The sequence below is a fragment of the Euphorbia lathyris genome, chromosome 3 (genome assembly GCF_963576675.1).
Source record: "Euphorbia lathyris chromosome 3, ddEupLath1.1, whole genome shotgun sequence".
Classification (NCBI taxonomy): Eukaryota; Viridiplantae; Streptophyta; class Magnoliopsida; order Malpighiales; family Euphorbiaceae; genus Euphorbia; species Euphorbia lathyris.
Window position 1 is genome coordinate 34526843 of NC_088912.1, and position 72089 is coordinate 34598931.

The 72089-nt window shown below is 36.3% G+C and overlaps 3 protein-coding genes and 1 long non-coding RNA gene across 6 annotated transcripts; 2 read left to right on the forward strand and 2 right to left on the reverse strand.

The window, feature by feature from the left end:
- The first annotated feature begins 30019 nt into the window (after positions 1 to 30019).
- Positions 30020 to 31788, forward strand: LOC136221994 (uncharacterized). The gene is made up of 3 exons (XM_066009471.1): positions 30020 to 30916; positions 31000 to 31542; positions 31626 to 31788. The coding sequence occupies exons 1-3, from the start codon at positions 30086 to 30088 to the stop codon at positions 31725 to 31727; spliced, it is 1476 nt and encodes a 491-aa protein (XP_065865543.1). The 5' UTR covers positions 30020 to 30085; the 3' UTR covers positions 31728 to 31788.
- On the reverse strand, positions 31653 to 33461 carry LOC136221995 (uncharacterized). Of its 2 annotated transcripts, XR_010685457.1 has the most exons (3): positions 33159 to 33459; positions 32789 to 33074; positions 31653 to 32447 (listed from the first exon to the last, which is right to left on the reverse strand). It is a non-coding gene; the product is annotated as an uncharacterized lncRNA (long non-coding RNA). The 2 variants fall into 2 exon arrangements; XR_010685456.1 differs by lacking the exon at positions 31653 to 32447 and having other exon boundaries at positions 32537 to 33074; positions 33159 to 33461.
- Positions 33462 to 34912: 1451 nt separating this feature from the next.
- On the forward strand, positions 34913 to 36698 carry LOC136222494 (uncharacterized). Its single transcript, XM_066010274.1, has 3 exons — positions 34913 to 35776; positions 35849 to 36391; positions 36488 to 36698. The coding sequence occupies exons 1-3, from the start codon at positions 34940 to 34942 to the stop codon at positions 36587 to 36589; spliced, it is 1482 nt and encodes a 493-aa protein (XP_065866346.1). The 5' UTR covers positions 34913 to 34939; the 3' UTR covers positions 36590 to 36698.
- Positions 36699 to 41485: 4787 nt separating this feature from the next.
- On the reverse strand, positions 41486 to 44438 carry LOC136222495 (probable serine/threonine-protein kinase PBL5). Of its 2 annotated transcripts, none has more exons than XM_066010276.1 (5): positions 44128 to 44438; positions 43288 to 43544; positions 42992 to 43181; positions 42516 to 42907; positions 41486 to 41923 (listed from the first exon to the last, which is right to left on the reverse strand). In XM_066010276.1, exons 1-5 carry the CDS (start codon positions 44216 to 44218, stop codon positions 41675 to 41677), a joined length of 1179 nt encoding a protein of 392 aa, XP_065866348.1. In that variant the 5' UTR covers positions 44219 to 44438; the 3' UTR covers positions 41486 to 41674. The 2 variants fall into 2 exon arrangements, with proteins under 2 accessions (XP_065866348.1, XP_065866349.1); XM_066010277.1 differs by lacking the exon at positions 44128 to 44438 and adding an exon at positions 43661 to 43682.
- Positions 44439 to 72089: the final 27651 nt, after the last annotated feature.

Sequence of the window (72089 nt, forward strand, 5' to 3'; positions counted from 1 at the left end):
AGGATAAAAAGAGGAAAGCTGACCAAGCAGCTAAAGGCATTAACACAGTGCCAAAGAAGCTGAAAATTGTGTCAAGGGGAAAGAAGGCTGAAGTTGAGCAAAGTCAGGAAGCACCTAAGTCAGCTGAGAAAATAAAAAGGCAAGATGAGCCTGAAGAAGAAAGTGAAGAGACTCCAGATCAACCTCTGCTGAAGAAGAAGAAGAATTATGGTTTGCAACCTATTGAAGCTGCTCCTCTTAACCTGATAGTAACTCCTGACTCCCATTTTGTGAGAAGTCAAGGCATTGATCTCGAACGACCACCCACTGACCAAGAGGAAGAAGAATTTGAAAATCTCGGGGGACAGGTTGATGCTGAGGAGCAAGAAAATGTTGATGATGAAGAGCAAGAACATGTTGAGCAAACTAAGACAGCAAATGTTGAGCAATATGAGGAAGTGGATGATGAGCCAACAATAAGTGATGAGCATGAACAGATAATCAATACTGAGCTGGTTGACGAACAAGCTGAGCTCACAGCAAAGGAACATGCTGACCTAGGGGGACATTCACTTTCTGATTCTCTTGATTCTATTCAAGCTGACCCCTCTCCTCCTAAGGGTAAGAAATTGAGAAGGCTTAAGAAGAAGGCTCAGAAGTCGCCAATCATTGATCTTTTGGGTGATTCTCCTCTGCGGGATCCCATTACTGACCTATCAGATATGCAGTTTCAATTCTTCTCAAACCCCACTGAGCCTTCTCCAACGGAACTCAAGAAAAAGCAAGCCTCTGTTACTCATCCTGAGGAACATGGCAAGTCTCCGGAAAATCCAATCCCTACCGAGCAAGAGCTCGAAGTCCAAGCTGCTCCAAGTATAAAGCATGCTAAGGAAAACCCTACTCAGCCTGAGTTAACTCCTCCCTCACCAACTCAAACCAACACTGAGCAGGTCAACATCGGTGATGATCCACCTCCTTCCCATCCAATATCGCAGCATGTTGAGCAGTTAGTTCCTGCTGCTAATCAAAGTCCAGTTGTTACCCAAGCTGGCCCCTCTGCTTCCACCAGATTTCCGACAACTGAGCCAATTCCTGAAACAACATATGCCTATCTTCATGCTACTGAGTCCGGACGTCGCATTATTGACTCCGCTCAAACCATTCTTCAGGATTTGAATACTTCTCATGCCGATGCTGCTGGGTCTGCTAATATTGAGTCACCCCAAATCTCATCTATCACTTAGCTCCTCAATGAGATCAAGGGTCTCAAAGATTTGGTAAGTGTAATGGCAACTGTCCAAACACAGCAACCCAAGCAAGAATCCATCGTCAAGCTGGCCGAACTACAGTTAATGATGGTGAATCACTTGAATTCCCTTAAAGGCCAAATTAATACTCTTTCTGCGGTCAACACGGGCTATGCTACCTCTACTGAGTTGCATCAACATTTTAACAAGTTGAACTCTGAGCTGACCGGCACTCGCGAGCTAATCTCCTCAACTTCTCAATGTTCGGTCAAACAAACAAGTGAAGCTGTCCGTCTTCTCAACTTAAGCAAAGAGGAAATGGAAACTGTTCAACTCAAGACCAATGAACTGTTGCAATACTCTCGGGCAACTTACAAACATGTGCGTCATACAAATGCTCAACGTCAGTTTTATGATTCGGGTCTGCTTAAAATGTACTATCAAGCCTATGCCCAGCTGACTGACACAATCACATGGCTTGGAAAATCCCAGGAGTATATACTCAGTATGTTCAGTGCTTCCATCCGCATTCCTCACGATACCTTGGATGATGGCATTCCAGTTTTTGATGGTCTAAGAGAAAGCACGAAAAGGCTTAAGGCTTATTCAGTCAGATTAACTCATGCTGCTCTCAACGACACTTTTGTTCCTCCTCAGCCTGATGGTGGCAAAACGGGGGAGAAAGGACAAGTTGATAGAACTCAGCATGCAGGAGAAGCCTCTGGAAGTCAGCATCAACAAAAAGGAAAAGGCAAAGTGAATACTGCCCAAGTCCAAGTCAACAGAAAGAAATAGTCTAGCTAGTTTTGCTAGGATTTAGTTTGTGACTTGTATTTTTTGTGCGTATGTTGTCTTGCTGACCATCTATAGAAATTATGCATCTCTTTTTTCAAATTGATTAATCTTATGCGATGCTAACTGCCGTATTGTGCTTTATGCTGATCTGTCTCAATTGAACAAACAAACAAAAGAAAAATGAATGAACTCAGTATACATTAGACTTGATACATTTGCTCTGAAAAAGTTTTCCCATAACTATGTTATCAAACTAATCATGTATCAAAACTGAGTTAAAACATACTTCTGAAAAGCTGACCTAGGCTCATCTGAATTAGATCTTGGAAGGTCTAGAATTGAACTAAGTCAGTATAAGCATGCCTTAATTTTACTCAATTGAATCTTAGAAGGTTTAGAGTTAAGTTAAGTCAATAGATGCAACCCTTACGGGGGAGTAATTTCAGAAGTAATAGAAACAATTTCAATCATGGGGAATCTCAATGCTGAGTTCCATCAATTAAATATTTTGCCAACATCAAAATGGGGGAGTTTGTTGAAACACCTTTCCACACCTTTCAATGTTGAGTATAAATATAAATATAAATAGAAATAAAAAAGTAAGACAGGACAAAGTCAGCATAAGATCACAGCACAAGTTGAGTAGAGTGGAACTCAGCATAACTGAAGATAAGTCATCTTCGGAACAGAAGCTTAGAGATCAAAAAGCTGAGTGGAGCGAAACTCAGTATCAAGAATAGAAGAGTCTTCGAACTAAGTATTGCAGAACGAAGCTGACCATGGAAGCTGAGTAAAAGAGAACTCAGTATCTAGATTAACAACAATCAGAAGGCAACGAATAACAAAGTCATGCCGAGTGATCTTCAGGACAGCACCAAACATCCGTTAGCTAAAAGACAAGTCCGACAACTGTCTGAACCAATAATAGGAACCTCGGAATTACGCACAAAAATGATTTCGAGATGCATGGGTCAAACGTCTGTTAGCTAAAAGACGAAATTTGTACAAGAAGACAAAACTGCAAGAAAAGGACAAGCCTGGCACCTGAGGAAATCAGACGACAGGATTGGCCTGCAAACCTGAAGCTGACCAGAGCCTTGTCTCCCAAAAGAGCCATTTTGGATTCAACGGGCAAATCAAATTCAAATGATTTGATCTTCAGATTGTAACTATAAACAGACAAGTAAACCTCTTGGAATATTATCGATTAACAGAAAAAATAAGTGAGAAAAATACAAGCAAAAAGCACATCAAAACAAAAGAGATCTTACACCAACTTTTCTATTCTGTGTAAAAGCTAGAGTGATCTTGTAATCATTTGAAGTGTTCTTCATTCGAAAATAACAATTTATATCAATTGTAAATTGAGAGTGTTGGGCTGAGTGTTTGGTTGTAAATACTCAGTGGTAGAGAAACCTAAGTGTTCGGTTATAGCACTTAGTAGGAGTTGAGTAGATGAATAGAGGAAGGTACTCTTGCATATTCAACTGCCTTGTAAATGGTTTGTGCTCTACCTTTAAAGAGCTCAGTATTGGATTTCAAAAGCCCGAAGGGACTCTGGGGACTGGACGTAGGCGGAGAGGCCGAACCAGGATAAGTCGTGTTGAGTAATCTCTAACTCTCTCAATATATATATATATATATATATATATATATCTGTATGTGTTTCTTGTTATATTTACTCAGCATACAAATTGTCTAAATTGATATTGAGTAAATAAGAGTGCTGAGTTGCAAGCTGACCACAAAAGTGTCAATTCCCAACTCATATGTAAAATAGCTCTAGTCAATATTTGGCTAAAGCTATCTTACGCTACAATCGGCCGTGCTGACCAAAGCCGAGTTATTCAACTCAAGGAAAATATATTAAGTCAGCTTAATTAAAATTGAAAAAGTTACATTAGTTCCTAATCCCCCCCTGGAACTAATCACACGGGACCAACAATATGATCCAAAAATAAAGGGTGGTAGACCATGAAAGAATGTTACTCTAATTGCCTCAGCTAGTAATTAGGTACAAAGTCTGTTATGTATGATTTGTTTATTAGTTATTTATTTATACTCATAAAATTTGGACATTTTGCACCAAATGCCTCAATCTATGAGTATTTCTCGACCTACACCAACTCATAATACTATTACAGAGCATATATTAGAAAGGTGCAAAATCAACCTATGGTATGTGTTCTTTTAATTATTTGACTTCAGTTTGAGTAACATTTGAGTGAACTGCCATTGTAAACAATTTTATTGTTCTTACACAGGGTAGTAGGGGTCCATCTATGTCTTTTGGTTATGGAAATCTAGCTATGCCTTTTGGTTATGGAAATCTAGCTATGCCTTTTGGTTATGGAAATCTAGCTATGCATACACAACAATTTAGGCCACTAAAAGTAAGAAATGTAATGAGAAGTTATGATGCACCAACTGTATCATTAGGTCATAAAATATTTGCACTTGAAATGCTGGAATCTAGTAGAAGTTTGCGCCTCAGAAGGATATCTGTCTTGAAGGACTTGCAGAAATATTTGGCCATGAAAGTCCATCAGTGGACAAGATGTTGAAAGTGATGTAGAATTTGTGGTAGTGTAAATATCTTTTTTGTGATGTTTATGGTTGTTTTTGGACAATTGAAAAGTAGTATGGTAGTTTGAGATGTAATTTACGGATTAGGAAATCCACTTTTGAACAAGTTATATGTAGCTTTTTTTTGTTTACAAAGTGTGATGTAATTTGCTTTTTACGACAAGTGCTTATTAGTGGGCAACTGATATTTTAGCTTTTGAAAAATAACAATTTGGTTGTTAATTGGACAAGTAATTTGCAGAATATATATTTTGGATTACAAAATATGTGTCTTTTTTTTGGGACAAGCAATACTTAGGCTCTTTTAGTTTAGTGATAAACAATAATTTTTCATTTCTACACTTTCACATACACTTACTATGTATATTTATGCATTAGTAGTTCATTAAGCATATTACACAAAACAATTTTTAGTTTATTATGAAGCACAGACTCTTCCCCGGGGTCGCCGTGGCCATATCGGACTCGCCGGACTCGAGGACTCGGTGGGGACACGGTGGGGATACGGTCGGAAAATGGGACACGGATCGGGACACGACAGGATACGGATGGGACTCGTCTGGGGTAAAAATAGGTAAAAGTTTGGGGCTTTTTTAATTTTTAAAAATATATGGATCAATTATGAAATTTTCCAAAAGATCCAAAATTATAACTTATTTCCCACCTCCATCGCACGAATTAGGTCTTGCGATTTACTGGTTGTGATTTCTTCTCCTCCATTTCTCATCCATTCCACTTGATCTACTCCTCCATTTCACGATTGAGACACCTCCATTTCACGATTTCTTCTCCTCCATATCTCCTCCATTTCTGATTCTTCCCTTTCTCTTTCTTTTTTCTTTTGGGTTAAACATAACGATTTCTTCTCCTGAGATTTCTTTTAGGATTCCGATTTCTTGTCTTTCTCTTTCTTTTTTCTGTTTATAAACATTGATCCATTTTCAGTCTTCATCTCCCTTCTAATATCATACTTCTTTGCTCATGGCTTCCTCTTCTGCCAACACTACAAATTCTGCCAATGTTTCTTCTTGTGCTACAATGGGGGAAAATACTTCAAAATCTGCTGACTCCCCATTATGGAATTATGTTAGAGTGATTGATAGACTTCTTGACAAAAAGGGAGGAAATGTGAAATTTGAATGTAAGTTTTGTGTCAAGCAATTTACTCATTCCATATCCCGAATCAAAGGTCATTTGTTGAAGATTAAAGGACAATGGATTCAAGCTTGTACTGCAATAAACAAAGACAGTTATCTTCAAGTGCAAAAAGAGGTGGAAAAAGAAGCAGCAAAAAAACTGCATCCGTTCTCACTTCCTACTCCTCGAAGTAGTGGTTCATTTACAAGCACCATGGGTGGTACTGTAGGAACAGGCTCTTTTAGGGTGGAATGACTAAAACCATTTGATCAACGGAAAAGGAAGGCATCAATTACAAATCCTTTGGAGAAGTTAGCAAATAACGAACGAGTTGAGCAACTACATAGTGAAATTACAAGAATGTTTTATTCTGCCGGGCTCTCTTTTCATCTTGCTAGGAACCCATACTTTGTGAGTTCGTATACATTGGCTACCAATCAAAATATAATTGGATATTTTCCACCGGGATACAATATGTTGAGGACTACATTATTGCAAAAAAGAAAGAACAACTATTGAAAGGCAATTGATACGAACTAAGAGTAAATGGGTGGAGAATGGTTTGAGCTTGGTTAGTGATGGATGGACGGATCCTCAAAGAAGGCTAATTATCAACTTCATGGCTACATTAGAGAGTGGACCTATGTTTTTGAAAGATGTGAATTACAAAGTTGAGTATAAAGATAAACATTTCATTGCTAATTTGATTAAAGAGCAAATTAAGACAGTAGGTGAATCAAATGTTGTTCAAGTGATAACGGATAATGCACCTGTATGTAGAGCTGCAGGGTTGTTGGTGGAAAATGAATTTCCACATATTTATTGGACACTTTATGTAGTCCACATTCTTAATTTGGCATTAAAAGAAATTTGTGCATCAAAGGATACTAATGTTGAAACTTATAGTGAATGCAATTGGATTACTGAAGTTTCTAGTGATGCATTTGGAATGAAGAATTTCGTTACTAATCATAGCTTGAGTAATGCCATTTACAATGAATCTTCCATTTTAAAGATGTTGTCAATTGCACCTACACGTTTTGCTTCTGTAGTTGTGATGCTTAGAAGAATGTTGTCTATCAAACGAGGGCTTACACTTGTAGTTATTAGTGATAAATGGGATAGTTTTAAGGATGAAGATAAGGAGAAATTTGTTTTTTTCAAGTCAATGGTAGTTGATGATGTTTGGTGGGACAAAATTAGATACATTATTGATTTCACTAAGCCTATTTATGAAATGTTAAGGATTGCAGACACAGACAAACCATGTCTTCACTTGATCTATGATATGTGGGACACAGTGATTGAAAAGATAAAGCTTGTTATCTTGAGATATGAGCACAAAAATGTTTCTGAGGATTCTACATTTTATAATGTGATTCACGAAATTTTAGTGTCTCGTTGGAACAAAATCAACACCCTACTTCATTGCTTGGCACACTCCTTGAATCCTAGGTAATTTTTTAGTCTCTTCCTTCGACATTAATAATTTTATTTGTAGTTCATCCATTTAGAAATTTAATTTAATCGTTAACATTTGTAGGTACTATACTGATGATTGGCTCAAAAACGATGTTGGACGTGTAGCTCCTCATAATGATGTGGAGATTTCTACTGAAAGAAATAAGTGTTTTAGACGCTATTTTCCAAATAGGGATGATCGTAGAAATTTTTTAATTGAATATGCTAAGTTTTCATCTTTGCGTGAAGAGTTTGGTGATTTTGATTCCATTAATAATAAGGATGAAATGGATCTATCTTATTAGTGGCTCTCCTATGGAGTCGGTACTCCTATGCTTAGATCTGTAACAATCAAGCTTCTTGGTCAAACGACATCCTCTTCTTGTTGTGAAAGAAATTGGAGTACCTACTCTTTTATCAATTCAATGAGAAGAAGCAAAATCACTCCTAAACGTGCGGAGGATCTAGTATTTGTCCACACTAACTTGCGTCTTTTTTCTAGGAAGACGCCACAATATGAGAACGGAGGGACAAGAATATGGGATATTGGTGGAGATGCCTTTGACTCACTGGATCTTGCGGGAATCCTTGAGATTGTCGATCTATCCCTTGATGAACCGGAATTGGAGTTGATGGTGTTTGTAGATGAAGAAGATGATGAAAATGAAATGCTTGAAGATTAAGTACTTTGGTTTGATTTGATTTGTAGTAGATATTGTTTTTGTGGTGAATTAATGACTTATCTTATTATGGATGTTTTTTTTATGGATTAGAGAATGACTTATTTGTGATTTAGCAAGTTTTTTTATATATTTTTATATTTAATATATATATAATTAATTATATAAAATTTGTCGTGCCCCGCCGTACCCGTATCTCATATTTTCTAAAAATGCCGTTTGTCGTGTCCGCACCCGTGTCCGTGCTTCATAGATTCTAACCAACAAATTTTCATTTATACATTTTCACAAACATCTCATTTGCACAATTATGCATTAGTAGTTCATTAAGCCAAACACACAACACAACAACAATTTTTCACATTTACAATAACACTTTAACCAACAATTTTTTATTTCGGCATTTTCAGAAACACCTACTAACAATATTTATATATTAGTAGTTCATTAAGCCAAACACATTACACAAAAAAAAAATCATATTCTCCTATCACTTTAACTAATAATTTTTCATTTAGATATTTTCACAAACACATACTATACAATAGTAGTCTATTAACCAATTTACACAAAACAACATTTTCATTTGGGCAATACCACAAACACTTACACTACATCTCCATTGCATATGTCCTTAAAAGATAAAAAAAAAAAAAACTAAGTGTTACATCAATTTGATTATCCTTACCACTTTAGAACTTAAACAACAAAGCAATTAATAAGGAGACAATTACAACTCCTCCAACACATGCTTTTGAGATAGGAATTTTCATCTTCTTATAATTCTACATCATTCCTTTAAGATATGCAATTTCTTCATTGTTTCTCACATTCAAAACCTCCAATTTCTTATTGTGCTCTGCCAACCTTTTCAATTCAAATTGCAATTCAACCGCATGAGCAAGATGTTCCTCAATTTCATCCTCACAAATGTTGATTTTCTTTCTCATTTCTTCCAAAACTTCTCTTCCTCTAATTCATATCGGTGGTTCAATCCAATCAAAATATCTACATACATTTTTATTTGGATATCTACAACAACCAACAGAATCCTTCCAATATTAATACGTGTCCATGATGTTCTTCTCCATACTCTAAGACCGCAGTAACAGTGAACACCATGCCATTGTATGTTCGTTATATTTGAATCTGAGATCGAACTCATCGAATCATAAATCGATTATCGTATGTTAGGAAAGCAACAACATCGATGTTTGGATGTCCAGCTGCGCGAATCAAAAAGAGATACAATGATTTGAAGAGATTTGAGATTTAGGATTTGTATCGATTTGGAGAATTCGAAATTAGGGATGGAGAAATTTGGAAAATTGGAGAACATCAAATCGTTGAGTAGATTATGACTTATATTTAAGTCAATTTTTTAAAGACAATATTGTCCGTGGACACATCATCTCATTTAACAGAGTGAGGCTAGATTCCACGATTTTGCTAACGAAACAAACCACATGATTTCTTTTGCTCCAAGAAAAACCACAAGCACCGATTTGCTAACGAAACAAATCACATGGGCTTTTTTAAAATTAACCCAAAAATCATTCTTCTAACTATTTGACTAAATTGATAAGCCATTATTTTTTAGTGGTGTTAATATTTTTTATTGTGTTTACTAATTGTATGAATATCACAATATTCACTAACTTTTAAATTATAAATTAGGGTTCTAATCGATCCCGGTCGAGATAAACTTTAGTCTGGTCATTTATTTTGTTCATGAGCTTTATTTATGAGCAACTCGTTAATTCTATTCATTACCTATGTTCGCTAGTAATTTGTTAATTATGTTCATTAACTTTAATCACGAACAAATCATTAATTATGTTTACAAGCAAGTTCATGAACAAAATCTGTGAACAAAACTAAGTAAATTTATATTTTTTCCTTTATAGAATAATAAAAATACTATTATTAAAATATAATGGATTGATACACATATTTGCCACTGTATTTGTCCGTTATGAAAGACATGTCTCTATATCAAATAAACGTACATATTTATCCTATATTTTTTTTAAACAGCAAAAATACCCTAATCTAAACAGAATGCTTATTTGGATAACTCCATTTATCTAGTAAGCATACCACGAACAAAAAAGCTCAAAATGTTTGTTTTTTTTCATTTAAAAAATCCAAAATTATTGTTTCAGTTCTGTTGTATCTCTATCTCTCTTTCTCTCTATGCGTTTCCCCTTCAATCTTCCTTTCCCATTTTTTTAATTCTTTTCATACTACAAAACTCACTTCTTCTCTGCAACACCTCTCACTACATCACATGGCTTTACTCTTCAATCTCCTCTTTTCCCTCCTTTACACCACACTTCCCTTCTCAATTTCTCAATAAAAACCCAAAGCACCGGCTTCGGCCGCCGATGATTGTAACGAGATTTTCTTATCTTACCAGTACCAAACAGGAACTAAGCTGAAGCCTACCGTTCCTTCCCACTAGCCTTACAGATTCGAATCGAGGCTTACTATGCAAAATAATAGAATTGATGAACTCAAATCTTGGAAAGTCTTTGTGGGTTTTCAAAAAGATGAGTATTTAGTTTTGCCTCTAATCTTGTTGATGGTACCACTTTGCCTGCTAAAGTTGGGAATGGTGCTGTTTTGTTGGGTTTCCTATGATTGGTTTTGAAAACTCTGATTGCTACTGTCGGAGATTCTACTCAAACTTCTTTTCAGGTGAAGCTTTTAGGGACTCAATTTGGCGTTCCTTTGAAGGATGTTCCCTTGGTTTCTGAGATTTCACTTGCTAATGATGGCTTTGTTTGCCCTAGTACTACCAATGAAGGTAAGTTGTTGGATTTTTTGAATTTCACTTCTGATTTGGGGGATTTTTGTTTCTAGGTTTGTTTGATTTGAGAGATTTTATGGTAAAGTTTTGAATTTCAGTACGTAAAGATCTAACTTAGCAATTTTTATGGTAAACGTCTGACTTGGCTATTTTTAATTGAGGTGGCAGATGAGGTGGAGATGACGTGGAGGGTGAGGTGTTGCACTGTTAGTGCCATCTCATCAATCTGTTAGATTAGAGTATTTTTGTTGTTGTTAAAAAAAATATGAGGATGTATTTATGTGTTTATTTGATACAGGGGCAAATCTGTTTAAATGTGAAAATATAGGGGCAAATATATGTATTAACCCAAACATAATCGAACCGAGCTTGCTCACGAACATGTTTATGATTATAATCTAGCTTGTTCGTGAGATTGTTCATGGACATATAACCAAGTAAGGTCGCGAGCATTCGAGCTAAGTTATTTCGTACTCAAACTTGACTTGTTTATAAACCGGACGTTGAGCCACTCATAAACGTGTTTGAAAATTTGAGAAACCAAAATTTTTTTACTCTATCATTATTATTTTAAAGGGTAAATAATTTATTTATCCTTATATTATTACATAATAAATTATTTAATTTTGTATTTTCAATAATATATTAGGGTAAATAATTTAATAGTCTTGTCGCTTTTATCTAACACATTGTTCAGTCCATCTATTTTGAAAACCATATTATAAGGTTTTTACCTTTCGTATTTGATCGTTTTTTTACTTTTTAGCCGTTATTTTTTTTTTTTTTTTTTGTATAAAACGTTTAGTGGCGGATTAAGCTTTTTTGGATAAATTTAAGTCCCAAAAAATGATGTATTAAGCCAGCTATTTTAAATACAACTTTTACATTTTGATATTTATTGGGACATGACCCACCTGTCACTGGAACATAGCAATGCTCACGGACGAGCACAAAAATATCGCGAAATAGAGACTGAGTAGTGTAGATCTTTCACAGTATTTATTATTATTCATTATATTTTTAGAAGATTATTATTATTATTATTAGTATTAGTATTAGGAATAAGGTGCAAAATATATTTCCTACGTTAATTGTTATGAGTGATTTTACCCTTAACGTCTATAATTGTGTAATTTTACTCCAAATATAGGCAGTCAAGCGCAATTTTAACCTTAATGTTGGCAAATTTGGTTAATTTGAGAAACAATTCATCAAACTGTCTTTCTAAAAATTTGGCCATCTACGCTCTTTACATGTGCGTCATTTTAGTAACAGATCATAAACACGTGAATATACGTGAAAAAAATTAAAATTAGAATTAAAAAATTATACTGTATTTTGTACGAGTTGGACAAACAAATTCAAATATTTCGTCGGATTTAAAAATATTAATCTCCAATTCTATTACTAAATCACAAAAAAAAAACTGTGAAAACTTTTTTTAGAACTAACCGTAACGGGTGCAGAATAAGTAGCAAAACATGTATATTTTATAATGAATCTGAAATTTAGTTAAGTTACCAAAGTGATAGATAAAGTTGCTCTTGGTTACCAATATTATGGGGTAAAATTGCACCATTCTAGACATTAGGAGATAAAATTGCTCATGATTGTTAACGTTAGGGGCGATTTTACACTTTATCCCTTATTATTATTAAGCTCCACCGATGATTGTTAAGCTTGTCAATGGGGTAGGTAATATCTATGTCCATTGGATCCCATCTCATACGGTTGGAGAATCACCAGTAGTCATTTTTATAGGGTTAAAGATGAAAAGGAAAAGGGTTAAGGTGCAAAAATACCCCTAACGTTTTGGGTCAGGAGCAATTTTACCTCTAACGTTTAAAATTGTGCAATTTTACCCCTAATATTGGAAGCCAAGAGCAATTTTACCCCTAACGTTGATAAATTGGGTCAATTTGAGAAATAATTCATCAAACTGTCTTCTAGATCATGAATCTTGTCATCTACACTTCACACATGCATTATTTTATCAGTAACAAATCACAAACATATTTTGGGATGTGAAAAAAATTAAGAAACAAATATTAAAAATATACTGTCTTTTTTACGAATTAGACAAAAAAAATTCAAAAAATATTAATCTCCAATTTTATTATTAAATTATAAAAAACATTATATCTTTTTTTAGAACAAATTGATATGCAATTGGTACAAAATAAAGAAAACGTATTTTATAAGTGTCTGAAATTGATCCAATTTATCAACGTTAGGGGTAAAATTGCTCTTGGCTACAAACATTACCATTTTAGACGTTAGGAATAAAATTGCTCCTGACCCAAAACGTTAGGGGTATTTTTGCACCTTAACCCAAAGAAAAATGATATTATTTCCGAGGATGGGTTGGAGACGGAAATAACTATCCTCACCACATGGGGATCCCCAATCTAAACCCGTTAGGATTACCATAGTTATATTTATTAAAATGTAATATTGATGGATGTCAAAATTGATGATATGATGTTGTTTGGTCGGGCTTCTTTAAAGAACATGAAATGTATCAGGGACCTATTTGGATTCTATGTGAATACTTCGGGGCAGGATGTTAATTGGGACAAATCTCAGGCGCTATTTGGTAATTCTATCGGTACCACCCGCAGAAATCGACTTCTTGGAATTCTAGGAGTCAAATTAGCTTCCCTTCCGTTTAATTACCTTGGAGTTCCGCTATTCCAAGGAGCTCCAAAATCTCGTCACCTTCAGCCATTGGTCGACAAGTTTCTCAGCAAATTCAGTACTTGGCGTGGCAAATCCCTTTCCTTTGCTGACAGGCTTACTTTGATCAAATCATCTCTGACAGGTGCGCTCATTCACTCATTTTTCGTTTACAAATGGCCTTATGATCTTATTTCTAGGGTCAGTAAGGCAGTTAGGAATTTTCTTTGGACCAGAGACATAGATAAAAGGAAACTAATTACAGTTCCTTGGAAAGTTTGCTGTCAGCAGACTAATAATGGTGGTTTGGGGGATTAAAGAATACAGAATGTTCAATGCAGCCTTAGTTGGGAAATTCAGCTAGGAGCTTATTCAGGGTCGGGGTCACATTCCCTCTCTCCTGCGCAAACGTTTTCTAGAAAGCTTGGGGTTACCCAGAAAATTCATCTCTAACTCTTCCATTTGGACTTCCTCCAAGGCCATGTTTGATCAGATTCAACTCGAAGTGATCTGGTGGTTCAATGATAACTCAAAATTTAATTTTTGAACGGACAGGTGGATTGTACCTACTATTGCTGATCAGGTAGGAATTCCAAGGAAAAATCAGAGAAATCTATATGCGCCTATTCATGATTTTAGGCTTGATGGAGCTTGGAGAGACTTGCAACTGTTGCCTGATAATGTTCAGAACAACATTGAAAACGTTGACAGCATTAGTAATGAGGAGGACATATGCATTTGGATGTCGTCGGAGTCTGGGAAGCTTTCGGTTAAACGTCTTTACCATTCGCTTCTTCCGGGAACCCCCGTAGACTGGCATGGTATGTTGTGGAACTCTTTTGTGCCTCCGAGGAGAGCTATCACCTGCTAGATGTTGAACCATGGTAAATTGGCTGTTCAGGAACAATTGCAGTCGAGAGGTATATCTCTAGCTCAGCGTTGTGAGCTATGCAAGGAAAATGGTGAGAGAATTAACCATCTCTTCGTCTCCTGCAGAACAGCCATTGCGCTTTGGGATATGGTTTTCAATCTCTTCGGTATGGTGGAATGCAGAGGAACTGGTTTTCTAAATTTCTTCAACAGTATTCGAGCTATTCGGGGTTAGGAAAGGTGTGATAAAGGCTTGGATTAGAGTTGTAATAACCTGTATCTGGTTTATCTGGACTATGAGGAACAAAGCCATATTCGACTATGATCTCCCTTCAATCCAAAGTTTGCGCAGCAAACTGCTGTATTTTATTAATGATTGTAGGCTTTGTTCTTCTAGTAGCATCCCGCCATCTGATCCGGATTGCGTTGTCGTGAGATGGTTAGCTCCGCCAACCTCTTGGATTAAAGTCAACACGGATGGCGCTGCTGACAGCCAATCGGGCAGTGCTGGTGCAGGTGGCGTGTTCAGAAACAGTAGAGGCTTTGTGGTGGGCTATTTCGCCCTTCTAATTGCAGATGCCTCGACTCCAATTGCTGAGCTTCGGGCCATCATCTTCGCTATCGATGCGGCTTGGGACAGAAATTGGAAGAAACTATGGATTGAATCTGACTCTAGTTATGCAGTGCAACTGATCAGCAAAAATTCTCATGAAGTTCCTTGGAAAATTAAGCGTGATTGGACCCGATGTCTTTCCAAGCTCTCCAATATGCAATGGCGTATCACTCATATTTTCAGGGAAGGCAACCAAGCAGCTGATCGGCTTGCAGGCTTCGGGAAAACGGCTTCTGATTTGAACTGGTGGCACTCAGCGCCTCCTTTCTGTCAAGCTTTCATTTTTGACGACATTTGTAACGTGGCTCACATTCGTTTTCTTTAATTTTCCTTCTCCCTCTCCCCTCTCTTTGTACAGATCTTCATTTTTTTTTAATAATAATCGGGTTGGTTGCTGCGCTGGGGTGCCAACATAGTTGGGATGTTCAGCCAGCTTCCGCGTCCTAATCGTTGATTCAAAAAAATTTAAAATATTATATTATATATATATATATATATATATATATTAAATATTAATATAATTTAATCTTAAAATACAATTATATCCTATAGTTTATAGAATCATATAAAATCCCCTTTGAATATAATCTAACTTGTCTGTTTCAATTGAATACTAAACAATTAAAACTTCATAAATCTTCTATTCTTATAAAATATTTAAATTCTGATAAGATGTCAAAGTTTCCAATCATGTTTTATTATTAGTTAAGAACAATTTATTTATTTTATATTTATTTTTTAAATAAATTGTATTTAATAAATTGTATAAATTTGATATTAGTTTAGGAAAAATTACAAAATGGAACAGATAAATCTGTGAGTAAGGATCCTTTTTACCCACTAATACGGAGATAAGAGCAAATTTATTCTCATTTATCTCAAAAGGATGGGAATTGGATTCCCATTACGAATAGGGATGAGGATGGAATTAATTGCCTCATCCCTAACTCGTTCCATTATAAGCCTAATATTTGTCTTCAATTTGCTATAAAAAAAAAAACTTTGTCTTCCATTTACGTTACTAAAATTTATGGTATTAATTAAGAAAAATGATCTCCTGTCTACTTCAATATTAAGAGCTTATTTACAAATTGGAATAAAGTAAAAAAAAAAGCCAATTTGTCAAAATCAATTTTTGGTTAACAGATTAAAAACATTTGTATGTATGTAAATAAAAATTTAAAAAATATATTATCCCGTGTTCTACACTAAATTAGAAACAAGTGTATACACGATAATGTTTTTGAACTTTTTTTTTTATCTGTAGATATGTCTTTGATTTATTATTAATAAGTAATAATATAACTCATATGTGAAGTGAATATAACGAAATTCTTAACTACGTATAGAATATAATTAGTTTCTTTATCCTAAGATTCTGATCTAATGGTAACTGACCAATTGGTCAATTACTTACCACATAAATATTATTGTTTTTATTCTTTATTTTGTTCCATTTTTTTTTATTGTTTTATCTATGAGGAAAAAAAAATATATATTCAAAACATATGTATAATTAATTGATTAAAAATACATGCTTATTAAATTAGCTGTTGTTTGATAAAAAAAAAATTGGAAATTAAGTGCTGAAAAATAAGTACTGAATTTTAGTCTTTGTTTGGGAGTTTGGAGGTTAACGGAGGGGAGAGTTAAAGGAGGTAATGGAAAGGGAAGGAAAGTGATGGAATGGAAAGTTAACAATTAACATTGTTTGGGAGTTTATAGGATGTAAATGAGGTTAAATGTTTAACCTTGTTTGGGAGTTTAAATATGGAGGGAAAGGAAGGTTAAATTTACTCTGCAGAGACAAAAAAATTTAAAAAAGTTTACGTTACTCCCATTAACCCCCAATTTGGAGGTTGGAGTTTGGAGGTTAGAGGAAGTAAACATTTAATCCCATTAACCTCCATTTACTCTCAAAAAATAACTCCCAAACAAGGTTAACTCAATACTTAACCTTCCATTACTTCCATTTACTTCCATTAACCTCCTCCCAAACAAGGGCTTAAGTACTAAATATTATAAGTGCTGAAAATATTAAGTGATGCAACTATTTAATAAATATTAAAAGTAATTGACGAATATAAAAATATTAGTTGATAATGTTGAATTTAAAATGTTAAGTTAGATATTTTGAAGTATCAAAATAAGTGATTTTTAAACTTAGGAAAAATTACAAAACTGGGTCAAATGGGAGGCTCATTTACATATTTAATCCATTTACTCAACCTACTATATATCTAGACTGATTTTGTGTGACTTTTCCATAATACCCCTAACCTTCCCACTTCCCACCACTCGCGAACGGCCGCTTCCCCTATCTCCTTGGTTATGCGAAAAGTTGCTCCTGCATTAATGATTTCAAGACTTTTGATCTTCCTTTCTTCCTTTAAATTGCACGAAATCTGCACCATTTCGTCAAAATCACAATGAATTTCTTTTTTTTCTCTCTTCATCTCTTGATTCTGCAACTTCCCAACCCTAGAAAACGAAGTCATGGTTTTTCATCTTCCTTTTCGCTGCTTGGTTTCTTTCTTCTTGTTACCATCAAAGAAATGGTTTTTCTACGTTATTTCCTTCGTTCTTCCCATGTTACCATATTTTTATTGTCGCTTTTGGGGGTGAAAGGGGCAAAAAATGTAAGTATCTGTTTTTTTTTTCTGCGTTTTTTCATGAATACACTTCGTGAATCGATGAGTTCGCTAAGATCTACGAAGAGAAAGAGTCTGAAACGTATGGACTACCTCGCGAATCGATTAGTTCGCGAAGTCTGCGAATAGATCCTCACGTTTTAGACCTCGCAGACTTCGCGAAAAAATCGATTAGCGAAGTAAAATCACCTCTTTCCCTGCACATTTAAATTCGCATGCTTCGCTAATCTTCATTTCGCGAAGCCAAAATCGTCTTTTTCCTGCCTAACACGATTAATTTTTTCTGAAGGTGGTTGAATACGTAACATCCCTTTCTGGTAGGCGACGTACTGGGCTGCAGGGGAGATGGTTTTCCTTCCTGTATAGGGATTAACTTTCCTCAAGATTGACACATTCACTCCTAAAGTGGTTGGTTAGGAGAGGTTGTCTCAATCTTGGGGTGCACCATGGGACACGTCCATCCCATGGTGCCAATATTCAAAGTGAACCTAACTAATCCGGTACCAATTTTAAATCGGATGAGTAATCTTGGTGTGCACCGTGGGACACGTCCATCCCAAAAGGTCTGGAAGTCCAGACCTTTTGGGATGAGAAATGGAAGTCCAGACCTTTTGGGATGGATGTGTCTCATGGTGCACACCAAGATTACACATTCGTTTCAAAATTGGTACCGGATTAGTTAGGTTCACTTTGAAGTGATTAGTTAGGAGAGTTCATTGTGGCAATCTTGTTGTAAATTTTGATAATGTTATGATTTGAATGTTGTTATTGTGGCAATCTTGTTGTAAATTTTGATAGTGTTATGATTTGAATGTTAGAATCCGTTGTTGTTTGCCATTTTTTGTAATATACCACTTCGCGAATTAGCTTCAAAACATATCCAGCATTCGCATATGCGAACTAACATCATCAAGCAAAACAAACTTCAGCTTCGCAGGCTTCGCATATGCGAACTAAATTCATTAAGTACATCCAAACATTAGCTTCGCAGTCTTCGCATATGGTCGAATCTGCGAAGTCAGACGGGAGGGAGACAGACGCGCATAAATATTGAGGGTATTATGGAAAAGTTACACAAAATCAGTCTAGATATGTAGTAGGTTGAGTAAATGGGTTAAATATGTAAATGGGCCTCCCATTTGACCCAGTTTTGTAATTTTCCCTTTAACTTAATTAACTAATTTAAATGGTGGAAAAATCACTTATTAAATACATTTAAATTAAATAGGTGCTTAACATTTTAATTTAAATGATTAAATAGGTTGTCCGCTAAGTTTCACAAACATATGCATATATGTTTTGAAGATTTGTAAATAAGTTTCACAAATTCTTGTGGAATTGATTTGTACAAAAGTGACATTAAGATTGGACTTGTCAAGTACACTACAAATTGAGAGAAACAGGATAAAAAGGTGAGAAAAATCTAAATGTTTTTGAGTTTATGTTTGGATATATAGAGTAAGAAAATCAAAAGAATATGAATTGAAAATAATTTGTTGCTTTCCACCTTTATTCTTTCTTTTTCTTCTCTTTTCTTAGAATCAGAATATAATTTTATTAAGTAATTAACTTAACTGATTAAACTTAAATTGATATATTTCAAATAAATTTTACATAAAGATAAAGAAAATATATCATATTCCCTTTGTGGATCTGTTTAAAAAATAAAAAGTATAACCAACTTTTACCAGTCGCGGAGTTAAAAATAAATATAAATACTTATAACGAGTGGTGTCATTGGATGTAAATATATTAAATTCCACATTCGTTTTGGGACTAACTTTTCATTACAGATAATTTAGAAATTCCACATTTTATAATATATTTGGTGAGTGGCGTTAAATTAGTGATAGATTTAAATAAAGTGAATATACCAGCGAAAAATTTACGTTTAATGACAGACATTTCTATCGTAATTTTTTCTCTCTTTGGAATCGAGAGGTCGGCAGACCCCTCCTCCACTCTTGAATTCGAGAACAAACTTTAAGCTTTTCAAGAAATTACTGTGAGTTTACGAGAAAAAACATGTCTTGAATATGTAAGCTATTGAAGTAATAATTTGAGAAACAAAACAATTAAGCTATATTTGAAAAGCGGGGTAAACGAGTAAAACGTTTATGAGATTAGAGTTTGGATGATTTAAACTACCTATATATAGCTTAAGATTATGGCAAATCTGACTCTAATCTTTCACCTCTTTAAATGGATTCGGCCTATTATTATTATGGACGTAAATGTTAATAAAAAAGTATAAGTAATAATGTATGAAGATGATGGAGAGATATCATAATATTGCTACAATATCCCATTTTCTTCTCATCATGTAAAAATAAGTATCTAATAATTCCCCCCATCATCATAGTAAAAAGCGGTGATTTTTGTAATATTTCCAAAATGTTGTTGTAATTTCTCAAAGAATGCTCCACTTTTAACAACCCTTTAATTTTCAACTTTCATTTTCTTCTTAATAAATTAATTTAATTAATGATTTTTAGATAAAAAAAAAGTTAAATATAGAATCTAAATGAAATTAATTCGACCTAAATTAAATGTCCAGATATAATCTGCAATATTAAACCCAAATTGAGATTGGTTTTTAAAATTTCAAATTCTAAAAATATACACGTATGCCTAACTTAACCTAATTAGAGTCGTATAGAAATATATTGGCATTAAAAAATTTCCACCACCAATTTTAGACGTACATTACGCATTTCCTGTGGATCATATACCAAAATTAAAATTAAATATAAAATATAATCTACTTGACGACATTGCTAAATATCTAATCTAGAGGTAGCAAGTTGATGAAAAATCTACAAAAATGTGATGATGAGAAGGACCATTCACATTTTTCTCCTGCTGGTAAGGAATGGGAACTATTCTACTTGTCCCATACAATAGAATAGTAGGGAAGGCTTCTTCATAATTATAAACTGCCTACTCGACAATATTTAGGCATCAATGTATTGATAATAAATGCATTCAGTTTTTCTATGCCACATATTGCCTAAATTGTACACATTAATCAAGAGAAATTTTACTAGAAATCGGAATCAGTAGTGTTCCTTCCACTCAAATAATCATCTCAATAGAAGGAAGTCGAACTTGTTGATACGGATTAAAATCGAATTAAACCAACTAAAGAGTTTGTTCTCAAACCTAGCTTGAAGGAAGTTAATCCCAAGAAAAGGTTTCAACCTTATTCCAATGGAGGCTTTTGATAAATGATTTCATAAAAAAGTTACTCAACCTTACAAATAAGGAGACTTAAATAACTAATAATGCAAAGACTAAAACACCCTAACTCGGGTTACCAAAACAATAAAGAATGATAGAGATAGGATGAGAAATGGGATGCCAAAATGGCATTTAGGAAAATAAGCCCAAATGGAAAAACAGTAAAATAAGGAGTGACATAAACAGTAATTATAAAGGAAATCAGAATTCTGGCAGCTCTTGTTCCATCTTTTCCCCTAAATAGTTTGTGTTGGAAAAGCCATGCCACACAGCGTGTGGGGCTGCTCTTATCGACATATTTCATAGAGTGTAGAGTGTAGTTTTAACCCTATTTATATGCTTTTCTAGCCTAAATATTCTGGTTCATAGTGTATTCTTCTTCTTCTTCTTCTTATTTGTCTAATAAGTGTTTTGAGTCATTTCAGGTACAATCGAATTTGATTCGAAGCAAAAGGGACAAAAACAGGCAAGTAGCTCAGTGAGTTACATTAGTAACCCAGCGAGCTGCATAACCAGCTTGACTAGGAGCAGTCAACAAGGAGTCAACTATAGAAACAAAGTCAAACTTGGAAGATAATCGAGAAACCAGAGTAGCTCAGCGAGCTACCTCAAGCAGTTCGGCGAGCTACGACAAATCAGCAAGTCTAATCCTAATGTGTTTCTACTTCGAGAAACCCGATCCGATTCGATTTCAATAACTCCATTCTGACTCTAAAGAGTCCAGAAGACCTAATTAGACCAGGGGGCACTATAAGAACTATAAATAGGGGCTTTGTCTTTTTAATTAGTGATCATTAGTTATCTTTAGTTATATTAGCTTAGTCGTAATTTAGTTTTACTTTCTGTTTTCACACACATTAGTTTATATTTCATTTTACATCAGTTTAGATTATTGTTTTGGTTCCATTATTAGTTTAGTTAAGCAAGCTTTGACATTGGTTTGTTTTCTCACCTCTTATTCTCACCTGTTATTCTCAAGTTTACTTCGGCTAATTCAAGATTTCTCTTCGTCTTTTATTCTTGAATGAATAAACCTAACTTGCTGAACATGAGTTCATCTTCAATCCATCCCATCATGCCTTTGTGTCTTAGCTCAGACATGAGCTAAAACACTATAAGCTAGGATGGTGGTGAACCGTGCTTAACGAGTATGGATCGTTAATAGGCGTTTATATTGTGTTGTAAAACTTAACTAGAGAATTAACTAAAGTATTGCTAACCTCTACCTAAGAAACCTAACCAAGTAATTAGGTAGAGAAGTTGAATAATGAAACATAACCACGTAAACGAGTCAACTTAGCATATTAGTTAATCTTATACTTACCCGAATAGTGTGGCTTCGTGGTCTAGGTTACGACTTAGCCTTCATAGTATTTAATGCCTTCAAATACAATTAGAGATTTTGCCTAACCAAGCATTGGCCTAATAGTGTCTGAGGTGGATTTAGTAGTTCTTGATACGAGTTACTATTTTCTAATGGAAAATCACCGTCTCGAGTTAACCTTTAAATTCACAAAACATACACTTATTGATCCATAGGAATTATCATGGGGATCCTAAATCCTAGTGTTCCATTCATAAGTAACAGATTAATTGTCCATATGCTTTGCTAGTTTAATTGTTTTATTAGTATAAAAGTTCAATACACTTAACCGATACCTTAGATAATATAAAATTCGAGTACGAATAGGGCATTAGGTACTAGTCTCCGTCAGATCGATACCATTCTTCGGAACGTTTACTACTTGATATGATAGAGTCCACTTACTCTTAATTGATATATGCGATTTAGTCTTATTAAGTTTTTGGCACCATTGCCGGGGACTAGTTTATTTAATACATATTCCAAAGAATTCTCGTTAATCAAGTTTTATTTTTATGTTTGCTTTGAAAGGGGATGGAGTTAAATAGATTCTCATGAAGAACACATCAGTATCCTTATGAAAGTCTCCTTTATAGACCATCAGAGGAGAAAGTCATCAACACATTCTACCCCAATTGGGATGACAATTCAGAGATATCGTGGGAAGAGTACCAAAGGGATTGTCTAGATTTAGCACAAATAAGCAAGAACGAAAAGACTATTGAGGAACTTATGCTTGAGTATGCTTTTTCAAAAGAAAATCAATATGATAGTTGCTACACTATAATCCAAAATTCTTGCATCGAAAGAGGTCTACCAGTTGATTTGACTATAGACGAATCGGTTAGGGAGATTAATCTAGATGAACATGTTGAAGCATCTACCATGGAAAAATCTCAGCATGACGAGTTCTTAAATACATCTTTAACACCAATCTTAATGGAGAGTAAGGACAATCAAACTTGGAAGATAATCAAGAAACCAGAGTAGCTCAGTGAGCTACCTCAAGCAACTCAACGAGCTACGACAAATCAGCAAGTCTAATCCTAACGTGTTTCTAATTTGAGAAACCCGATCCGATTCGATTTCAATAACCTCATTCCGAATTTAAAGAGTCTAGACCTAATTAGACCAGGGGACGATTATAAGCACTATAAATAGGGGCTTTGTCTTTCTAATTAGTGATCATTAATTATCTTTAGTTAGATTAGCTTAGTCGTAATTTAGTTTTACTTTCTGTTTTCACACACATTAGTTTATATTTCATTTTACATCAGTTTAGATTACTGTTTTCGTTCCATTATTAGTTTAGTTAAGCAAGCTTTGACATTGGTTTGTTTTCTCACCTCTTATTCTCAAGTTTACTTCGTCTAATTCAAGATTTCTCTTCGTCTTTTATTCTTGAATGAATAAACCTAACTTGCTGAACATGAGTTCATCTTCAATCCATCCCATCATGCCTTTGTATCTTAGCTCAGGCATGGGCTAAAACACTATAAGTTAGGATGGCGGTGAACCGTGCTTAATGAGTATGGATTGTTAATAGGCGTTTATATTGTGTTGTAAAACTTAAGTAGAGAATTAACTAAAGTATTGCTAACCTCTACCTAAGAAACCTAACCAAGTAATTAGGTAGAAAAGTTGAATAATGAAACATAACCAAGTAAACGAGTCAACTTAGTATATTAGTTAATCATATACCTTACCCGAATAGTGTGGCTTAGTGGTCTAGGTTATGACTTAGCCTTCATAGCGTTTAATGCCTTCAAATAAAATTAGAGATTTTGCCTAACCAAGCATCGACCTAATAATGTTTGAGGTGGATTTAGTAGTTCTTGATACGAGTTACTATTTTCTAATGGAAAATCACCGTCTCGAGTTAACCTTTAAATTCACACAACATACACTTATTGATCCATAGAAATTATCATGGGGATCCTAAATCCTAGTGTTCCATTCATAAGTAACAGATTAATTGTCCATATGCTTTGCTGGTTTAATTGTTTTATTAGTATAGAAGTTCAATACACTTAACTGATACCTTAGATAATATAGAATTCGAGTACGAATAGGGCATTAGGTACTAGTCTCCGTCGGATCGATACCATTCTTCGGAACGTTTACTACTTGATACGATAGAGTCCACTTACTCTTAATTGATATATGTGATTTAGTCTTATTAAGTTTTTGACACCGTTGGCGGGGACTAGTTTATTTAATACATATTCCAAAGAATTCTCGTTAATCAAGTTTTATTTTTATGTTTGTTTTGAAAGGGGATGGAGTTAAATGGATTCTCATGAGGAACACATCACTATCCTTATGAAAGTCTCCTTTATAGGCCATCAGAGGAGAAAGTCGTCAACGCATTCTACCCCAATTGGGATGACGATTCAGAGATCTCGTGGGAAGAGTGCTAAAGGGATTATCTAGATTTAGCACAAATAAGCAAGAACGAAAAGACTATTGAGGAACTTATGCTTGAGTATGCTTTTTTAAAAGAAAATCAACATGATAGTTGCTACACTATAATCCAAAATTCTTGCATCAAAAGAGGTCTACCAGTTGATTTGACTATAGACGAATCGGTTAGGGAGATTAATCTAGATGAACATGTTGAAGCATCTACCATGGAAAAATCTCAGCATGACGAGTTCTTAAATACATCTTTAACACCAATCTTAATGGAGAGTAAGGACAATCAAGCTCAAATTGACGAGTTAGAAACTCTATCTCAAAATGAGGAATCAATCAAGTCGGAGCTTCATGAAACTACAGTAAAAGAATTCATGATGACCCCCAATGAATCATTTTGTGTGTGGTTTATGATTTACGACAAGAGTCAAAGAGGGAGAAATCACAAACTCTTCATAAATTTTTTAAATTTCTATCGTGGATGTTGATTGCTTGGAATTTTGTGAATAATTCATTGTGCATTCACGAAATTTTCATCAAAGAGTTTGGATTCCTCATAAGACTTCATTCATTTACATAAAAGATAAGTCGTTAGTTGAGCTAACTGACTATAATCTTAGCGTTTATTAGGAGACCACCCAATTCTTTTAATTTTATGTTTTTATAGTTAATTTTTCTTCTTTACTTTTTTATTGCTAATTTTTGTTTGCTTTTGTTTGTTTTTAGAGCTTAATTGATTTGTTGGGAGCTTAATTGGTGAAGGGTTGATTAAAAATGTGAAAAATGCAGTTTTTAGGGCCAGCTCGTCGAGCTACATCACAGCTCGTCCATGCTAGACTTAACATCTCAATGATCAACTGTAGTATTTTGGCCATAACTTCTTTGTTTCTACTCCAATTGATGCGATTCAAAATGCGCAGGGAAGTTGAGACATTACTTTACAAATTGCATTAAGGACTACAAATATAAAAAGCTAGAAGAAAATGAGCCTAAAACTTACCAGAAAACATAGAGACAAAAGGAATGATTGTCGTCGAAGAAGAAGAAAGGCACTAAAGATTGAAAGAGGGACTAAGTAGATAGAAAGATCGATGAACATACTAAAGTAAAAGATCAAAATTCTCTGGAAAATGGTAGAAGTAAAAAAACCAAATGAATATGACACTGGGTTTTAAAGCTCTCATTAGAATGGATAGAAGTACTATTGGGTTGCTATCTTATAGCAATTGTACATATGTGGTGCATCCGAATAATATGGGGGAATTATTGTCAAAGTATAGCCTGTGTAGCTTGAGTCATGAACCAAAGAATCATTTCAACCTTAAAAGGTATTTTTACCCTTTGAGAATGAGGTTTTTGATAATAAGCAAATGTTATCCATTGAGTCTGTGAATATGGATCTTGGCTGGGATGGCCCACACCCTGGCGTCAAAGGATTTGTTCTTACACTAATGGTACGATAGCAAACCACGCCCTTGGAAATTCCAACCTAGAGAGGGGCAGTGTATGTAGCAGATTTGTATTATGACGTCTTTTCTTGAATTGATGTGAAGTCATATCCTAATTAGTATGAGAGGGAATATAAAAGGTAGGGCTCTAAGAGCCCTCATGTACATGTTGCACAGTTTATCTACTCTCTTTGCTTTATTAGTATGAGGGGACTATAAAAGGTATGGCTCTAAGAGCCCTCACGTATGTGTTGCACACATCATCTACTCTCTTTGCTTTATATGCTTCTAAGAAAAATGCTGACTTAAACATCAGAGAGTCCCTCGTCGACCACCTGTGTTTCCATTATCTTGTAGGAAACAATCAGGCGTGAAGGAAGAACCAGAGATCCTACCACCTAAAATATGCCTTATTTATCAATACTTTTTATATGAATTATTTCATTTTAGAATATATATTTGTAATGTTATTTTTGTTAATAACTTATATTGTAACTTGTTATTTTAGGTATTATGTCATTATACTAATTGAAAAATTAGAAAAACAAAAAATAAACAAGTAATGATATTTAACAAAAATAAATAAAACTTTAGAAAACAAAGAAACAAAAAAACAAAAAAAGATGTGTAATATTTGGTGCTGGGCCTTCCTACAAGATGTTAGGTATCTATTGGGATTGGATCCCAATTTCCATCCATAGCATAGAACCAGCCTCTTAAATCCAATCTTCTACATACATCATACATGCTTTTTATGAGGCACCTAATACAATTTTTTCCATAACAAATTAGTATCTCCTAGCAACAATATTCTTTTTTTTTTTTTTTTTTTTGCATGATCCACAATTCAATTAACTTCAATTTTTAATTAAAAATCAATAAGATTTATCATTTTATATTGAGGAAAAAAAGATAAAAGTTAAATTGAGTCGAATTTCTTTTAAACTCATCAAAATAGTAGCCAATTAATTATTAAACCATATATTTTTTGTAAATATGGATTTTTTTTTTTTTTTGAAGAGATTGGAGTTAGCCCAATCAACTATTGATGTAGGATAACTTTTTTTTAATTCTTTTGTAGTTTTATTTTAGAGATAAACTCTTTCTTCTTACAAAAAACAAAAACAAAAAACAAAATGGTAGAGATGAACTCTAATTTGTAGCGAACGTATTAAGGGAAAGTATAAATTTACTCTTAATTTAAAGTTTCCAATTTACAAGCTTACAAAAGAAACTTCTTACTTCCTAAACTATATAGAAAAATTCTAATCTATATAATATATTAATAGAAATTAATATTTCAATAATAAAAATTATTATATTGTTTATATTTTCGATTTTTTTATTTGCTCATAAAATCAATTTTATCTCTATCTAACACAAAGTTTGAAAATGTTGGTTGGTTTAACCATTAGTGTATTGATAAACTGAAACAGTTTTATTCATTTTGTTAGGTTGTTTATAATTGTTTTAATAACGTAATAAGCATTCCATGCAGTTATTTTTTGTGATTAACTTATATGTAGTAAATTTAATTGTTGTCATTTTGGTAGAATTTTTTATAACTACGCTAATAACCAATGTTATCAAAATCGGACCGGATATCAAACCGGATTTGTAACTGGGTCACAGGTCACTTAGTCGGATTGGATGACTCGTATTGGTTGAACCGAATGACGTAATAAATAAGTCATATTTATATATAATATATATATATATATATATAATTAATTAAAATTATTTTTCTAAATTATTTATATAAATAAATTAAACTTATCAATTCCTAATCACATGAAATCCATATTTTTCTATTTCCTCAAAATAGTAGCAGTTAGTGTTAGATAGATTAATAGTATTTAATTTTTAATTTTCTTTTACTTAAATCTTTTGGTTTGTGACCAAAATACTCCATTTATATCCTTTAAGTAAAAAAATAATAATTAAAAAGTACTCTTATTATTGGAAAATGGAAAGTTTGCTCTTCTCGATAAAAGTCTGAGTTCTGTCCATCTACCTCCCTCTTTCTTCTTTCCATAAAAATTAAGAGAGAGAACGCTTGAGAAAGAGTGCTCACTCTTACTCTTGTACAAACATGGGTATTACGTTTTTCCTCCTTACTCACCGGAATCTGTTTCTTTTTCTTAGCTTGCCGGAATATGCTTTTCTTATTTCTGAGTCAGATCCTCTAATGGCCTTTTTCATCCATTTTCGTGCTTGAACTGTTGTCCTTTTCCCTACTTCTGCGCCGGACTTTCATCATTTTTTTCTTTAATTCTTAGATAACCGGGGTCAGGCCAGTTCACCGGTTCATCGGTTTGACCCAATTCAGTCCAGTTTCTTAGAGATCCATTGAGCCAGTGTGATTCAGAACGGATCCGGTTCGACCGGTCGAACCGGCCGGTCCGGTCCGAGTCTGATAACATTACTAATAACACAATAAATATTTTAGAACGATTCATGTTTAAAAATTCTAATATGACAATTAAATAACCAGTAAAATAACGGTATACCAATATGTTTAAATTTTCTGTTAGGTATGGACAAATTGAAAACAAATGTTTCGAGTAAAATTTTGAGAGAATTACATAGAAAAACAATTCTCAATTCTTTTTTACAGTTAACTATCTTCTTTTTTATTCTTTTATCATCATTATAATTTTTAATTTAAAATATCAGGGTCCTTTGAAGTAATTTTAGTTTTGTCAAGAATTACAGTTAATAATTAGAGATTATTTTTCAAATTGATAATTTATTCCTATATTGTATCCACTATCTTTATCTCCATCATTTTTGCAATTTTTTTTTTGTCTTTGTCCTGCGTTTCCTTTACTTTTCTTCTTGGTTCTCAGTTTTTCAATTTCATTTTCTATTATATATATATGCAAACTAACATTCAATTCATAGCTTCCCCTAATTATTTTCTTCCATTGTCAATCTAGTCAAGTTACCTAATGGGGAAGGAATGGATCCGGAAAATCTATTATATTCAAATGTAAACCCTCTAGTTTCTGCAACTTCCCAATCTGCAACTTCCCAATGACAGCAGAATAGAAGTTCTCTACCAAATTGATTTCTTCCTAGACCCAACCTCTAAACCAGTACAATTAGACAAAGAAATCAAGAAATTCAGTCCACCAATTTCTCCAAATCCAGTCGTCTTGTTTATGTTCAAGTAACTCAATCTTCAAGCTTTTCAAAGTAAAACTTCAAAATGAACCGCTAATGTCGAGTTTAAAATGAAACTCAACAGAAACACTGAGAATGGAAGATAGATTGGTTAGTTATAGTTTATTTATGCCTAATCACTAAATTTAAAACTTTAATATGAATTCAATCTTAATCACTAAATTAATATGAATTCAATCTTTAATCACTAAATACAGTTGTTCTTATAAAATGAAATCAATTTTAATTTGTTCCTGTTTTGGAGTCATTGATTCGAAGACTCAATTCATGATTCAGTAATGATTTAATGGAGTTTTAAAAAGGAATAGTGAAACTGAAGATCATTGAACAATAGATGTATGAAGTCCATCAAAGAAAAAAATACAGAAAGGTGCTTTCAGTTTTTTTAATTAGGGGTTCTTGTTGTTTTTTTTTTTTTATTATAAATATTTAAAATATTAAAATAATGATTATCCCTTTTTTTAAGGGATGTCAGAATTTGATAAAAAATTGTATAGATTTAAACTAATTTGACATAGTTGTATTATTTTTAATAAGCATGAATCATTTGTAATAAATCAAACTTTTCTTGAGTTTTATGTAATTTACCCTAAAATTTAACCATTTCATATGTTAAGGTAAATCCGTACTTCCAAAAAATGCTAGAGTAAAATTTGGACTTCATCCCTTTATTTTATATATTAAAACAATTAAATATCAGATTTTGAGTAAATAGTTTGAGCTGGTTATTTTGAAACCACAAATAGCAACAATATTATACATGAAAATAAAAATATATAAAGATTAAGATGTACAATTTCTTTCTTGAGATCCGAAGATTCCTGAACAAAGGACAAGAATAGTAAAAAGTAAAACCAATCACATAAGAAATGGCAAGAAACAAGAATCGTGTTAAGTGTTTTTCAAAGCAAAAAATAAAATAAAACATGTTATCAACTCTGCAAAACACAACACAAATGGGGCTTCAAAAGATACTCTTTTGGATGTTTTTCCTTGTTGCTATGCTTTACATTGTCTATTCTTCTCATCTCCTCATCGAAAGAGAGCGAAAATGCATCTCCGACGAAGAGAATGTCAAACATCTAACCAATATCACTCACCAACAAGAATCTCCTGCACTGCCAAACGCTCTCTTACTCCCCCAAAGATCACAGTCTTACAACACAGAACTCAAACACATTGTTTTCGGAATAGCAGCATCCGCTAATCTCTGGGAGAGGCGAAAAGAGTATGTCAAACTGTGGTGGAAACCAAAGGAGAGTAGAGGTATTGTTTGGATGGATAGAAAGGTACAAACTAGAAAGGATGAAGGTTTGCCTGAGATTAGAATTTCTCGAGATACATCAAGGTTTAAGTACTCCAATAGGCAAGGACATAGATCAGCAATAAGGATATCAAGGGTGGTTTCTGAGACGTTGAAACTCGGATTGAAAGACGTCCGCTGGTTCGTTATGGGAGATGATGATACTGTTTTTATTGTTGAAAATGTGGTGAGAACACTCTCTAAATATGATCACAGGCAATTTTATTATGTTGGTAGCTCCTCAGAAAGCCATGTTCAGAATATTTTCTTTTCTTATAATATGGCCTTTGGAGGAGGAGGGTTTGCTATAAGTTATCCGTTGGCACAAGAGTTAGCTAAGAATCAAGATAAGTGCATCCAAAGATATCCCGGATTGTATGGCAGTGATGACCGGATGCAGGCTTGTATGGCTGAGCTTGGCGTCCCACTTACTAAGGAACCCGGATTTCATCAGGTACATATCTAATCGACTCATCTCCTACTTTTAAGATTCTGTTGGTTTGCTCATACTAAACGGATATTGATTTGTTTACGCAGTATGATGTTTACGGAGACCTTTTAGGCCTCCTAGCATCACACCCTGTGACTCCATTGGTGTCACTACATCACCTTGATGTAGTGGAGCCTGTATTCCCGCGAATGACGCGAGTTAAAGCCCTCGAACACCTATTCACATCAGTCAAGCTTGACTCGGGCAGCATGATGCAGCAATCCATATGTTATGACAAGAGAAGGTTCTGGTCTATCTCAGTGTCATGGGGCTTTGTTGTTCAAATCTACAGGGGTGTTATCTCTCCAAGAGAGCTCGAGATGCCATCGAGAACGTTCCTTAATTGGTACCGAAGAGCTGATTACACTCAGTATGCATTCAACACAAGGCCTGTGATGAAGCATCCATGTCTAAAGCCCTTTACTTTCTATATGAACACTTCGAGATATGATCGAGTTAGGAAGCAAACAGTAGGCATCTATGCTCGCTATAGAGCTCGAAATCCAATTTGCCGGTGGAAGATGGCATCCCCAGAAAGAATTAACTCTATTGTGGTAGTGAAGAGGCCGGATAGTCTTCGGTGGCAAAAGGTAAAGCTGCAAATACATTTATGTATATACATTTATGTATATTGTTGAAGCTATTGCTAACCGAACCGAAATTTGTTTTTCAGTCACCAAGAAGGGATTGTTGTAGACTGATGCCAACAACCAGACCTTCAGTTATGAACGTATGGGTGGGGAGCTGTAGAAGTGGTGAGATTAGTGAATTGTAGATCGAATTAACACTCGGGAACTATAACTCTCTTTCTGTGACTGTATCTTGTTTCCTAGAGATTTCCCCGTTGGATACGAGAATAATAAAATCAAGGGCAAGGGAGTCTGATGGAAATAGACCTCAAAATATCAGCTTTTTATAAGCATTTTCCATACAAGAACCTAAGGTCACAGAAGCAGCAGAAAAAAGGTTCATTCATCTATGTAAATGTGATTGATACAAGTTCCTCAGGAATCTCTATAAAAGTATAGTTAGAAACTGAAATTTTTCTACTGCAATCAAAATGAAGATTTGATCCTTTCATCTTCTTCTTTTTATGAAAAAGAAACTATTTACTCTTATGTAGACGGACATCACTTAGCAGTTTTATTTACTAGATGAGCTTCTTCTTCAGTTCTAAGATTGGTGGTAAGGTTGGCGGAATTGGGGATATAGCAGATGCCAAGATAGTCAATAAACAAAAATTTAGCTAGAAAAACAGATTTTTGGGAGGGATTACAGAGCAGGGACGTAAAATTTCATCCCAATTCCGTAGCGAGATCAAATTTGTCACAGATTCTGGAACTGACACGGAAATTTTATGTTTACAGACGGAATATTCTGTTAGTTAATTTAATTTTCATTATTTTCTCCACAGAGTTGGAGGGTCAACAGACCCTCCGTGACCCGTATAGTTCTGTCCTTGGATGCATTGCAACTATCTTTCCGTCCTTCATCACTAGATTAAGTGCCAAACAATTTTAGAATTTAAAGAATCCACTAAATATGATAAAAACATAAGCAAACATTCATGTGAAAACCAAAAAGGAAATTAATATATTATATATAATAATAATGATAATGTATCTCTTTTCCCTTCAAGTGTTGTTTCAGTAACAATTGAAAATTTTCCAAGAGAAAACAAAATTGAGATATCTAATTTTACAGAAATCAAGCAAAAGAGTAACGAGTAAATTAAGAAGTTGAAAGAAAAAAGAATTTTAGTAAACAGTATTCGTATTTGTAAAAATACATTAACTTTTGTAGTCAAAACAAATAATAGTTAAATGCCAGAAGTACCTTTTATTATTCTTCCGGTTGTTATTCTTCCGACGGTCAACAGCAACCGTTTTCCGGCGGAGAAACTACACCGATTCAGCCACAATCAGGTTTGCCCTTCTTCTCTTTCAGGTTCTTTTTGCTTCCATTACTCGTTCTTCCATAGAGTTCATGCAATTTCTCTATCAAATCACTCAATTGTAGATTTTACAGGCGGTGTTGAAGAATTGTGAAATGGAGACAACAAGCGGTGTTAGGGTACTAACAGCTGGAAGACAATGGTGAGCATTTTATAACTGAAAATACTCTGCAGATTAATTGAAGAACGTATTAATTTTACAGCCTTTTACAGATAAGTTCAATATTAATATAAATAAAGTTATAAAATTACCAGTAATGAGGTTGAGCACGGATAGATATTGCGATCGAAAAGTTCAATTTCCAGTTATTGGTGGACTACCCGACTCGCTAATCCCGTTCTCAATCAATATGGAACTTGAAAAAGGAATTATAATGGGTTTGGTTTTTGACGGCGGCGGTAATGGGAACGAAGAAGTTTTGGTTGGCGAATTTCTCAATGGTTGAAGATGGCATTTTCAGATCTTCGTTCCTCTTCCTCAAAACCCTTAATCTCCGATCAATTATGTGAGTAATTTGTTTATTTAGTTGAATTTCTTGTGATTCCAAAGTTGAAGTTTTCTTTTTTACTGATATTTTACACTGTTTCCCGAGAAACTAAGGGGTACTTTTGGTATTTAACTTTTATAGGCATAAAAACTCATTTGGATTTCTAAAGGCTTCTTTATTTATCATTTCACCTCTAACTTATTATTTGAGCACATTTGATCCCTGATCTATTCCGAATTGGTGAAATTTTATTCAATTTGGATTTAAACTTAATCGAATCATTATCTCATTGGTTAGTAACGATATATTGACACTTGAACTTAATAGATTTTAGTTTAGCATTTGTTTTTTATGTGTAAAAAAAACTTTAAGAAATATCACGTTTCAAGTTTATGTGTCAAAAATATCGTTACTTATCAATGAGATAACAATTCCGTTAAGTATTCATACAAATTAGGTGAAATTTCACCAATTGGGATAAGTCAATGGCCAAATGTGACCAAATAATAAGTCAGGAGCCAAATGACACAATTTTGAATAGATCAGTGGCCAAATAATGCTTTAAGTGATTTCTAAACTACTTAATCAAAATCAATTAGCCCCTCATTCTTCTCAAATCAACCATTGAGTCCCTAAACTTTACAAAACTCATCAATTAAACACAAACTAATAGAAGCCTAGCTGGGATGTCCAAGCCTCCTCGTTCGATCCCAACCTTTATTCAATAAAACACAAACTAATAGATAAATTTAACTAATGTCTTGTAGATCAACCATATTTCCTAATTCTGATGCATTTTCCAGAACTGGGAAAAGACTGAATTGTCATTTGATTTCTCAAACCATCAAAATCAGCTACGAGAAATTCCACTTCTTAAAGTGGTTGCCTTTGTGGTTATTGAATTGAGAAATTTCATGTCACTTAACCAAGGATATTCGAACTGGAATATGCATCCATATTGATGAGGAGGAGGATCAGTGCAAAAATTCATATTGATTTGAGATGAATTATAGATAAGCCGTTTAAATTCATAAGTATTGAATTTGATCTTTTCGACCAATTACAGAACCCAAGAAGAATGAAAATAAATGTTACTAGAATTCCTGCATATACAACTATTGCCATTTTCTTTTCTACTAGACAAAACAAGATGACTCTGTTTTCCTCTTTTTGAAAGAAAAAGATTACTGTATTAATTTCTGTTCAATTGATGGATTTTACAAAGTTTAAGGACCCAATAGTTGATTTAAGGAGAATGAGGGGTTAATTGATTTTCACTCTATAGTTTAGGGGTTCAAACAAGCTTTATGCCATTTTTATATTAGTTCTTTTTTACTATTATTTAGTTTGACTATTTGGTTACATTTAGCTTGCCTATATACTAGCTCAACTTTTAACAAGAATAGTAAAAATCAACCTGTACACTTTCTTCCTTGAGATCCTAAGAATCCTCAAAAAAAAAAAAAAAAAACTAATCACATTAGAATTGGCAAAAAACAAATATAAAGTTGTGTGCTTTCAAAGCAAAAAATAGTCAAAAAAAAAATGTCATCAACTCTGCAAAACTCGATACAGATGGGGCTTCAAAAGATACTCTTTTGGATGTTTTTCATACTTGCAATGCTTTACATTGTCTATTCTTCTCATCTCCTCATCGAAAAGGAGCGAAAATGCATCTCCGACGAGGAGAATTTCAAACATCTAACCAACATCACACAACACAACCAAGAATCTCCTACGTCGCAACCAGACACTCCCATAATTCCCCAAAGATCACAGTCTTACAACACAGAACTGAAACACATTGTTTTCGGAATAGCAGCATCCGCTAATCTATGGGAGAGGCGAAAAGAGTATGTCAAACTATGGTGCAAGCCAAAGGAGAGTAGAGTCATTGTTTGGATGGATAGAAAGGTACAAACTAGAAAAAATGATGGTTTGCCTGAGATTAGAATTTCTGAAGATACATCAAAGTTTAAGTACTCCCATAGGCAAGGACATAGATCAGCAATAAGGATATCAAGGGTAGTCTCCGAGACCTTGAAACTCGGATTGGAAGACGTCCGCTGGTTCGTTATGGGAGATGATGATACTGTTTTTATAATGGAAAATGTGGTAAGAACACTTTCTAAATATGATCACAACCAATTTTATTATGTAGGTAGCTCCTCAGAAAGCCATATGGAGAATATATTTTTCTCTTATAATATGGCCTTTGGAGGAGGAGGGTTTGCTATAAGTTATCCATTGGCACAAGAGTTAGCTAAGACTCAAGATAAATGCATCCAAAGATATCCCGGATTGTATGGCAGTGATGACCGGATGCAGGCTTGTATGGCGGAGGTTGGCGTCCCACTTACCAAGGAACCCGGTTTTCATCAGGTACATCTTTAATCAACTCTTCTCTTAGTTTTAATTTCTCATTGCTAAATGGAAATTGACTTGTTTATGCAGTATGATGTTTATGGAGACCTTTTAGGCCTCCTAGCATCACACCCTGTGACTCCATTGGTATCACTACATCACCTTGATGTAGTGGAGCCTGTATTCCCGCGAATGACACGAGTTAAAGCCCTCGAACACCTATTCACATCGGTCAAGCTTGACTCGGGTAGCGTAATGCAGCAATCCATATGCTATGACAAGAGAAGGTTCTGGTCTATCTCAGTGTCATGGGGCTTTGTTGTTCAAATCTACAGGGGAGTTATATCTCCGAGAGAGCTGGAGATGCCATCGAGAACGTTCCTTAATTGGTTCCGAAGAGCTGATTACACCCAATATGATTTCAACACAAGGCCAGTGATGAAACATCCATGTGTAAAGCCCTTTACTTTCTATATGAACACTACGAAATATGATCGTGTTAGGGAGCAAACAGTAGGCGTCTATGCTCGCTCCGTAGCTCCAAATCCTATTTGCAGGTGGAAGATGGCATCCCCAGAAAAAATTAATGCTGTTGTGGTAGTGAAGAGGCCGGATAATCATCGGTGGCAGAAGGTAAGGCTGCAAATACATTTACATATATATACATATATGCATTAACAAGTGTTATTGTTCAAGCTATTGCTAACCGAACCAAAATTTGTTTTTCAGTCACCAAGAAGAGATTGTTGTAGATTGATGCCAACAAATAGAGCTTCAGTTATGAATATATGGGTAGGGAGCTGTAGAAGTGGCGAGATTAGTGAATTGTAGATCAAATTAGAAATCGGGAATGTATCTTGTTCCCTAGAGATTTCATCGTCATGTACAAGAATAAAAGAAGATCAAATCCAAGGTAGTCAGATGGAAATATAAGAAATTAGTCACAGGATCATAGTTGATTTGTACAAGAATAATATAAGATCAAATCCAATGTATCTTTGTAAAATGTGATTGGTACAAATTGCTCAAGGATCATAGTTGTCTCTATAGAAGTGTAGTTAGGAACTGAAATTTTTCCACTGCAATAAAAAGAAATGTTGATTTGATCCTTTCATCATCTTCTACTTTTATGAGAAAGAAACTATTTACCCTACATCAGCTTGCAGTTTTATTTACTGGATGAACTTCTTCCTGAGTTCCATTTCCATGATTGGAAGTAAGGTTATAAGGAAGCGGCGTGACGGGGGATATAGCAGATGCCAAGATAGCCACTTCAACCACAGCCTCTGTAGTCTTAAGATGATGTGTTGCAACGATCTTTCCATTCTTCATCACTACTTTCACTGCCAAACAATTTTAGAATTTAACATAAAAATATGCAATTTCCAAGCAACAATTAATCTGCGATTGAATATAACTGTTGTTTCTTGATCAATTCCAAGTAACAATTGAAATTTTTTGAAGAGAAAACCAAATTGAAACATCTAATTTAACAGAAATCAAGCAAAAGAGTAAGAAGTAAATAAAGAAGAATACCTGGGTAAGAGAACCACCAGAGAGTGAGTAGGCAGAGGAAGAGAAGAAAGGGAATAAGATGGACCATTTTTTCAGCCGATGATCTCCTGAAAAGGGAACAAGAATAGAAGTAAAGAGGAAGAAGTTGCGCAGTTTCATCCATCCATATGCGTCTTGGTGAAGAAGAATATTTAGCTTGCTGCTGCTGATGTATTGCTTTCATCGGAAAATTGTCATCTGCGGCTCGAGATAAGCAGCTTGTTGGTCTCTGTTGCATTTTTTCTAATAGAGAGAGTGAAGATTGATTAGCAAGATTAGGGTTTTTGATGGACAGAGAGAGCGGATGATGAAGATGAAGATGAAGAAGAAAGGGACGTTTTCTGTTGGTTATTCTGTATCTGGTTTTAACGACTTGGCCTTTTCGGCGGCAAATATATTTGCACTTGCAAGTCACGTGACTAAGACTTCAAATGAAATGGCCCCTTCATCATGTTGAATTTTTATAAAGTCAAAAAAAAAATTATGAAGCCTTATTATTCTGATTTTGATTTTGATGTATTTACTTATCAACTCGTTCAAGTTGTACAAGGCGTGAGTGAACAGTAAGGTTGTCTCGTAGTAATTGGAACTAACCTTGATGTATAGGTTTAGTGAATACATGAGCCGTTTGATCAACCGTGAAGATATACTATATTATAAGTCTTTTGGAACGAACTTTATCATGGACAAAGTAGAAATCAATCTCCAAATGTTTGCTGGGGTATGAAATACTAGATTGGCGGTAGGATAAACCGCATTTAAATTATCACATCATAAAATTGGGACAGATCGAACGGGAAAACTAATCTCTTTCAAAAGCATTTAGACCCAACTTAATTCAGATGTAGCAAAAGCAAGATAATCTGTCTCAGTGGAGGAACAGAAAAATGTGCGTTGTTTGCACGAGGATCGTGACAAAAGATGGTGTCCGATAAAAAAATGGTATAGCCACTAGTTGACTTTCAATCATCCTGGTCATCTTCCCAATCTGCATCCGAGAAACAATTTAATTGACCAAGTAATCCTCCTTTCTGCAATCGAATACCATAGGATGGAGTACCATTCAAGTATCTCAAAATACGTTTAATGGTCATCGAGTGAGACTCATGAGGAACATGCATATACTGAGACACTTCATTGACTCCAAAAAATATATCAAGTCATGTAAATGTGGGATGATGTAGACTACCAATAATTCTTTGATAGTGGCTGGGATCGCTTAACAATGAGTCATCACCTGTGCGCGGGTCGGGTTAGTAAGACTAGAAACAAGTTTGCTATTGGATTTGGTAACAATGGAGGTCTTGTGTCATGTATACCAGTGCATTTATGAGTGAGAACCTCAAATAGAAAATCATGTCGTCAAAAAGAACATGGTGTAAGATATAAATTTTCACAAATATAGAATTATAATAGTGATAACCTTTGTGAAGATTACATAACCCAAGATGTTGCATTTAATAGGACGAGATGATAATTTATGTGGAGTGTAAGGTCGTACTAAGGATAATACAAACAACTATAATACGTAATTGAAAGTAATTAAGGAGTGCCAAATAAATTATTATATGGAATCTCAAAATTAATAGAGGCAATTAGTAAACGATTAATAATGTAAACATCAGTGTCAAAAGTATATGACTAAAAGGAAACAGGTATATGAGCATGATCTAATAAGGTAAACCGGTTTTAACAATATGTTGATGTTTGCGTTCTGCGCAACCATTCTGTTCATGTGCATATGAAAATAAGGAACTTTAAACAATATCTGAAAAAATATTTGACCAAAAAAAGTACAAAATTCTCCACCCCAATCTAATTAAAAGGTTTTAATAGGTAAACCAAAATATTTTTCAATAAATAAACAAAATTTGATAAAGGTATTGTAATATTTATTTTTAAGGAGATAAATCTATGAATATTTTGTATAATAATAAAAAAAAATACCATATAATAAGAAAATCCATCAAAAAAAAAAAAAAAAAAAAAAAAAAAAAAAAAAAAATTGCACTCGGGCAAAGTAATTCTAATGGTTGTTTGGCAACAAAGCTAGATTTAACAAAAGGAAGCTTCTTTTCAAAAAAAAAACAAAACAAAAGGAAGCTTGTAAATTTTGATCAGAAAACATGTTCACAAAGAGAGTAAATTTTATTATTGGAAGATAAAAAATAATATGATGAAATTAATTTTCTGACAATTGGAATTGCAGTATGCCTAGACGAGCATGCCAACTAAAGAGAACTACAAAAATTTATTTAAACTGTAACTAAAGATGAAACTGGCAAGTAATATAGATCATCTTTACTCTACCCCTTTAGGATTGCTTCCTTCGTTGCCAAATCTTTCACCAAAAAAAGAGTTAGCAGCGAAAAATTCAACAAAAATATTATTGGAAGTTATGAAGCCAGACTGAAATTAAATTTTGAGAGGTAGAAAGAAAAAATAAAACATCTTTAAATTTGAGACTGTGAGATAGTTTAGATGTATTTTGCATAAACGAATTGTTCTCATTCATCTAGCCGGAAGAAGAGGAATTTAGGGTTGATGAAGTAGAATTGTGGAATGAGGGAGAGCTGACGTTGGTTGCCATAGCTTTAAGTGCGGTGCTTTCAAATTTTAGAAGGCTTTGGTACCATGAAACAATTAACATCCTGAATAAATTAGTAAGCTATCTTATTGATCTTTGAAACACACATACATTTATATATATATATAAATCTCATTCGAACTACACAACCCTATTCAATAATGACTCAATCATGGAGCTGCAGCAGTCCAAGTTCGTGTGGACTGCTATTAGCGAAGGTAACTAGTCTTACTAATCCATTACAGACTGTTAGTTCCATTACTAGTTCTAATCCATTACCGACTGCTAGTCTCATACAAATGTTAGTCCATTACGGACTGCATATACTTATCAGTTAATATCGCTAGCATTTCATCAGTGTTTGAAAATTGTATGTTTACCGTTTGAAAATAAAATGAATAATGCTCTATTAACTGAGCTTTATTTTAAAAGCGGACTTTTCTGGGCATCGAAGGTTTAATTTGATCGGAAATAAAAGATAAAGACACTTAATGAGTTGAAATGAAAGATAACGTTGTACGAACTGAATTTTATTTTCAAAAAATAACTCTGCTAGTGATGAGAGATTTAATGTGTCTAAAAATAAAAGATATAGAGACTTAAAAATCAAAATTATGTTTCAGGTAAATTACACTCATGGTCACTGGACTTTATTTATTTTCACATTATGACCACTAAACTTCATTTCTTCCTGGTATGGTCACTGAACTTTATACTTTTTAACACCGGTGCCCACTTAACGCCTCTAAACGATCGTTGACGGCTAAAAATAAAAAATCCAAAGCGTTAATGATATTCTAAGGAACTTTAATTCTTGAAAATTTTCGTTTTGAGGTCATTTGGGTGTTGTTTGGTTAGGAGAGAGAGTGAATTTTTAGAGAGAGAAAATCCAAAAAATGTGATTTTCGAAAATAAAAAATATGGTTTCATGGTAAATGTCATTTTGAACAACTTTAATTCTTGAATATTTTCATTTTTTGAGATCGTTAACAATTGTTAACGGACATTATGAGAAGTTAGTTAAAATTGAGTAGCCACCGATGTTAAATAGTGTAAAGTTCAGTGACCATACCGGGAAGAAATGAAATTCAGTGGCCATAATATGAAAATGGGTAAACTTCAATGGCCATGGGTGTAATTTACCCATTATGTTTCATCCATTTACAAGTAGAGGGGGTGTGATACTTGTTTTTACAAGGCATATGCTTTACAAATTAGCAATTAGGATTAGCATAGAAAGAAATTTGACTAAGTCATGTCATTCAATCAATGTCACATAGCAAAGTCAATATTTTATTGCACACATAAGCAAAGTCAATATGTCATGTGATGAAAAACTATCACCACCATTACTCAAATTTGTTTTTTTTTTTTATTTACTAAATATATAAAAAATAAAGAAATATCATTTCTCTACTTCCAAACGGATGGATGAAAATGATTACTTTTTTTTTTTACTTTTCCCAAATAAATAATAATGTTTTACTTCCTTCTAATTGAATATTGGCTATTTAATATTTTATTATTCTCCATTATACTGCAAACCTGAGATTGATTTAGAGGTTAAATTTGCAAGAAACGGAAGAGAAAAGGAAATAAGTAACTGTTAATTGATTCTATGATATGAGTAAACAATTTCTTTCCTACACAGTAGCACCATTTACACCAGAACAGATAACCAAACAAGCTCCTGCCTGCCTGCCTGCCTGCTATATCTCCATTCATACAAAAATTGATACCACCAACCCTTTTTCTTATTTACTCCTCCACATTTTCTAACCATTATGTTCTCTACTTCTGCGGGATCCATGGACTCCATCCGTCTGGGGATCGTATTTTTGAGATGCAAGATAATTCAGAGCCAAAACTACATCCGAAATGGCAGGCCGCATATTAGGCTGTTCCTGAACACACATTGCTGCAATAGCAAGAGCTTGGTACAATCCTCTCACAGGATATTCACCTTTCATTAATGGATCCACCATCTGCGCAAAGTTCCTCCGGTCTCTGAACAATGGTCGTGCCTGCAAACACATTTCGTTAACTCAATCATCGATCACCTAATCAGCTCATATACATAAGCATAACAGAAGAAATTTGGTTACACAGCCAAACTTCTAATGTTCATCCTACAGTACTAATTTGTGGCACCCAAAACAAAGAAAAGTCACATGTTCACCTAACGTTTCGCAACATATGTATGTACCTATTCATTGCTAGTGTCAAAAGTCAACAGTGAAATGTTTATTCAGCTAAATTTCTATTCAAAATGAAATAAATGTCAATGACATTTATGATTTTCTGTTTGCAGTTAAAACATTGTCACAGGACCACCACTTCACCCAACTTTTTAGTACATTTGAAACAAAGTCTCCATTCATTCATCTTGTTGGATGGATGATGAGGTTCAGTCATAAATAACTGATTTCGAGACTGATTAATTCCGTAAATCAAAAGCAATTAACAATAATTCAGTAGTGTAGATTCTAAAAATTGTTAATATGATCAGGAAAGGGCCATTCATATACCTCTTTCTTATCATTTTGATCTACTACTAATGTCACCAAGTAAATCAGACACCTTAGACTAATTTAAATAAAAAGGACATTAACTTACCCAAGCCACAAGATTCTGTTCGTTACGGTCCTTTGTTTGATCAATTGCTTTCCTGCCTGTAATGATCTCGAGAAGAACCACCCCGAAGCTATAAATGTCGGATTTAAATGTCAACTGACCTGTCATTGCATAGTCCGGTGCACAATATCCATATGTGCCCATAACCCTTGTAGAAACATGAGTCTTATCCCCACTAGGCCCTTCCTTGGCCAACCCAAAATCAGATAACTTCGGATGATATCCCTCCCCGAGCAAAATATTCGAGCATTTAAGATCACGATATATAATAGGGGGTGTCATTTCTTCATGTAAGTACTCTAAACCCTTTGCTGCCCCTGCAGCTATTTTCATTCTTGTGTTCCAATCTAGTGGTTGCCTATTCAGTGGAAGATCTGTTCAAGGAAACATTTCAGTTCAATCAAATAAAGAAGATGAACAACCAAACAAAGGTTCAGATGATAAGTTCACTAGCATACCGTGCAAATGGTTTTCTAGAGATCCTAATGGCATGTATTCGTATACCAATAGCCTCTGAGTACCCTCCGCGCAATATCCGAGCAATTTGACAAGATTGGTATGATTTGCTTGAATTAATGTGCACACTTCATTTACGAATTCTCTAGTCCCTTGTACACCATTTCGATCAAGTTGCTTAATAGCAACAACCTGAATCAAATACAACCACAAAATGTTACACCTCAAATCATACATCATAGCTACATTATTCAATTGAATACCAATTTTTGAGATCAATGAAGTTAAATGTATTTACCTGATTGATTTTCTCTAAATGGCCCTTGTAGACTTTGCCAAAACCACCTTCACCTACGAAACAATCTTCCCTAAAATTGCCTGTGGCGGATGTGAGTTCATCGAAGTTAAATACTGCAGCTCTGCTGGAATTGTTTCTACCATCCTTAGAAAACTCATTCATCAAATTTAAATTATTTACATCAGAAGATAATACATCATTCTTAGCATCCTCCTCCTGTTTTATTGCACTTGCACATGGCTTTACTCTCAATGACCCTATAAACAAACAAACAAACATAATGTTAAAATCAATTGAAAAAAGAGGTAACTAGCAGACACAGACTGAGGCACATGGACACTAAAAATATTATTTTTATAAAGAGTATCCGTACCGTAGAGAAGCAACAGCCATCAAATTTGCAAGCAAACGAAGAACACACTAAAGACAAAAACACAAATTGAAGGATCAAACAAGGGTTTTGGATTATGGGTTCGATTTTACCCAAAGTAGAAAACTACAAAAGGGTTATCCTTTAACAATCCAAACTCAAAGCTCCATGTGAGAGGGAGAATATTAACGAGAAAGAACTTCAAAACCCCCAAAATAGAAAAACCAAAGATCAAAATTTGAGCTCTGATCATTTCAGCAGAAGAAAAAAAAAATTAAGAATCGGAATTATTGAACTACAATCATCAAGAAAATATATAAAACTGAAAGGAACATTTTCCCCCAAATTCAACATTGATCAAATTTCATAGATGGTCCCACATTGAAAGAGAAAGAAGAAACGAGAATTCACAGAATAAAAATGTCAAATTTTCAAAATTTTGAGACATTTGATAATGGAAATGAAAATACCTGAAGTGGGTCGTGTTTGCTCGTTGCGTTTAATGGTATTATTCTCTGATCGCTTGTTTTCTTGTCGTCCATTGCAGAAGAAACATCCCATTATTATTATTTCAAATTTGCAATTCCTTTTTTATTCTTCTTTAGCCCAAATCAAATTCAAATCAAAAGAAAAAAAAATTCACTTTGTTTTCTTCTCTATCTACAGAGAAATATATGATAGTATATGATGAAATAACCAAAAAGAAAACAAGAAAAACAGAGCTCAAACTATCAGCAAGAAAGGAACAGAGAATGTAAAAAGAGAGAGAAACAGTGAGCTTCTTGTCAGGGCATTTAAACATATTCTATGATCCAGTGAAAACTAAACCAAGGAATTCATAAAAAACAAACCAGTAAAAACCATCCACGTGGGAAATATTAAAATGGAAGTACACGTGGACAAATTAGTAACCACCGAGTCGGTCGACTGAATAACAAAGGAGGAGAAGAGAAGTTGCGTTTCAGTTCCTAGTCGGGGGTGCTGACATGTCACGTGTTGATTAGTTGTATAGTGATTTGGTGTACCAACAAATCTTTGTCATTTTTTTCTAGAAGAAAAATAATATTAAATTTGATTTATATTTTAAATGTATTTACCTGCCCGTGACGTACGTATCTTAAAGCGGCCATTAATCGCCGTCAGATAATAGAAACAAATAAGTCAAAATGGTTTTTTTTTTATTTTTTATTTTGGAAAATGGGACCCACCTCGATCCGCTAACCTCACCGTCGAGTGGGATCCACTGACTGACGCGGTTTCCGAAATTTGAAACGCTCTTTTTTTAACGGTGGTGATGTACGCGTTCTTTCGTCTGGCCGCCACAATGGGAACGAGTCTACGATTTTGATGAATTTTGTTTGGCGTTTTCCTGGACTGCGAAGCACTTGATCCAATATATTGTTGAGCAAATTTACTATTATGACCTTACAAGAAGATAGCTTTCATTTTACCAGCTGGATGATTTGATTTGATGGTAACTAATTGAAGAGGAAAACTTTGGTTGGTCTATGAAGAAGGTCATTACCAAAAATGATCAGATTTTAATTTTTCAGTTAGATATTGTAATAAATATATTTCTCTTAATACTATTATTACTATTTAAGAAACAAAAAATATATAAATATATTTCCCTCTCTTTTAATTATAAGTATTTAATTTATCAATTTATTCTTTTATCATATCTTTTTCCACACAAAAGAAGTTTATTCATTAGCTTTTAGACTGGAAAAAAAATAGAACCTCAAGCCTCTCAATCCGACGTTGAATCAATTGCTCGTAGAATATGAGCAATTTCGTTTTAACAAAATGAATCGAACAATTAACTACTTCTTTTATATTAAAATAATTATCAAATTTGACTAAATTATACATACTAAAGAAGTGATTAATTTACATTAAATTTATGAAAGATAGAATAAAATAACATTTATCTCACTTTGTTAATAATTCTCATTTCTACGTCACTCATTAAATTAAACCACTTTCCATAAATTAAAAACTCAAAATGACAAATAGTATAAATAATATTAAAATTGTTAATAAAGATAAAATATGAAAAAATTGAATTGAAAACTAAAACGGACAAATATTTGTTTTTTTTTAAGCAAACTAGCAAATAGTAATTTTTTCAAAATATGATAATTATTTTGAAATGTAGAAGGTTATCCTAATAATGGAATTTACATTCGTCTACCACAAAACCAAATATGGAATTTAAAACTTCAAGATTATGAATCGCGGATCAAGACTTGCGCATCTGATTCGACAATCACATTTTCAAGGCCCTTATCCTTCAACCATCTAAGAGCTTCCCCCATGCTCAATCCTTCCGCCAAAAAAGGGTTAAGAGGACAAGAGAGCAACAATCTAACCACTATTAGCACTACAAATTAAGTTTAATGTCTTATACTATGCTACCATACTCTGATAAATTAACTTTATTTGATAACCCACTTAATGACTTAAATTAAAACGTTAAGCATTTATTTAATTTAAGTGTGTTTGATAACAATTATTTCACCACCACTTAAATTAGCAAATTAAGTTAAAATGCACTTATTTGGTAAGTTAAACATTATCAACTAATATTTTTATAATAATTATATCATTCAATATTTTCGGCACTTATAATATTCAGCACTTAAAGTTCAGTATTTATTTTTTCAGCACTTAATTTTCAGTTTTATCAAACAGCACCTTAGACTAATTCAGAAAATGCTTAAACACTAACTTACATCAAGCTTTGATTGTTATTTCAGTATCTGATGTATGTATGCCTCTGATGCTAATTCGTTGACTTTTAGCCCTGAACAAATTTTTTCTATTGAATGTTTTAACTCTTCTGAGTGTTTTCACTTTTAGCAAAATTCAGTAGCTCAAACCCTTATGAGGGAGTATCTAGAAGCAGAGTAAGTTCAACAATTCTGGGGGAGTAAGTGAAATCTATTCATTCTCTGAAAAAGTTTGTCATTTCTGAAAGCTGACCTGAACTCTAATAAACTTGACCTTAAAAGGTCTAGAAGTAATTTTAGTCAGTACAAGTCTTTTTAATTTATCTCAATTAAATCGTGGAAGGTTTAGAGTTAAATTAATAGATGCAACCCTTACGGGGGAGCAACTTCAGAAATATGAAAAATGATTCAATCATGGGGAATTTCAAAACTGAGTTCCATAATTATGTATTTTGCCAACATCAAAATGGGGGAGTTTGTTGAAACACCTTTCCACAAGATTTTGATTTGACAAAATCATCCATGATTAAGGGATAACTAAATTTAAGTGCTTTGATTTTATTATACTAATCTGTTTGTTCAATATTGAGTACAAATATATATATAAAGATAAGGACAGGACAATGTCAGCATGAGATGAACAGAATAAGCTAAGTGAAATGAAGGTCAGCATGGAAGTCTAAAATATCAAGCTGAGTGAAATTAACCTTAGCACCAAAAGACCAAGTCATAACAACCCAACACAAAGAGAATAAAGCTCAGCATAAGAAGCCGCGTTAACGTTCGTCTAACAAAGCTGGGTGTATCTTCAGGACAGCATGAAAGAGTCGTTTGCTAAAAGACAATGATTACCGCCCCTCTGTACCAATAATTGAAATCTTGGAAATATACAGAAGACAGATTCCGAGATGTATGGGTCAATGGATTATTGGTAAAAGACAACTGGCACAAAAAGACAAGTCTGACGCAAGAAGACAAAGCCTGATGCCTGAAGAAAACAGAGGAAGGGAATGGCCTGAACAGTCTGAAGATGACCAGAAGATGTTCCCTAAAAGAGCCGTTTTAGTGTTAACGGCTAAAACAATTCAAATGATCCATCTGCAGATTTCCATCTATAAAAGGACAATCAAGAACCTTGGATCATCGCCGATCAACAAAAAGAAAAATCAAAGAGAGAAAGAAACAATTTCAAAGCACTCAAATACAAGAAAGATCTTACACCAAACTTTCTATTCCCTTTATAAATGCTAGAGTGATTCTTTGTAATCTTCTAAAGTGTTCTTTACTGAAAAGAGAACAAGTGTTTATCAATTGTAATATTGAGAGTATCGTGCTGAGTGTTTGGTTGTAAGCATTGTTGAAACACCTTTCCACATAATTTTGATTTGACAAAATTGTTTAAGTATAACTTAAAATACATATTCTAAACACACTAAGTTTAAATGCTTTGATTTATTCTACTAATGTGTTTGTTCAATGTTGAGTTAAAACTGTTATAAGACATAAGGATAAAAAGGCCCAAGCCCAATACGGAAGCCAATGCCCAAGTCAAACAACTCAGTACACTCGGCCCGCGTATGTCAAGACGTTGCCGTTTTGAACAAAACGCAACTCAGCAAACGGAAGGATCTAGAAGACCTTCGGGAACAACTTCAGGATGAAGCTGCTGAGTAGTCTCGACAAAGCGTACAAGACAGCAGCTGGCAAAGGAAAACTTCTAGACAAAGTATTTCCTCTTTGGGCAAAGTTCAGACGACACAGTATGCTGTCCAGTTGACTTTACCATAAAAGGAGAGACAGTCTGCTGAGCTGACCGAGAACAGAAGATACACCATTCTGATTGGCCGAGAGCTCTGAGCAAGTCAGGATGACAACGACATATAGCCGTTTCCCTCCAAACGGTTATTTCGAAATTCGAAATGACCGATGCCCAGACGTCTCTATAAATAGTGCCATCACAAGCTTCATTCTACACAGAACTTGATCAAGCCATTACGCTGACCAAATCTCTACAAGTTCTGCAAGCAAGAAGCAAAGCAAAAATTCTTACACTACATTTCTCATATCTGTGTAAAAGTCTAGAGTGATTGTAAATCGTCTAAAGTGTCTTAGCACATCTTTGTATTAGGACAAAACACTTATCATTTCTAGAGATAGAAAGGAGAGGCTGAGTACTCGGTTTTAAGTACTCAGCGGAGAGATTAGGATTGAGTAGAAGTATAGAGGAAGGTACTCTTGTCATACTCAATTGCTGATATTGTAAAAGGTTTGAGGCTCTACCTTTAAAGAGCTCAGTAGAGTATTTGAAATCTCGGAACGTGTTCCGGGGACAGGACGTAGGCTTAGAAGAAGCCGAACCTGGATAAATCTGCTGAGTGAAGTATTTCTTACCTTAACTCCTTATTTATATTGCTTGCTTTAAATAATCAAAACTGACCAAGTAAAGAGGTCAAGTTGAGTTGTGCGCGTTGAACGTCTGAGCTCAGGAATAGACTCTAAGTGTTATCTCCTGACTTAAGCTAAGAAACTGACCTAGTCACCTGTTGACTAAGCTAGTACCTTAATGTTTACTCAGCGCCGCTGTTCAAACTCTTTTTTAAAAGGAAAAGAAGTCTGCCTAAATTGCAAAAAGTTTAAATAGTTCCTAACCCCCCCCCCCCCCTTAGAACTATACTTGCAACTAAACAAGGGACCAACAAGTGGTATCAGAGCTAAAAGCTCACTTTAAAAGGTCTAACAACCTTGAGCTGATCCCTACCATGGGCGAAAACAGCACTCGGTTTCTCCTTGGAAACCAAACAACTCAAATACTGCCTGAGGGGCTGTCCATTACTAGGCCTCCCCTATTCTTCGGGTCAAACTATACCTTCTGGAAGAATAGGATGAAGAACTTCATTCAGGCTACAAACATGAGTGCCTGGCTATCTATAGTCCAAGGCCCGTTTGTACCTATCGAGGTTGTGGCTGGCCAAACAGTTATAAAAGCTGAGGCCAAATGGACAGAGGATGATCTTAAGAAGCTTCAAAACCATGCTTCGGCTATCAATATGCTTCACTGTGCGCTCGATGCTGCAGAATATAACAAAATCTCAGGTTGCGAGTCGGCACAAGAGATCTGGAAAAAGCTGGAAGTCACCTACGAGGGAACAAATAAAGTGAAAGAATCCAAGGTGAACCAGCAGATGAGACTGTACGAGCTGTTCGAGATGAACAATGATGAGGGCATTTCAGACATGAACGCAAGGTTCACCAACATCATAAATGAGCTCAAGAGACTTGGGAAAATCTTCACTGAGGAAGAACAAGTCAAAAAGATACTCAGGAGTCTTCCGAAGGACTGGCAAGCAAAGAAGACAGCAGTTGAGGAAGCTCAGGATTTAACCACCTACAAATATGACGAACTCATCGGTTCATTGCTGACCCATGAGATATCCATGAAAAACTTTGAGGTGGAGGAAAAATCTGAAGACAAGAAGCAAAAGTCACTTGTCATGAAAGCTGACTCCACTGACGGGAGTTCAACTGATGATGAGGAGATGGCTATGTTCACAAGGAAGATGAAAAGGCTATTCAAGAAGAGTGACAAATACTCTAAAAAGCCTTACAGAAAGTTTGATAAGTATAAGGCTGACTCAAGTGACAGCAAATACAGAAAGGACAGCTCAAAGCCCATTACATGCTTTGAGTGCCATCAAACTGGCCACATTAAGTCAAACTGCCCCACGCTGAGGAAAGACAAGAAAAGTGGGAAGAAAGCAATGGTGGCTACTTGGAGCGAGAGCGATGAGTCTTCATCCACAGAAACTAAGGCCACCGAGTCAGCGAAGATATGCTTCATGGCTGATGAACTTGCTGAGCCATGCGTCTCTGAGCATGCTGACCCATCCATCGCATCAGATGATGAGGAACAATCAAATGAGGTAATTTCTCTTCCCCAGCTCAGAAACGATATGGTTAATGCCCTGAGTGATCTCTATACACTTGTCAAGAAGTGTAATAAAAAGGTTAGAGCACTCAGCATGCGCTGTGACGAAGTGGAAGAGGTCAAACTGAGTGACCTCAGATACCTTCTTCAGGACAATTCGACTCTGCATGATAACATGAAGATCATGCATGAGTATGTCTCTGAAGTCCAGTCAGTTTCAAAGAAACTGAGGAAGGACATCACAACCATCCAGAACCAACTAAAGGTTCCTAAGAAAAATAACATTCCTCTGAGAACTCAGTACCAAGGTACTCAGCAGAGATGGTATCCCAAGCGAAAAGTCCAGTGTGACTTTTGTGGGAAGTTAGGACACACCACTAAGGTGTGCTGGCACGCTCAGCACTGGGGTGCTGACAAGTCAGTAAAAAATCCTAAACAGAAGGTCAGTTGTGACTTCTGTGGAAAGAATGGTCATACTGTCCATGTATGTCGCCATAAAATAAAATATGATGCTATACCTGTTGCACCTAACAAGTCAGGACCCAAAAATAATTGGGTACCTAAAAGTAACTAGCTACAATGCAGGTAAGCCTGAGATGTGCCGAGAAGTCAAAGATGTGGTATATTGACAGCGCATGCTCAAGGCATATGACAGGTGATGAAACTCAGTTCATCACGTTTGAGCGTAAACGAGGAGGGAGCGTAAGTTTTGGAGACAACAAGAAGGGTAAGATAGTAGGGTCAGGAACCATCGGAGGTAATCCTACTATTGAATCTGTCTCCCTAGTCAGCGGACTCAAATATAACTTACTCAGCGTAGCTCAACTATGTGACAATGGGAGAAAAGTTATATTTGATGCTACTGGATGTAAAATATACGAGGGTAAAACAAATGAGTTAATTTTAACTGCCCCTCGGATAGATAATGTCTTTATGCTAGATTTAGAGAAAAAGTTTTCAAAAACTGTGTGCTTAGTATCAAGGGAAGAAAATTCCTGGCTATGGCACAGGAGACTTGGTCATGTAAGCATGGACCTCCTGGCCAAACTAGCAAGAAAGCAATTGGTTGAGGGACTGCCTGAACTTAAATTTCAAAAAGATCAGTTATGCCACGCTTGCCAAGCTGGAAAACAAACCAAGCAATCTTTTCATAGCAAAAATATTGTCTCAATTAAACGTCCGTTAGAGTTGCTACACTTGGATCTCTTTGGTCCAGTCCAGCCGCTGAGTCTGGGTGGAAGAAGATTTTCCTTGGTCATTGTAGATGACTTCTCTCGGTATACGTGGGTTATCTTGCTGACCAGCAAGGATGAGACCTTTGAGACATTTTCAAACTTGGTTAGAAAAATTGAAAATGAAAAAGACCTAAAATTAGCTCATATCCGTAGTGATAACGGTGGAGAATTCAAGAACCAAAAGTTTGTTGAATTCTGTGAAGCCAGTGGCATTGATCATAATTTTTCTGCTCCTAGAACACCTCAGCAAAATGGGGTTGTGGAAAGGAAGAACAGAACTCTGGTTGAAATAGCCAGGACAATGCTGGATGAGCATAGGCTTCTAAAGTCTTTTTGGGGAGAAGTTGTTAACACAGCATGTTATATTCTTAATAGGGCTCTAGTTAGACCTATACTCAAGAAAACCCCCTATGAACTTTGGAAAGGATGAAAGCCCAATATTGGATACTTTCGTGCCTTTGGCTGTAGATGTTTTATTTTAAATACCAAAGATAGCTTAGCAAAGTTTGACTCAAAAGCTGATGAGGCTATCTTTTTGGGCTACTCAACAAATAGCAAAGCATACAGAGTTTTTAAAAAACCAACTCAAGTTTTAGAAGAGTCTATACATGTAGAGTTCGATGAAACTGACCCTGCAGGTAGATAGCAGCCGCTGACCGAAGATGATCCAAACTCAGTAACCATCGCTGACCAAGAACCAGCTACTGAGTCATTCACGAAAAGGCTGACCAAGAGTAAGAGTGAACCTAAGATTACTTTTACTGACCCATCTACTTCTGCAGAGATTGTTGAAACAGGAACAGCACAAGACATAAATCTACCCAAAGAAATAAGGATTCCAAGAGGGCACTCCGAAAGTGCAATCCTTGATTCTGCTGGGAATACCCTGATGACGAGGAATCAACTCAGGAAGTACCTCAGCAATGTTGCTTTCGTCTCAGTACAAGAACCGAAGAATTTCGCTGAAGCTGAGTACGATGAATTCTGGATGAACGCAATGCAAGAGGAGCTCGATCAATTTCGAAGAAATGATGTATGGGAGTTAGTGCCTCATCCAAAGAGTCAAAAGACCATCGGAACAAGATGGGTCTTCAGGAACAAGATGGACGAACAAGGAAACGTATTCAGGAACAAAGTAAGGCTTGTAGCTCAGGGCTACAGTCAGTAAGAAGGTGTAGACTATGGTGAGACCTTTGCCCCAGTGGCAAGGCTAGAGGCAATTAGAATATTATGTGCATATGCATCTTACATGAATTTTAAATTATTCCAAATGGATGTCAAAAGTGCATTTCTTAATGGAGTTATAAACGAGGAGGTTTATGTAAATCAACCTCCAGGTTTTGAGGACCCTAAGTTCCCAAACCATGTTTACAAACTCAAAAAGGCTCTGTACGGCCTCAAGAAAGCACCACGTGCTTGGTATGAGAGGCTGACCAGTTTCCTGCTGACTAGAAATTACGTCAGGGGTAAAGCTGATACAACCTTATTCATTAAGAAAAAGGGTAAAGATACCCTGCTGGCCCAAATTTATGTTGATGATATAATATTTGGTGCAACTAACGAATCAATGTGCAAGGAGTTTAGCAAACAAATGCAGACTGAGTTTGAAATGTCTATGATGGGAGAACTCAACTGCTTCCTCGGTCTTCAAATTAAACAAGGAAAGAATGGCATCTTCATCAGTCAAGCCAAATATGCCAATGAGATATTAAAGAAATATGACTTGGAGAATTGCAAGCCAATATCCACTCCTATGGGCACTGACACTGTCCTCTACGCTGACGAGAATGGTAAGTCAGTAGACAGTAAATTATATCAAGGTATGATAGGCTCTCTACTTTACTTAACAGCCAGTAGACCGGACATTCAGTTTTCAGTATGCTACTGTGCTAGATATCAATCTAACCCTAAGGAATCTCATTACATTGCTGTAAAAAGAATCCTTAGATACTTGCAAAGCTCAGTGAATGCAGGTTTGTGGTATCCAAATACTCATGATTTTACACTCATTGGATACACTGACGCTGACTATGGACGAGATAAGATGGAACGAAAAAGCACCTCTGGAGGATGCCACTTCTTAGGAAGCTGTCTTGTATCCTGGTTCAGCAAAAAGCAGGCGTCAGTAGCCTTGTCTACCACTGAAGCTGAGTACATTGCTGCTGGTCATTGTGTTGCTCAAGTCCTATGGATTAAGCAACAGCTTGAAGACTATGGTGTTCAAACGAAGACAATTGAAGTCAAATGTGACAACAAAAGTGCAATTGATCTTTCTAAGAACCCAATTCAACACAGCAAAATGAAGCATGTCAGCATTAGACATCACTTCATTAGAGACCATGTACTCAAGGGTGAGATCAAGCTGACCTTTGTCCCAATGGACGAACAGCTTGCGGATATCTTCACGAAGCCACTGGCTCGTGAGCAGTTCAGCATACTGAGAGAAGCAATTGGTATGTTTAATCCTCTTCAGTAAATTCCTGTGCTAAATGAATATGAATGCTGAGTGAATTACTATGCTGAATGATTGATTGTTTGCTGAGTAACTCATCGAAACTGACTGAACATCAAATACTGAGTAACTTGCACACTGAGTAAATTAGTTTTAAACTTGAACTTAAAATCATCCTTAAATACTGCACTGACCACTCAGAATATCAAACGCTTGACATTCTAAATACTGAGTGATTAATCCGTTAGCATAAATGCAAAGCACGCGTATAGCCTAGGATGACGTATTCGTCGTAATGTGTCATAAATGTCAGGATCGTTGTCGGTACATGATCCCAAGGCAAAACTGACACATGGATTCGATTAAGATCCACACCGTTCATTTCGTCTATAAATTATGGGTATTTCCCCATCTTTTACTCTTTACGCTTAATCAATTCTTAAGGCAAAGAAATCACTTAGAACTTCTTTTCTCTCATTCCTCCATCTTCGAAGAATGACTAAGTTATCCTTCAACGTCTCCGGTGCCGGTCACCAAAAGGTCAGCTCCGATGAACCTACTGGAAATCCCCCTACGCCGAGCAAGGGAAAAACTGGCCAAAACTCAAACTCTGGTCAAGGAAAGACCGTGAAAATCCGAACCTACTCCAAAGTGTTTGAGAACGTACGTGAATGGAAGGTTGAGCCCTCCAGATGGGTTTCGGAGCACTTCGTACAGAATGAACAGCCATTTGCCGAATGGATTTCCAAGAATGAATGGACTGGGCTGTTCTCAGTCAGGGATGAAACTTATCCTGACCTAGTGAGGGAGTTTTACCACAACCTCAAGGTTGCCAGTGACTCCACCGACTACCTATGCACTGAAGTAAGAGGCAAAACCATCTTCATCAACCCTCTGTACATAGGAAACCTTCTCCAACTGAAAACTGAGGGAGCAAGGCTGAGAAAATCGGGAGATCAGGACAAGACAAACTATGTACACAGCTTCTGCAAACCTGAGGGCTACTTAGGAGAAGTCTCAGCTTCTTCAATGGGTCAGCATCAGAAAATGGCTCACTACCTGCTGAGCTATTTTATCTACCCAAAGATCAACTGCACTACATCAGCAACCAACTTTGAACAGTGCTTCATATGGCACATGCTGACGTACACCGCCATCAACATGCCGGTCTTCATAGTTGCTGGGTTCCTACGCAGCACGGGTACACTGAGGTTAGGGCCAATTATCACCAGGATCCTCATCGACCACAAGATTGACCTCGAAGGTGAGGAATCTTTCAGAGGAACCGAGATCACAGCTGCCTCGCTGAGGGCACTGAAGTTTGGACAGCCTTTGAAGAAAGGTAAAGCTACTGCTGTTGCTGCTGATGCTGGCCAAGCTGAGGAAACTTCTGAGCCAAAGAAAGGGCGAAGAACTAAGGCCCCAGCTTCTCGCAAGAGGAAATCTGCTGAGACTCCTTCTAAAAACGTTGAGTCTCCAGTGAAGAGGCAAAGGTCAGCTGGTAAGTCAGCTGAGAAGAGAACCAGGCAAGGTGAGCCTGGAACTGAGGAAGCTGCTGAGCTCTCTCAGAAGAAGCAGAAGACTTCATCTATGACTCCTCTACATGCCATACCCACTGATTTCATCGTACCGAGTGATTCTCATTTCACTCAATGCCAGGGTACTAATGCTGAGGAAACTGAGGTCCAGTTAGATGACCACTTCATCTCCCAAGTTGAGGAAGAACTTGATGGAGACAGCACTGCTGAAGAAGAAGCTGAAACCAGCGGTCAGGATGACGCTGAGGAGTCTGATGAGTATGACAGCGAAATCGAGGTTGAAAATGCTAACACTGGGTTAGAGTGTGGAGCTGTGCAAACTGACACCGAGTTAGCTGCTGGAGTTGAGCAAGTTGAGCAAGCTGACCAGACCCATACTGAGCACAAGGAACCTTCTCCTACTCACTCAGCAAACGGAAGGATCTAGAAGACCTTCGGGAACAACTTCAAGATGAAGCTGCTGAGTAGTCTCGACAAAGCGTACAAGACAGCAGCTGGCAAAGGAAAACTTCCAGACAAAGTATTTCCTCTTTGGGCAAAGTTCAGACGACACAGTATGCTGTCCAGTTGACTTTACCATAAAAGGAGAGACAGTCTGTTGAGCTGGCCGAGAAGAGAAGATACACCATTCTGATTGGCCGAGAGCTCTGAGCAAGTCAGGATGACAACGACATATAGCCGTTTCCCTCCAAACGGTTATTTCGAAATTCGAAATGACCGATGCCCAGACGTCTCTATAAATAGTGCCATCACAAGCTTCATTCTACACAGAACTTGATCAAGCCATTACGCTGACCAAATCTCTACAAGTTCTGCAAGCAAGAAGCAAAGCAAAAATTCTTACACTACATTTCTCATATCTGTGTAAAAGTCTAGAGTGATTGTAAATCGTCTAAAGTGTCTTAGCACATCTTTGTATTAGGACAAAACACTTATCATTTCTAGAGATAGAAAGGAGAGGCTGAGTACTCGGTTTTAAGTACTCAGCGGAGAGATTAGGATTGAGTAGAAGTATAGAGGAAGGTACTCTTGTCATACTCAATTGCTGATATTGTAAAAGGTTTGAGGCTCTACCTTTAAAGAGCTCAGTAGAGTATTTGAAATCTCGGAACGTGTTCCGGGGACAGGACGTAGGCTTAGAAGAAGCCGAACCTGGATAAATCTGCTGAGTGAAGTATTTCTTACCTTAACTCCTTATTTATATTGCTTGCTTTAAATAATCAAAACTGACCAAGTAAAGAGGTCAAGTTGAGTTGTGCGCGTTGAACGTCTGAGCTCAGGAATAGACTCTAAGTGCTATCTCCTGACTTAAGCTAAGAAACTGACCTAGTCACCTGTTGACTAAGCCAGTACCTTACTGTTTACTCAGCGCCGCTGTTCAAACTCTTTTTTAAAAGGAAAAGAAGTCTGCCTAAATTGTAAAAAGTTTAAATAGTTCCTAACCCCCCCTTGGAACTATACTTGCAACTAAACAAGGGACCAACAAGCATTCAGTGGTAGAGAAATCTAGGTGTTGGGTTGTAGCACTTAGTAGGAGTTGAGTAGACGAATAGAGGAAGGTACTCTTGCATATTCAACTGCCTTGTAATCGGTTTGTGCTCTACCGTTAAAGAGCTCATCATTGGATTCAAAAAGCCCGGAGGACTCTGGGGACTGGACGTAGGCAGAGAGGCCGAACCAGGATAAGTGATACTGAGTAATCTCTAAACTCTCTCTTAATATATATATATAAATTACATGTGTTGTTTGTTTTATTTACTCAGCATATAAATTGCCTAAGCTGACCCTGAGTAAATAAGTGGTGCTGAGTTAGAAGCTGACCTCCAAGAGTGTCAATTCCTAACTTACAAACCTTAGTCAACATCTGACTAAAGCTGTCTTGAAACATATCTCACCAAGCTGGCCAAAAGCTGAGTTCACCAACTCATAAAAATTTATAAGTCAGCTTATCAAATTAAACATCAAAAGTTACATTAGTTCCTAACCCCCCCCCCCCCCCCTTGGAACTAATCACGCGGGACCAACAAGTGGTATCAGAGCCTAAGCTCACTACTCAAAGATCTAACAATCTTGAGCTGATCCCGAAAAATGGGTGAGAATAGCACTCGTTTCCTTTCCGGAAACCAAACAACACAGATACTCCCTGAGGGATTATCAATCACTAGACCTCCCCTATTCTTTGGGTCAAATTATACATTCTGGAAGAATAGGATGAAGAACTTTATTCAAGCCACAAACATGAGTGCATGGCTTGCAATTGTTCAAGGTCCACATGTGCCATACAAAACTGTTAACAATGAGAAAATTGTTAAAAGTGAAGCTGAGTGGATAGAGGATGACCTCATAAAATTACAAAATAATGCTTCGGCTATAAATATGCTTCACTGTGCTCTAGATGCTGCAGAATACAATAAGATTTCAGGTTGTGAGTCAGCTCAGGAGATTTGGAAGAAGCTTGAAGTAACCTATGAAGGCACAAGCAAAGTTACGGAGTCTAAAGTCAATCAGCATATGAGACTCTACGAGCTGTTTGAGATGAATGAGAATGAAGACATCTCAGAAATGAACGCAAGGTTCACAAACATTATAAACGAGCTCAAAAGGCTTGGAAAGAACTTCACTGAAGAGGAACAGGTGAAGAAAATCCTGAGAAGTCTGCCTAAGAGCTGGCAAGCAAAGAAAACAGCTGTAAAAGAAGCTCAAGACTTAACTACCTACAAATATGATGAGTTGATCGGATCCCTGCTGACCCATGAAATTTCTATGAAAAACTTTGAAGCTAAAGAGAAAGAAAAGTCAGAAGACAAGAAACAAAAGTCACTTGTCATGAAAGCTGACTCGACTGAAGCTGAGTCAACTGATGATGAGGAAATGGCTATGTTCACTAGAAAGATGAAGAAGCTGTTCAGAAGAAATGACAGAAACGGCAAAAGGTCATTCAGAAGAAGTGACAAATACAAAGCTGAGTCGAGTCGAGTGACAAATACAAGAAGGACAGCTCCAAGTCTGTCACATGTTTTGAGTGCCATCAAACTGGGCACATCAAGTCAAGCTGTCCCAACCTTAAGAAGGAGAAGAAGGGAAGCAAAAAGGCTATGGTAGCAACATGGAGCGATAGTGATGAGTCAACCTCATCTGAAGCTGATGCAAATGAAACAGCCAACATATGCTTCATGGCTGACGATGCTGACCACTCCCAATCTGAGCATAATGACCTCTCTGATGAAACTGACCAGGAGGTACACACTAATGAGGTAACACCCTTACTTTTGTTTAGAAATGAGATGGTAAATGCCCTGAGTGATTTATATAAGCTAACTAAAAAATGCAATAACAAAATAAAATCACTCAGCAGGCGATGTGACGAGATTGAAGAGGTTAAGCTGAGTGACCTCCGATATCTTCTCCAGGACAACTCAGATTTACATACCAACATGCAAATCATGCATAAGTTTGTCACGGAGGTCCAATCTGAGTCAAAGAAACTTAGAAAGGATGTCACAACCTTACAGAGTCAAGTGAAAGGCTCAAGTAGAAATAAACCCCATGATGAGTACGCAAGTACTAGTCAGCATAAGCAATTCACTCAATGTGAGTGTTGTGGAAAAAGGGGGCACACAAAAGATGTGTGTTGGCATAACAAGCGGATTGTCCAATGTGACTTCTGCGGAAGAAAAGGGCATTCCACAAAAGTATGCTGGCATGCTCAACACAACAATGCTGACTATACTCAGTACAACCCTCAAAGGGTACCTTTTTGTGACTTCTGTGGTAAGCCTGGCCACACTATAAAAGTATGTCGTCACAAGTTGAAATATGACTTTGCACCTGTTTACACTAACAAGAAAGGACCTAAAAAGAATTGGGTACCTAAAAACGAATAGTTTAAAATGCAGGTCAACTTGACATGCGTGGAGAAATCAAAACTTTGGTACATAGACAGCGCATGCTCAAGGCACATGACAGGTGATGAAACACAGTTCATCACACTAGAACTCAAACGAGGTGGAAGTGTAAGCTTTGGAGACAACAAGAAGGGTAAGATAGTCGGCTCAGGTACTATCGGTGGTAACCCAACCATTGAGTCAGTCTCCTTAGTTAAAGGTCTCAAATACAATCTACTAAGTGTAGCTCAGCTCTGCAAGAGCGGTAGAAAGGTTGTATTTGATGATACTAAGTGTCAAATACTCGAGGAGAACACAAATGAATTGGTTTTAACTGCCCCTCGTGTAGAAAATGTATACATGCTAAATTTAGAAAAACAGTTTTCCAAAAATATATGCTTAGTGTTTAAAGAGGATAACTCCTGGCTATGGCATAGAAGACTTGGGCATGTCAGCATGGACCTTCTCGCCAAATTAGCTAGAAAGCAATTAGTTGAGGGATTACCCAATTTAAAATTTGAAAAAGATCAACTGTGTAAAGCTTGTCAGCAAGGCAAACAAACTAAAAAGTCATTTCAGAGCAAAAATATTGTCTCAACCAAGAGACCATTGGAATTACTACACTTGGATCTTTTCGGACCTATCCAGCCACTCAGCTTGGGAGGTAAGAAATTTTCTTTGGTCATTGTAGATGATTTCTCTCGGTATACTTGGATCATCCTGCTGAGCAACAAAGATGAAACATTTGAGATGTTTACCACATTGATTAAAAAGCTTGAAAATGATAAAGACCTAAGAGTAGCTCACATTAGGAGCGACAATGGTGGAGAATTCAAAAACCAACAATTTGACGAATTTTGTGAAACCTATGGTATTGACCACAATTTCTCTGCTCCTAGAACACCTCAACAAAATGGAGTTGTTGAAAGGAAAAATAGAACTATTGTCGAAATAGCTAGGACAATGTTGAGTGAAAATAGGCTTCCAAAGTACTTCTGGGGAGAAGCTGTTCACACAGCATGTTACATACTGAATAGGGCTCTAGTTAGACCTATACTTAAGAAAACCCCATATGAGCTTTGGAAAGGACGAAAGCCCAACATTGGATACTTTCATGCCTTTGGGTGTAAATGCTTTATACTCAATACAAAAGACAATCTTGGTAAATTTGATGCTAAAGCTGGTGAAGCGATCTTTTTGGGGTACTCAACAAACAGTAAAGCATATAGAGTATTTAATAAAAAGAACTCAGGTTGTAGAAGAGTCTGTACATGTTGAGTTCGATGAAACTGACCCTACAGGTAAGTCAGTTCAGCTCGAAGAAGATGAACCAAGCTCAGCTTCCGCTGATCAACCAGAAGCCTCTGTGTCATCTATACAAGGGCTGACCCAAGGTAAGCAAGAAACTGAAATATCATTTGCTGACCAATCTATTCCTGTAGAGATTGAAGAAACACCTCTTCCAAACAACTCAACATTGCCCAAGGAAATAAAGATTCCAAGAGGACACACAAAAAAGTCCATCCTTGATGCTACTAACAACAAGTTGATGACCAGAGATCAGCTTAGGAAATACCTCGGCAATGTTGCCTTCGTCTCAATGCATGAACCAAAGAACTTTGCTGATGCTGAGCAAGATGAGTATTGGATCAATGCCATGCAAGAAGAACTTGACCAATTCACCAGAAATGAGGTATGGGATCTAGTACCTAAACCTAGGAATCAAAAGCCCATAGGAACCAAGTGGGTCTTTAGAAATAAACTAGATGAGCATGGAAATGTAATTAGAAACAAAGCTCGACTTGTAGCCCAAGGCTATAGTCAGCAAGAGGGTATAGACTATGGAGAAACGTTTGCACCAGTTGCTAGGCTAGAAGCTATACGTATATTGTGTGCCTATGCTAGTTTTATGAATTTTAAATTATACCAAATGGATGTAAAAAGTGCATTTCTTAATGGTTTCATAAACGAGGAGGTATATGTTAATCAACCTCCTAGGTTTGAAGATTCAAAGTTTCCAAACCACGTTTATAAACTCAAAAAGGCCATGTACGGCCTAAAGCAAGCTCCAAGAGCTTGGTATGAGAGGTTGACCAATTTCCTGCTGACCAGGAACTATATCAGGGGAAAAGCTGACACAACCTTATTTATTAAGAAAAAGGGTAAACATACCCTACTTGCACAAATATATGTACATGATATAATATTTGGTGCCACTGACGAATCTTTGTGCAAAGAATTTAGCCAACAGATGCAAACTGAGTTTGAAATGTCGATGATGGGTGAACTCAACTTCTTCCTTGGACTTCAAATTAAGCAAGGTAAGAATGGCATCTTTATAAGTCAGTCTAAGTACACCAAAGAAATGTTAAAGAAATTCAGCATGGTAGATTGCAAACCCATATCAACCCCCATGGGTACTGATACTTGTTGAAACACCTTTCCACATAATTTTGATTTGACAAAATTGTTTAAGTATAATTAAAAACATATTCTAAACACACTAAGTTTAAATGCTTTGATTTATTATACTAATGTGTTTGTTCAATGTTGAGTTAAATTGTTTATAAGACACAAAGATTAAAAGGCCCAAAGCCCAATACGGAAGTCAAAAGCCCAAGTCAAACAGTTTAAGGCAACTCGGCCCGCGTATGTCAAAACGCTGTCGTTATGTACAAAACGCAGCTCAGCGGAAGAAGGATCTAGAAGACCTTCAAGGAACAACTTCGGGACGAAGCTGTTGAGTTGATTCGACAAAGAGTACAAGACAGCAGCTGGCTAAGAACAACTTCCAGACAAAGTGTTTCCACTTTGGGTAAAGATCAGAAGACACAGAATGCTGTCCAGTTGACCTTACCATAAATGGAGAGACATTCTGCCGAGCTGACCAAAAGCTGACCGAGGACAGAAGATACTCAAATCTGATTGGCCGAGAGCTCTGAGCAAGACAGGATGACAACGACAGGAAGCCGTTTCCCTCCAACGGTTATTTCGAAATTCGAAATGACCGTCACCTCAGACGTCTCTATAAATAGAGCCCTTCAGTTGCTTCATTTAACACAGAACTTGATCAAGCCATTACGCTGACCAAATTTCTACGCAAAGTTCTGCAAGAAAAAGCAAAGCAATCTTACACTAAATTTCATATCTTTTGTGTAAAAGTCTAGAGTGATTATTCAATCATCTAAGGTGTCTTAGCAATCATTGTTTAGGACAAACACTTATCATTTCTAGAGATTAGAAAGGAGAGGCTGAGTACTCGGTTATAGTACTCAGCGAGAGATTAGGATTGAGTAGAGGTATAGAGGAAGGTACTCTTGTTATACTCAGTTGCTAAGATTGTAAAAGGTTTGATGCTCTACCGTTAAAGAGCTCAGTAGAGAATTCGAAATCTCAGAACGTGTTCCGGGGACAGGACGTAGGCTTGGAGGCCGAACCTGGATAAATCTGCTGAGTAACATATTTCTAACCTTTAACTCCTTTATATATTTATTGCTTGCTTAAACAAAAACTGACCAAGTAAAGAGGTCAAGCTGAGTTGTGCGCATTGAATATCTGAGCTCAGGAATAGACTCTAAGTGTTATCTCCTGACTCAAGTAAAGAAACTGACCTAGTCACTAGTTGACTAAGCCAGTATCTTGCTATTCACTCAGCGCCGCTGTCCAAACCTTTTTCTCACGAAAAAGAAGTCTCCCTAGCTTAAAATTTTTAAATAGTTCCTAACCCCCCCCTTGGAACTATACTTGTAACGTTATAAGGGACCAACACTCTTTACTCTTAAAACCCTTGATATTCGAATTCTTCTCTCTCAAAATTTCAAAATCCCTAAAATCTCTGAGAATGTCGAACTCTCAAAATATCTCCGGTGGTGATTCCGGCAAGCGTCACACCGATGAAAACCCAAAATCTCCGGCTCCTAACAAAACCCAAGCTGACCCAGCGAGCTCCTTTAAGAAGAACAAGCATGCGAAAGACAAGCAACCAATGGTCAGGCCCATGATCAAGGTTCACAAAAACGTAAACAACCTTGAGGTTCTCAAGTGCAGATGGTTCTCTCCAAGCTTCATCACCACTGAGAAACCATTCTGTGAATGGATTGAAAAGAACCAGTGGGCAAGTTTCTTTTCTCTATCTGGAAAAACCTACCCCAGGTTAGTACGGGAATTTTACTCGAATTTGTATGTTGATGAAGATGATGCTGACTACCTGGAGACTCGTGTCAAAGGCCACAAGATAATCATAACCCCATCTTATCTAGCAACTTTACTCACCCTACCAGAAGAAGGAATTGAGTTTAGGACAACAAAGGAAAAAGTATCAAAGGAAAAGCTGGACCAGATAAAGGGATTCTGCAAACCCAAAAATCATAAGGGAGAAATACCCAGCACGTGTATGGGGCAAAACCAGAAGATGGCACACTACATATTGACCAACTTCATCTTCCCCAAACTCAACTCAGCCTCATCTGCCTCCAACTTTGAGCAGTGCTTCATATGGCACATGCTGACCTACACCCCTCTCAACCTTCCGGTATTTCTGGTTGGTGCGCTCCAGCGAGCAGGTAAGAAACTTCGGTTAGGTTCTTTAATCACTAAGATCCTCGAGGATAAACAGATCGAGACCGTAAATGAAACTGATACCTTAGGAAGTGAGATCATAGCAGCTCTGCTGGTTGGATTATTATACAATCAACCATTGAAAGGATATGAAGAAGTTGAAGATATTGAAGAAAATGATGAAGCTGAACAGGAAGTTGTGCCTGAGGATGAGCCTGAAAAAGAAGTGGAGGCTCCTGTTGAGTCCCCTAAGGACAAGAAGAAAAGAAAAGCGCTGGAAACATGTGCAAAAGATATTGACGCAGTGCCCAGGAAGAAGCGGGCTATGAACAGAGCTAAGAATGTTGATGTTGACCAACCTCAAAGTACACCTAGGTCAGCAGAGAAAAGGAAAGGGCAAGCTGAGCCCGAAGAAGAAAATGAGGAATCCCCAAAACTGCCTCTAAGGAAGAAGAGTCGAAGTTCTGGTTTAAAAATTGTTGAAGCTGATCCCCTTGACAAGGTCGTCACCCCTCAGTCTCACTTCGCCAAAAGCCGTGGGATTGACCTTGAAAATTCACCCCGTATGCAAGAAGAGCAAACATAGAGAAAGGATACAACTCAGGTTGAGTCTGAGGAAGTAGAAGAGGTTGATCAAACTAATGCAGAAGCAGAACAAGGACAGGATGTTACTCAGCTTAACATTGAGGAAGAAGATCTTGCTGAGCTTCATGATGCTGAGCAAGTTGAGAACACTAATGCTGACCATGGGGAGCACTCCTCTTCAGATTCCAGTGAAGGTATTCAAGCTGACCCTTCATCCCCAAAAGCTCCGAGACGATGGAGACTCAAGAAGAAGGCACAAAAGCAAATTGATCTTCTGGATGATTCCCCTCCTCAAGATATTGATGATGAACTCTCCAAAATTCAGTTCAAATATTTCTCCCATGATGGTGAGCCTGAGTCTCCTCCAACGGATCTTGTGCAAAACCAAGCCTCTGTTACTCATATTGAGGAACAAGCCAAGACTCCGGAGAATCCAAAAACTGCCGAGCACGAGCTCGAAGTCGCAGCTACTCAACAAGGCGAGCAAGCTCTTAAACATCCAACTCCACCTCCTCAGGTCCATACTTCTGTAAGTCCATCTCTCCAAACTCAGTTTCAGAGTCATGAGAACTAAGCTCATGGTACTGAGATCCCTAAAGGACCCACTCCTGACCACTCAACTCAAACTGACAAGCAGCCAACTCCACCACCATCTAGCCCAACTCACATCCCTACCTCTGAGCCAAATTAAGCTGGTCAGTTTGCCTATCTAAGTGCAACTCAGTCTGGTCGTCGCATCGTGGAAACTGCACAATCTCTTCTCCAGGAGTTCACGACTTCTGATGCTGCTGGGTCTGCTAATCATGAGTCACCCAATGTCTCTGCCATTACTCAACTTCTGAATGAAATCAAAGGGCTCAAGGACCTTATGAGTGTTATGACGTCAGTTCAAACACAGCAACCCAAGCAAGACCAAATTGCCAAAATGACTGAGCTGCTGCTTCTGATGATAAACCATATGAACTCCCTTGAAGGAAAGATCAATAATCTCTCTGCTCCAAATCCAGGCTATGCAACTTTTGCTGAGTTAGATCAACATTTCGCCAAACTGAGATCAGAACTGCCCAACCTTGGCGCATCGGTTAATACTGAGTATGCCACATCTGCTGAACTCCAAGAATGCTTTACCAAGCTCAATGCTGAGCTGACTTGTACGCGTGAGTTAGTCTCCTCCTCCTCTCAGTGTACAATTGACCAACTGAGTGAAGCAGTCAGTCTACTCAACGTCAACAAAGCACAGATGGATGTTGATCCAGTCTCCAATGGTCAACTCTTGAGCTTCTCCCAAGCAATTATGAAGGCAATGCGCATCAACAATGCTCAGCGCATGTTTTATGACTCTGCCATGCTGAAGATATACCACCAATCTTTTGCTCAGCTCACTAGCTGCTCACCTGGCTTAGCAAATCACATGAATGCCTACTCAGCATGATTAGCAGCTCTCTCCGGGTTCCTCGCAATGTCCAAGATGATAGTGTACCTGAAATTGATGGCTTGCGTGAAAGCACAAAGAGGATCCAGCGTTACACAAATGTCCTCTCCACTGCTGCTAGCAACGATACCTTCCTTTATAAACCCGATGATGGAAAAATGGGGGAGAAAAGCCAAGAAGGAACTCAGCTTCTAGGTGGTGCATCCGGGAGTAAAGATAAAGGCAAAGGAGTATATAAAGCTGACCATCAAGCACAAGTCAACTTGAAGAAGAAGAAGTAGACTATAGACTAGTCTAGAACTTAGCTCATACCTCATTCTATGCTTAATATTTATAGTCTTTGCTGAGCAAATTTATGATAAGCATTACTTTATCCACCTTATCTTCATATCATGCTTAGTAGTATATATTATATATATTGAACTGTCCAAATTTGAACAAACAAACCATAACAAAACTGAAGTAATAAAATGTTTCATAAATTGACCATTTCTGAAAACTGACCTGAACTCTAATAAACTTGACCTTAAAAGGTCTAGAAGTAATTTTAGTCAGTACAAGTCTTTTTAATTTATCTCAATTAAATCGTGGAAGGTTTAGAGTTAAATTAATAGATGCAACCCTTACGGGGGAGCAACTTCAGAAATATGAAAAATGATTCAATCATGGGGAATTTCAAAACTGAGTTCCATAATTATGTATTTTGCCAACATCAAAATGGGGGAGTTTGTTGAAACACTTTTCCACAAGATTTTGATTTGACAAAATCATCCATGATTAAGGGATAACTAAATTTAAGTGCTTTGATTTTATTATACTAATCTGTTTGTTCAATATTGAGTACAAATATATATATAAAGATAAGGACAGGACAATGTCAGCATGAGATGAACAGAATAAGCTAAGTGAAATGAAGGTCAGCATGGAAGCCTAAAATATCAAGCTGAGTGAAATTAACCTTAGCACCAAAAGACCAAGTCATAACAACCCAACACAAAGAGAATAAAGCTCAGCATAAGAAGCCGCGTTAACGTTCGTCTAACAAAGCTGAGTGTATCTTCAGGACAGCATGAAAGAGTCGTTTGCTAAAAGACAATGATTACCGCCCCTCTGTACCAATAATTAAAATCTTGGAAATATACAGAAGACAGATTCCGAGATGTATGGGTCAATGGATTATTGGTAAAAGACAACTGGCACAAAAAGACAAGTCTGACGCAAGAAGACAAAGCCTGACGCCTGAAGAAAACAGAGGAATGGAATGGCCTGAACAGTCTGAAGCTGACCAGAAGACGTTCCCTAAAAGAGCCGTTTTGGTGTTAACGGCTAAAACAATTCAAATGATCCATCTGCAGATTTCCATCTATAAAAGGACAATCAAGAACCTTGGATCATCGCTGATCAACAAAAAGAAAAATACAAGAGAGAAAGAAACAATTTCAAAGCACTCAAATACAAGAAAGATCTTACACCAAACTTTCTATTCCCTGTGTAAATGCTAGAGTGATTCTTTGTAATCTTCTAAAGTGTTCTTTACTGAAAAGAGAACAAGTGTTTATCAATTGTAATATTGAGAGTATCGTGCTGAGTGCTTGGTTGTAAGCATTCAGTGGTAGAGAAATCTAGGTGATGGGTTGTAGCACTTAGTAGGAGTTGAGTAAAGGAATAGAGGAAGGTACTCTTGCATATTCAACTGCCTTGTAATCGGTTTGTGCTCTACCGTTAAAAAGCTCAGTATTGGATTCAAAAAGCCCGGAGGACTCTGGGGACTGGACGTAGGCAGAGAGGCCGAACCAAGATAAGTGATACTGAGTAATCTCTAAACTCTCTCTTAATATATATATAAATTGCATGTGTTGTTTGTTTTATTTACTCAGCATATAAATTGCCTAAGCTGGCCCTGAGTAAATAAGTGGTGCTGAGTTAGAAGCTGACCTCCAAGAGTGTCAATTCCTAACTTACAAGAAAACAACCTTAGTCAACATCTGACTAAAGCTGTCTTGAAACATATCTCACCAAGCTGACCAAAAGCTGAGTTCACCAACTCATAAAAATTTATAAGTCAGCTTATCAAATTAAACATCAAAAGTTACATTAGTTCCTAACCCCCCCTTGGAACTAATCACGCGGGACCAACAATTATTTCGGTTATAAGCAAGTAACAAGAGAGTAGATAGGTGAGAGTTGTTGTAAAAGAAGGTACTTTACTTAAGCTTTTTCTATTGTAAAATGTTTGTGCTCTATCTGTGAAAGAGTTAATTAGTGGATTAATGCTCAGAAAAAGGAATTATGAGGACTTGACGTAGGCAGAAGACTGAACCAGTATAAATCTGATGTCTAACTTATTTCCTAAATTTACTTTTATTACTTCTGAATATTGCATGCTTTGATTATTTATCTCACACATAAGCTTTGAATATTGTGCTTACACTAACTATCATTTATCTCAAGATTCTTCATAAGCTCTACTAAACAAGTTGTTCTCTGAGCGCATAAGTTAGAAGCATAATCAAGCTCAGTAGACTGATTAACTCAGTAAACTGAACTTGCCTCTGATTCCGAAGTTTGCCTTTGTGCTTGCTATTGAGCTAAAAGAGAAAAAATTATTAAAATGTTAAATTTAAGGGAAAATTACAAAGCTAGGTCAAATTGGAGGCCCATTTACATATTTAACCCATTTACTCAACCAACTACATATCTAGACTGATTTTGTGTGACTTTCCCATAATACCCCTAACCTTCCCACTTCCCACCACTCGCGAACGGTCGCTCCCCTATCTTCTTGGTTACGCAAAAACATGGCTCCTGCATTAATGATTTGAAGACTTTTGATCTTCCTTTCTTCCTTTAAATTGCACGAAATCTGCACCATTTCGTCAAAATCACAATGAATTTCTCTTTTTCCTCTCTTCATCTCTTGATTCTGCAACTTCCTAACCCTAGAAAACGAATCCATGGTTTTTCATCTTCCTGTTCGTTGCTCGGTTTCTTTCTTCTTGTTACCATCAAAGAAATGGTTTTTCTACGATATTTGCTTCGTTCTTCCCATGTTATCATATTGTTATTGTCGTTTTTGGGGTGAAAGGGACGAAAAATGTAAGTATATGTTGTTTTTTCTACATTTTTTCATGAATTCACTTCGCAATCGATGGTTTCACGAAGCTTTGCGAAGAGAAAGAGCCTGGAAAGTGACGATCTACTTCGTTAATCGATGATTTTGCGAAGATATGCGAAGAGAAAGAGTCTGAAATGTATGGATCTATCTCGCGAAACGATGATTTCTTGAAGTATGCGAATAGATCCTCACGTTTCAGACCTCGCAGACTTCGCGAAAGCATCGATATGCGACGTAGATAGTCACGTTTCAGACCTCGCAGACTTCGCAAAACAATCGATTAGCGAAGTAAAATCACCTCTTTCCTGCACATTTACATTCGCATGCTTCGCTAATCTTCATTTCGCAAAGCCAAAATCGTCTTTTTCCCTGCCTAACACGATTAATTTTTTCTGAAGGTGATTGAATACGTAACATCCCTTTCTGGAATGTGACGTACTGGGCTGCAGGGGAGATGATTTTCCTTCCTGTATAGGGATTAACTTCCCTCAAGATTGACACATTCACTCCTAAAATGGTTGGTTAGGAGAGATTGTGTCAATCTTAGGGTGCACCATGGGACACGTCCATCCCATGGTGCCAATCTTCAAAGTGAACCTAACTAATCCGGTACCAATTTTAAATCGGATGAGTAATCTTGATGTGCACCGTGGGACACGTCCATCCCAAAAGTTCTGGAAGTCCAGACCTTCTGGGATGAGAAATGGAAGTCCAGACCTTTTGGGATGGATATGTCTCATGGTGCACACCAAGATTACTCATCCGCTTCAAAATTTGTACCGGATTAGTTAGGTTCACTTTGAAGTGATTTGTTAGGAGTTTATTGTGGCAATCTTATTGTAAATTTTGATAATGTTATGATTTGAATGTTGTTATTGTGGCAATCTTGTTGTAAATTTTGATAATGTTATGATTTTAATGTTAGAATCCGTTGTTGTTTGCCATTTTTTGTTATATACCACTTCGCGAATTAGCTTCAAAACATATCCAGCCTTCGCATATGCGAACTAAATTCATCAAGCAAAACAAACTTCAGCTTCGCAGGCTTCGCATATGCGAACTAAATTCATTAAGTAAATCCAAACATTAGCTTCACAGGCTTCGCATATGGTCGAATCTACGAAGTCAGACGGGAGGGAGACAGACGCGCATAAATATTGAGGGTATTATGGGAAAGTCACACAAAATCAGTCTAGATATGTAGTAGGATGAGTAAATGGGTTAAATATGTAAATGGGCCTCCAATTTGACCTAGTTTTGTAATTTTTTCTAAATTTAACCAATAGTTCCATTCAAACCCTCTCCTCCCATTTGAAACTAATATAACCTTATTAGGGACAAAACAAAAAGTGCTTTATCAAAAAGAGATTCAAGAGTTTGAATTTTTCAAAAACATATATTTGAATATTTTAAGAGTATAATCTAAATTTGTTTCTATCATTTTTGGAGAAGTGCATATTTACTCTAGCATACTAACTGGTACAATTTTACTCTTAATGTTGCAAGCAAAATTAATTTTACCCCTACATAATAGAAAATTTGAACATGCCGATTTGACAGTTATTTGACTGCGACATTGGATCTTCTGAATAAGTTTATCAATAAACTCAAACAATTTGTACATTTTGACAGAGTGTTTATAACTGTTTTAAAAGTACAATGAACATTTTGGATAATTTTTGTGATTAACTTGTCATTAACCGACTTAAATATTAACATTTTAACAAATTGTTTGTAACTGTGTAAGTAACAAAGTAACTATTCTAGACCTAATTCATATTTGCTGGCATGAGTTTATTCTGAGCTAAAAGCTCACATTCGACTATTTGGCGGAGTATCGTTTATGGTTCTATCCTTCTGAAATCGGGGTTAAGTCGGACGGTTTACAATATACAATGCTTTTTGGCACGACATTTGGTGTGGAGATGGAGCACTCATTGATCAAACTACAGGCACGGTTCCGGAAAATTGGACCAATTCATTAGTCAGCGACTACTTATTTTTAAAACCTAAAGGTACCAGAAAGAGTTCGGGTTTTCATTTGGCTCGTCAGGCACAATGCGATTATGAGTAATGTAATCGGGCATAGCGGCACCTCACTGATGCAACGAGCTGCCTTATCTATGGTGTAGAAGAAACAAATTTACACGTTGTTTGAGACTGCACTGAGGCGCGGGTTTCATGGCAACAACTCGTCCTCATTATATTGCAATTTTTTCTTTAATTTACCTTGGTCTGCATGGCTTCATGTGAATTTAAATTATTCTTCTTGTATCAATGGCGTGTCGGGGTTGATAATATTTGCTTTGGGAATATGTTGGAACTAGAAATGGAGGAATAAATGGGTGTTTGAAGACATAAAACGGCCAGACTTGAGGAAGGAATTTATCTTATTAAAGGCTCTGGAAATTCAAAAAACCTATGCTAGGGGATTGTCAAGTGCGGACAGAGGAAGAATGGATAAGTGGGTTCATTGGAAATTGCATGAGATCGGTTAAGTTAAAGTTAATACGGATGGGGCGAGCAAGGGAAACTACGAGGAGGTCTAATTCATGATCACAATGGTGCATGGTTGGGGGCTTTGGAGTTAATATGGGGATTTATATGACTTTTCTCATTGAATTATAGTGACTATACTTTGGGCTGACTACTGCTTGGGACTATAGGTTTCAGAAAGTGGTCATTGAAGTAAATTCCAACTCAGCTTTAGCTGTTTTGAATTCACATATGAATATTCATCATCCATATGCCTGGCTGATTTTAAAATGCCAGGATATGGCACAAGACATGAGAGGTCAGATTTACACACATTTATCGAGAAGGAAATCAAGCTACTGAGTGTATGAATTTCGCATGCGCTTTTAGTTTGAGTCATCACGAGTGTGGTACGCCTCATGCAGGCCTCCAAAATATCCTTGAGATGGATCGGGTTGGACACTCTATTTTGCGGAGAGTTCACCGTTTGATTGCTTGATTG

Excerpts from the sequence above, each read along its gene's own strand:
- LOC136222494 (XM_066010274.1), top strand. The coding sequence starts at position 34,940 with ATGTCATCAACTCTGCAAAACTCGATACAGATGGGGCTTCAAAAGATA. Across the intron at positions 35,777-35,848 it reads AGGAACCCGGTTTTCATCAG|TATGATGTTTATGGAGACCT; the intron begins GTACATCTTTAA and ends TTGTTTATGCAG. Across the intron at positions 36,392-36,487 it reads ATAATCATCGGTGGCAGAAG|TCACCAAGAAGAGATTGTTG; the intron begins GTAAGGCTGCAA and ends TTTGTTTTTCAG.
- LOC136221994 (XM_066009471.1), top strand. The coding sequence starts at position 30,086 with ATGTTATCAACTCTGCAAAACACAACACAAATGGGGCTTCAAAAGATA. Across the intron at positions 30,917-30,999 it reads AGGAACCCGGATTTCATCAG|TATGATGTTTACGGAGACCT; the intron begins GTACATATCTAA and ends TTGTTTACGCAG. Across the intron at positions 31,543-31,625 it reads ATAGTCTTCGGTGGCAAAAG|TCACCAAGAAGGGATTGTTG; the intron begins GTAAAGCTGCAA and ends TTTGTTTTTCAG.
- LOC136222495 (XM_066010276.1), bottom strand. The coding sequence starts at position 44,218 with ATGGGATGTTTCTTCTGCAATGGACGACAAGAAAACAAGCGATCAGAG. Across the intron at positions 43,545-44,127 it reads GCAAACACGACCCACTTCAG|GGTCATTGAGAGTAAAGCCA; the intron begins GTATTTTCATTT and ends GTTTGTTTATAG. Across the intron at positions 41,924-42,515 it reads AACAGAATCTTGTGGCTTGG|GCACGACCATTGTTCAGAGA; the intron begins GTAAGTTAATGT and ends ATGTGTTTGCAG.